A 68,105-nucleotide genomic window follows, 5' to 3' on the forward strand; every position below is an offset into this window, starting at 1 on the left:
TGCTCGGAGTAGAGGTGACCTCTATAGCAGTGCTGTCTACTAGAAATATGTTAGCCACATATATAATGTAAATTTTTTTCTAGTAGCCACATTTGCAAAAGTAGAAAGAAACAGGTGAAATTAATTTTAGTGTTTGTATTTTTGTTTGGATACATCCAAAATATAATTTCACATGTAATTAACATATAAAATTGTCAGTAAGATATTTTACATTTTTTTCCTGTATTAAGCTTTTGAAACCTGGTGAGTACTTTCCACTTACAGCACATCTCAATGCAGTTGCTAAATTTTCATTGAGAGTATTTAATGTATATTTAGAATTCATACAATTTACAGCTGAAAAAGTAGATTCACATACCCTAGTTGGGGGTATTTTGTGTTTGTTTGTTTGTTTGTTTGTTTTGAAACAGAGTCTTGCTCTGTTGCAGGGCTAGAGTGCAGTGGCATCAGCCTAGCTCACAGCAACCTCAAACTTGTGGGCTCAAGCCATCCTCCTGCCTCAGCCTCCCACTACAGGTGCATGCCACCATGCCTGGCTAATTTATTCTATTTTTAGTTGCCTGGCTAATTTTTTTTCTATTTTTTAGCAAAAACTGGGTCTCACTCTTGCTCAGGCTGGTCTTGCATTCCTGACCTCAAGCGATCCTCCTGCCTCAGCCTCCCAGAGTGCTAGGATTACAGGCGTGAGCTCCCATGCCCAGCCCCCAAGTTGTTTCAAACATATTTAAAAGTTACCAATAAGTAAACTGAATATCAGTTTTTAAATTTAAATTAAGGCAAGGGCCGGGCACAGTGGCTCACACCTGTAATCCTAGCACTCTGGGAGGCCGAGGTGGGAGGATCGCTCAAGGTCAGGAGTTCAAGACCAGTCTGAGCAAGAGTGAGACCCCGTCTCTACTAAAAAAATGTAAAGAAATTAGCCAAACAACTAAAAATAGAAAAAAATTAGCCGGGCATGGTGGCACATGCCTGTAGTCCCAGCTACTCGGGAGGCTGAGGCAGAAGGATTGCTTAAGCCCAGGAGTTTGAGGTTGCTGTGAGCTAGGCCGACACCATGGCACTCTAGCCCAGGCAACATAGCAAGACTCTGTCTCCAAAAATAAATAAATAAATAAAAATAAATAAATTAAGGCAAGGATGTAGAGAAATTTAAGTCCTTGTACACTGTTTGTGGGAATGTAAAATAGTACATCCACTATGGAAAACAGTTATGACAGATGCTCAAAAAATAAAAAATAGAATTACTATGATCCAGCAATACCACTTCTGGGTATATATGCCAGAACTGAAAGCAGGGACTCAAACAGATTTCTGGGGTTTTTTGTGTGTTTTTTAGTTTTTTTGAGACAGAATCTCACTTTGTCACCTAGGCTGGAGTGCAATGACAGCATCGTAGCTCACACTGCAACCTCCAACTCTTGGGCTCAAGCATTCCTCCTGCTTCAGTCTCCCAAGTAGCTGTGACTACAGGTGGGCACCACCCCACCCAGCTAATTTTTTCTATTTTTGGTAGAAATGGGGTCTCGCTCTTGCTCAGACTGGCCTTGAACTCCTGACCTCAAGTGATCCTCCTGCCTTGGCCTCCCAGAGTGATAGGATGGATTACAGGCGTGAGCCACTGTGCCCGGCCTCAAGCAGATATTTGTACGCCCATGTTCATAGATACCAGCATTATTGACAATAGTCAAAGGGCAGAGGTAACCCAACTGTCCGTTAATAGATGAATGGATAAACAAAATGTAGTATATACATACAATGGAATATTATTCAGCCTTTTTTTTTCATTTTTTTCTTTTTTATTCCTTATCCTAACCACTAGACTACCAGGAATTTTTTTTTTTAATTTTAATAGTTTTATTTTTTTAGAGATAGGGTCTCACTATGTTGCCCAGGATGATCTTGAACTCCAGGGTTCAAACAATCCTCCTGCCTCAACCTTCCGAGCCTCTGGGACTACAAAAGGATAAATACTGTATGATTCTACTCCTAGGAGGTACCTAGAGTAGTTGAAATTATAAAGATAGAAAGTAGAATGGTGGCTGCCAGGGGATGATGAGGAGGAGGAAATGGAGAGTTGTTTAATGGGTGAGAGGTTTCAACTTTGCATTAATAAGATGAAAGAGTTCCATGGCACTAACCGCATTTCAAGCACTCAACACCCTGAGTGGCTAAGTGCCCCCTGTATCACACAGGGCAGCTTTGGACCGAGAGAGAATGACGGAAATCCTACTATCTTAAATCCGCCACTCTGAAACGGCTGCCCTGTGGCTCTGTCTCCGCTCTAAGCCATTGCCTTTCTTGACTTATCCTAGAGGGTTAGAACCACTTTATCTGACACGTCTTGCTTCTTATTCTAATTATTTCATAATAGCTGCAGTTTGCTTTAGGGAGTTTCACTTATGTGTATAGAAAAAAGTGCATCATGGGGGAGGGCCTCACGCCTGTAATTCTAGCACTTTGGAAGGCTGAGGTGGGAGGATTGATTGCTTGAGGTCAGGAGTTCGAGACAAGCCTGAGCAAGAGTGAGACTCCATCTCTATTAAAAATAGAAAAAATTAGCAGGTCAACTAAAAATAGGAAAAATTACCTGGGCGTGGTGGTGCTCGCCTATAATCGCAGCTACGCCAGAGGCTGAAGGAGGAGGATCTCTTGAGCCCAGGCGTTTGAGGTTGCTATGTGCTAGGCTGATGCCACAGCACTCTAGCCTGGGCAATAGAATGAGACTATCTCAAAAAAAGAAAAAGGTGCAGCCTTCCAATATGTTATCAATCCAGTTTTACTCTGTGTATATTATATTGCTAAGAATGGGGGGAGAGGGGACTTACTCTAACTCCATTTGTTACTCCATGAAATTTTACCCTAAAATGAATGACTTCACACTAAAAGCCACTGATTCAGTGTCTACAAAAGTTTGCTCTGACTTTCCCAGGAGGGCTTGAGTGTGGCTGGTTGTTATTTACAGTTTTTAGTACAGCACAGAGTTCCTAACAGGTGCTCAATATATATTTATTTCAGACAAGGATTGATCAGAGATGTTATTTTTATGTCAGTCTTTGCATTTCATTACTCTGTGATTTAATCAAACTTTTCTTTTCTCCAATGGTCTTTTTTTTTGTTTCCAGTTACATGTGGCTACTGTGTATTTTTTCTTTTTCTGAAAATGCATAATGTGTGACTTATCCCTCGGCTTGACAGTCAGCTCTCTAAAAGCAAGGACAGAACAATTTAATTCTCTTTATCTTGCATATCATCAAGCATAGGAATCAATAAGTTCTCAGTAAGTATTTGCCAATTGCCAGAAATGCTTTTTCTGTAGGTTTTCATGCATATTTTCATTTTAGTATATGTGCTACTGGAAAACATGTTCATGTGTATTTTTAATGAAATTATCCTGTTTTATTTAACAAGGAGAACAGTCTCTGTTGCTCACCAGTAATCAAGGGCAAAGACCAAGTCCAGCTTACTGCTGCATCCTGAGCAGCTGGCATGGTCCGCTGCCTGGAGGAAGGACTTGAGGCACTGTTGAATTAGTAGATAAATACATGAAAGTTAACTATTTTTTCAAGTAAACTGCTTTAAAATGAATAGATAATTTCATGTATTAGTCCTTAGGAAGAACTTTCACATCATATAAATATTTTAAATATTAAAAAATAGAGCTTTCTGACTATTATGGCTAATACCTATAGTCCCAGCTACTCAGGAGGCTGAAGTGGGAAGACTGCATGAGCCCAGGAGTTGGTAACCACCCTGGGCTATATAGTGAGACCCCCATCTCTAAAAAAAAAAAAAAAAAAAAAAAAATTGAGCAACAGTGAAGTTTTTGACATCCTCTCAGATTTTGCAAAACATAAAGGCACATTCAAGGGGCACAGTTTCCCAAAGTGCATTTTGGCACCAGAAAGAGCCCTGGTGACAGGATTTCAACCATGGAAACGGGGCCTCTGTCAGGTGTGATGAGGATGAATGAAAACCAACCTTGTGACTAAGTCAGCCAACATCCTGGTAGGAAATAATAAGTTTACCGTTCACATTTTCAGGAAATGCCAAATTGCCTTTCATTGCTTTTACAGATTTTGGTAGACTTACAGATTCAATATTCATGACTTCAATGTAGATTGAGTCAGGTGGCCCTCTATCTTAGAGGATAAAAGGCAAACCTGACTGGCAGAAGTCAGACTGGCCAAGAAAAAGAGAAAGAGTCAGAGTTAAAACCCGTAATTTCACTGTTGAGAAAACTCAGCCCAGGAAAGCTAAGCAACTTTTCCAGAGTTACCCAAATAGTAAATAGTTGCACAGAAACCCATTGTGCTTGGGTCCCATTCTAATGATCTGCCTCTCAAGCCAGACTGACTCTTTGCCATATGTATGTATGTGCCCAGTACAGTAGTGTACCATAAGTACAAAGTAGTCTAAGACTATAAAAATGAAATTGTTAGCTGAATCAGTACAAATCAATCTTAAAAATAATTGTTCTGTGACCTTCAAAATTTTTTGCCAAAACATTAAAAATTCTCTTTCAGTTGTAAATGTATAGGGATATGAAAACAATAGCAAAACTAATATTTATTTAGGACTGTGTAACTTAATAACTAGAAATATTGAGAATTAAAGTTTTACTTGTAAAAACTTACAAAAGCAGTTTGAACAATACTTGCCTCTTCATCTTCTAACTTACAACACAGAGTGAGCATCTTCATCCTCTTTTACAAATTTGGATCTACTTTCAACATTTTATCCTTTGCATTTTTAATGTCATGAAATAGCTCCAAGAATTCTTTAATGTGAATTTTTTTGCCATTTCCCCTGAGACACCTTCATCCTTTCTGTCACAATTCCTTTTCTCATGTATGTTGATAAGTTTCCCTACCGAAAGTTCCTGTGGCTGTAGCTCTAGAGCCTCTTGAATAGTGGCAGTGTCAAAATGTTCCCAGTCAGGTAGTTCTCCTATTATTCCATTTTCATTCAATTTGAATTTCACTCTCAGAATTATAACTTATTTGCTGCACTTCCATCTTTGTTGGTCAATTCCCTCTTTCAGTGATCCATTTTTGTAAAGTGTCACATGGGTATTACTAGGAAATGAGAAGCATCACAAACACATGCTTTTCTGTGCACATACAAACTAAATAACAGGTGCTCTGTGACCAATTGCCTACAGACTTTCAAAGAAATTACGTGACTGGTCACTGATCACGTGCATTTGTCATTTACGTAGGCTTTTGTGCACTGAAGAGTTCATATTTTATGCAATTGCTCACAGTTAATATACTGTAGTAACTGAAATTTGAACCATGTTGTTGGGGGAATGGTGTTACTTACCAAAATCATGGTAAGTTCTAGGCTACATAGTTTGTCTGAAAAAAAAAATCATGGTAAGTGAAATCTGTGTATATCAGGGCCCTATAAAGCAAAGCCTGGCAGTGCCCAGGTGCAATATAGTGGTGTTCAGGAGGAACACAGAGTCGGTTGGACAGATGTTGGACAAGTCCCTCACCAGTATAACTGAGATAAAATTACCAGTCTCTTAGAGTAACTGTGAGAAGTAGTGATTATATAAAAATCTTGTTCCACATAGCATTGGGCAGGCAGCTGCCAGGCAGGCAAGTAGGAACAGTAGTGCTTATGTCAGCAGAAATAACATCTAAACTTTCCTCAGACAATTTCAAAATTGTTTTTTGATTCCTACTGATGTCATTAAACAGAAGGAGATAAAATACTTTATGGAAACATTATCTACTCACGTTCTAGCAGTAAGAAACCTCTTAACACTACCTGAATTGTCTAGTTTTGAGAGGATGGGGAAGTTAGAATGTCTAAAGCAAGGTACTGTGTAAACACCTGAGAGGACTGTTGCCTTGCTTCCAGGGAAGGAAGAGGTGAGGTAATGGCATAACATGAGGAAAGGTTCTACACAATGTTCTGTGTGGGTTTTTTTTTAAATCTTTTTCTTTCCCTCTCAACACTCCTATTCAAAGTCCTGTGTTTTTCTGAGTCAAATCTACATGAGAGCTTCATTATTTGGTTTGAAATAATATCTAGAACATTCTTCAGTCTATTGCCAAGAATAACCATATTCCAGTAACAAGTAACAGATTATATTTTTGACATCTATAATTTTAGTTTTCCATACCACTGTTCTTTTCTAACAGTGTTCTTTTTATATGGAAGTACAGATATATTGATGAGTCATATGGATAAGGAAAACAAAGTCGATGACTCATAGTCTTCATTATCATTTTTTCCCAGAGTCTATAAAATGGTCATTTAGGAGAGTATAAGAATTGCTTTTCTGGGCTGGGCGCAGTGGCTCACTCCTGTAATTCTAGCACTCTGAGAGGCCAAGGCAGGAGGATCACTTGAGCTCAGGAGTTGGAGACCAGCCTGAGCAAGAGCTAGACCCCATCTCTACTAAAAATAGGAAAATTAGCTGGGCACAGTGGTGCATACCTGTAGTGCCAGTTACTCAGGAGGCAGAGGCAGGAGGATTGCTTGAGCCCAGGAGTTGGGGGTTGCAGTGAATTATGATGATGCTACTACACTCTAGGCGAGGCAACAGAGACTCTGTCTCCAAAAAAAAAAAAAAAAAAAAATTGCTTCTCTGATGAGTGGATTGCTCATCAAATTCTGCTGGTAGGCCGGGCACGGTGGCTCACGCCTGTAATCCCAGCACTCTGGGAGTCCGAGGTGGGCAGATTGTTTGAGCTCAGGAGTTCGGGACCAGCCTGAGCAAGAGCGAGACCCTGTCTCTACTAAAAATAGAAAAGAAATTATATGGACAGCTAAAAACATGTATGTATATATATATATATATATATATATACATATGTATATATATATATATATATAAAATTAGCCGGGCATGGTGGTACATGCCTGTAGTCCCAGCTACTTGGGAGGCTGAGGCAGGAGGATCGCTTGAGCCCAGGAGTTTGAGGTTGCAGTGAGCTAGGCTGATGCCACGGCACTCTAGCCCGGGCAACAGAGTGAGACTCTGTCTCAAAAAAAAAAAGAATTCTGCTGGTAGCCAATGGAACTGACATTGGTAAGGGTTCCTCAAGACGTATAAGAGCAAAGACAGCCAGCCTATTTCAGGAGTGCACCCAGATGACCTGCAAATGATTTTGTTGCAATGAGGCCCCTGAGTTTGGAGAAAAAAATAAAGGAAAGAGGAAGAGCTAAAATAACAGAAATAGTCTGTTGTTCAATATTCCAAACAGGGGAAGAATGGAGGAAACTACTGTTAACGTTTTTAGGTACATCCTTCTAGAACTTTTCAGTGTATTAATATATTAAGTTATATATTGCATACTTAATCACAATACCATCATACATCATTCTGGGAAAATGTGCTGTGGACCAGTTTTTTAAAAGGTCTAGATTCTCTCTCCCTCACCCCACCCCAAGAGGAAACCACCCTGTCAGGTCAAGAGTTTTGCCTCCCATGGGTATCAAACAGGGTGGCAGGAAGGACGCGGTCACGTGGCCAAGCACCCAGTAACTGAAGCAGGGAGTATGTGAGTGCAACTACTTACCGTGGTTAGCGGCTTCCTGTTCAAAGTGAGAAACAGAACCACGGGGTGCATGATTTGTTACCGGGCCCGTGGGGCTGGTGAAGGGTCCCCGTGGGGCAGGGCAGCGCGGGACTGCCAGGACGCGGGCGCCCCCCGCGGCTGCCCCTGCCCGAGCCGCAGCGTGCGCGTCCGTGGGGGCGGCCCCCGGCCGAGCTGCGCACGTCGCGGCCGCGGAGTGGGAGCCGGGCCGCGCGCAGACCCGACCCGCAGCCGCTCCCCACCGGCGCCCCGCAGGGCCCGAGGGAAGCGTCGAGGCAGGTTCAGGGGTTCCCGGCAGGTGTGCTTTTTGAGGAAAGTTTCGGTTTCTTCTTTGTCCGGGAGAGCAGTCAGCCCTATCCCTTTCTCTTTTCTCCTCTGTCGGTCTTTCTCATTGCCACCCCGTTTTCCACCAGCAAACCACTTTTAACCACAATCGATCTTTAATTTATGAACCACCTGTTTCTTTTTCCCGTTCTTGGTCGGAAAATTTCAAAGTCAACGTTAAGAACCATTATTACAAAGACACTGTAAAGATCTCAAATTTGTTCCATTGTTCTGGGATAGAACTTGGGCTGTATTTTTCATAAATAAAGTGGTCAAAACATAAATGTTGGCATGACACATTGCTGCTTAATAAATCCCGAATGATAAAAAAAATACAGAACTTACAATAAAAACATGGTAATAGAAAACGCTTAGCACATAATCAGCTGTCAGAGGGAGGCCTGGGCCTCAGTCCTGTCACCCTCTTTCCCAGGTGGAGTGAGGCTCAGGAACCACCGGGCAGCCCAGGCTCTCTGGCAACCCCTCCCCGCCCACCCAGGGTGCTCCAGGAGGAACGTGGGTTTAATCATGCACCCCAGTGCCAGGCTCCCTCCCACCTTGCCAACCATGATGGTTTTGAAATAGAAGCTGCAGTGGGAGGGAATTATTTTAAATATATTCTTTTGGTGAGGTCAGACACAGACCAAGAGAGAGAAACCAGAAAGAGTTTTACAAGTTTTACAGTTTTACAATTGTGTTGTACCCACAGTTTTGGGGAAAACAAACCACTTCAGGCATGGCCACTCAGGGAGAGCAGGAGGGGGTCACAAGGCAAAGGGAGGAGGGTGGACCTTGGGCAAGTGCCTTTATTGTGGCACTTCTTTTGCAGGAAGAAAAGGGTTAGACAGGGCAAACAGGTGTAGGGTTGGCGAATTTGAGTGGTTTCAGGGGGCCCTAGGGCATGGAAGCTATCCCTGCAGTGATTAGGCTGGGGCATAATGGCCCCACTGAGGGAGTCTGACAAGGAGGTGGCTGGGAGTATGGGGTAATCAGCTGCTCAAGACGAATTAACTGGCCTCTAGCCAAAGCTAGAGTTTCTAGCCTAGAAACTGGGTCAAGACAGCACACACCCCACACACAAACTACATTACCAGAAGCAATATTTTTTTTTTTGGAGACAGAGTCTTACTCTGTTGCCCGGGCTAGAGTGCCATGGCATCAGCCTAGCTCACACTAACCTCAAACTCTTGGGCTCAAGCAATCCTTCTGCCTCAGCCTCCCAAGTATCTGGGACTACAGGCACGTGCCACCATACCCAGCTAATTTTTTCTATATATTTTTAGTTGTCCAGATAATTTCTTTCTATTTTTAGTAGAGAAAGGGTCTTGCTCTTGCTCAGGCTGGACTATGAACTCCTGATCTCTAGCAATCCTCCTGCTTCGGGCTCCCAGAGTGCTAGGATTACAGGTGTGAGTCACCATGCCCAGTCCAGAAGCAATATTCTTTAAAGAAATTTGTGTAAATGGATCACAAGTTTCACTCACCCTAAAACTTCAATACTCCCCACTGACTGTATATTATTTTCAAAATTTTGCTGAAATTTCAAAATATATTTTATTTACAGTAATGCTTATTTATTTATTTATTGAGACAGAGTCTCCCTCTGTTGCCGGGGCTAGAGTGCAGTGGTGTCATCATAGTTCACTACCACCTCCAACTCCTGGGCTCAAGCAATCCTCCTGCCTCAACTTTCCTAATAGCTGGGACTACAGGCACACGCCACCACACCCAGCTAATTTTTCTATTTTTTGTAGAGACAGGGTCTCACTCTTGCTCAGGCTGGTCTCAAACTCCTGACCTCAAGTGATCTTCCCACCTTGGCCTCCAGATTGCTGGGATCAGGTGTGAGCCATGGCGCCTGGCAGTGATGCTTTTTAGAGAGTTGAAAAGCACCTCAGAGCACTGGTTTATCTATAATTTTTTGTCCAAAAACAACAAAAGGAGAGAGAGCAAAATGTCAGTATCTGCTAAAATTGTTATATTACTATCTGTAATTTTCTGTATGCTTAAAGTGTTTCATAATTTTTAAAAAATGTAAGTTACTGAGAGAGAAAGAGAGGCAGAGAGAAAAAGAAGCTACAAGCTACCCTGGCCTCACACATGTTGATTCACATGAAGTTTTCTGACTCTTCTGGGGCTCCACAGAGGTGAAGGCATCTAACAGAACATACTTTTCAGTGGGAAAACTCATGGTAAGGCGAAAAGCTGACAACTCCAAATGGAGACAGAGCTAGAACTTAGCTTACATCCAAGCCAGGGCTTTAGTTGTTGGTCTGGCCTGCTTGGGGAAATCCAGCCGTGGTCTGTTGTTGGGCAAAGAAACTAATTCAAGCCAGTAGCCAACAAACTCAGGCATGCCATAACCCCTCTTTCACTATTTAACACATCATAAAGTACTGTTTGAAAGAATAGTAAAGTTCTCTGAAAGAACTACAAGTAATCCAGGGTCCAGCCTTCCTGGTGGTGGGTTACATCTTGAGTGAGCATCAGTGCTGCTTCAAAGGTGCAATTTTCTATATTAATCAATAAAATTAACCAGACAAAGCTGTGACTGCTGAATTTGCCTGCTTCCCATCTGGGCCATCTTACTCCTCATCCCTGCTACTAGAGAACCTGGCCTCAAGGAAAAAAGTGACATTTGGACAGGGCCTATACTGTGGCTGGACAGTTCAACTGGCTCTCTCACTTCCTTCATTCTCCTCTCAGATGGGAAAGGGAGGCAGAGGAGAAGCTCATGAGCCAGTCTGAAAGAACTGTTTCTCACTAGGATCTAGAACACAATATTTAAGAGCACCGACCCTGGAACCAGATGGCCTCTCCCCAATGCCCAGACCTAACTAGAAGCTGAGTGACCTTAGGCAAGTTAATGTTAACAACTCTGTACCTCACTTCTTTCCATTAAATGATGATGGGGTAAATGCCATCTACAGCTGGGTTGTGATGAGGTTTAAATGCGATTAAGGAGTTAGAATAGTGCAGAGCACAGTGAAGGTGCAATGTGTTGGCTATTGTTACTGCTATTTAACAATTTTGTTTGTTTGTTTGTTTTTGTTTTGAGACAGAGTCTCGCTCTTTTGCCCTGGCTAGAGTGCTGTGGCATCAGCCTAGCTCACAGCAACCTCAAACTTCTGGGCTTAAGCAATCCTACTGCCTCAGCCTCCCGGGTCGCTGGGACTACAGGCATGTGCCACCACGCCTGGCTAATTTTTTCTATTTTTAGTTGTTTGGCTAATTTCTTTCTATTTTTAGTAGAGATGGGGCTCTCGCTCTTGCTTAGGCTGGTCTCCAACTCCTGACCTTGAGGGATTTTCCCGCCTCAGCCTCCCAGAGTGCTAGGATTACAGGCGTGAGCCACAGCGCTCGGCCTAACAATTTTGTTAAATAGCAAGATTTTGAGCAAGAGACTTCTCTGAGCCTTGGTGATCCTTGCCATGAGGAGGGGGGTGGTCAAATCTTATTGGTTAAAGTGATTTTTTCAAGCGCTACCAACTGGAAGACTTTAATAGACTCCAGGTGTTTCAAACCTCTGTACCATTTGTATGATGCGTGGTTTCTGGAGAGTTTTTTCTTTTTAATTATTATGGGTACATAATAGTTGTATATCTTTATAGGGTACGTGTGATGTTTTGATAGAGGCATATGATGTGAATTAATCAAATCAAGGTAATTGGGGTAACCATCACCTCAGGCATTTAAACTTTCTTTGTGTTAGGAACATTACAATTCCACTTTTAGTTATTTTAAAGAGAGGAGCTTATTTTTTTAACTGAAAATATTTATTGAAAAGTGTAAAATTTGTGATAATAATCAATGTATATAAACAACAGAAAATAAACAAGCAGGTCAATCTGTAAGAGGCAACATCTTGGAATGATCTTCATTTGCGGAGAATTTAATTGCTCTTAAACCACAGATCTTAAAGGTACACGTCTGTGAAGGTACTCTTAAGAATCAAGAAGCCTGACTCTTTAGATTTCAGAACTTAGGTAGGACATTTGTGGACACGCAGGTGAAAGAAAGAACCCCAGCTAAGGAGGTAGTCCAAGTGGACCAGGTGTGGGTGAGCATTTGCCAGTTGTTTAGATGAAGCCAGACATTTGTGGAAAAGGCCTAGGTCCTGTGGCACCAGTCTGAGTGACACCATCCCTCACTGTAGAAGGCCTGCCTACATATGACTGTGCTGGTCCTCAATGCTGAAAAAGATATAGTGGACACCTGGAATGACTCCTTAGGACAGCAGGAAGCTTATAACCAGGCCAAGGCCCTAGTCTTGCCCCAGGAGATGCCCAGTCACCGGCAGGCATATCTGGCTGGGCAACCCCATCCCCCTGCCTCCCCACCCCTTGCACTGTGTGCTGGGTGCTGACAGGGCCAGGGGCAGACGGGCAGCAGGTTCTGAGAACCAGACTCCGAGCATCCCAGTGGGCAGCAGGTGGGGAACCCACTGCTGAGTTGCCCCTCACGGGGACTTTGCGACTGAGCCCTGCCCTCTGTCCTGGATGGGCTGAATCCACCTTGGAGAGTCCTAGGCGCAGTCCTGAGCAGGGCTGGGGGGAGGGGAGGCCTGGACAGGAGTCTTCCCTCCTCCCATGCCTGGCCTGCTTTACTGAGCCTGGTCGCTCCTTTCTTGCCAGAATCATGGGCTTTTTCTTTGTTCAGCTGAGGAAACTGAGGCCCAGGGAAAGGAAGGGACTTCTCTTGATCACCCCATGGTCTGATCCAGTCTTGCTCTCAGGACTCCGGGTTCCCCAAATAGTGTTGTTTACCTCAAACATTATTGCATCATTGATGGATAAGTGGAGAACTGTCAGGCTTGAGAGCATCAAAGAGCCCACTTGGCTCAGAGGCCCTCTTAATGAAAAGATTGCATAAACATATCTGCTTGGAGCTGGTTTCACAGTCCCTAAGTTCTGAAACATTGCTACATTTTTTTGGTATAATTTTCTTAATAGTTGACTCAGATTGACTACACAAATTTTTTTCTCCAGAAACATCTTTATATATTATGAGGTATGATGGAGTCATTGTAGGGCTTCCTAAGAATATCTGATTCTTGTAAAAACTGTTTTCTGTAATTTTTGCCTCAAGTTATTTTTCTCCTTGGCCATTTTCACCTCTTCTGACAGCTCCTTTTACTCTTCCCAGTCTTTCTTTCCTGGAACCAGCTTTTGCTGACAAACTGCTCCTTCCTTCATCACGGTCGACCACTCATAATTTGACATTGAGTACTCCTTTTATTTCTCTGGTGACTTTTAATGTTCAGCTGTTGAGAGTCCACCAAAATAAAATGGTATTAATTATTAGCCCTACAACGCATCAAGAAAAATCTGTTCCGCTGCCTCAATAGGCATAGCCATTAGCCACCAAAATTTGTGCGCTCAGGTGCCCTGTGACTGAAAATCCTGCACTTGCCCTGTGTCTCCTGAGTCACCCTCTGAGGTTTTGGGGCGTTCTCACCCTACGGGATCATCCCGCGAGCTGCTTCCACCTGAGAAATCCCTCCTAAGCCCAACCCCTCCGAGACGCCTTAGGCTGCCTCTGGATTTCTTGGGCTCCTTTCTTCCTGCACGGGCAGGACATTTTTTCATCTCACGCTGGTCTTCAAACCAGGCGTCTTTTGGGCTCACGCTTCCGCGTTCGGCCGTGCTAACCCAGCGTCCCCCCCCGAGACTCGGAGCCGCTGGCGGGACCCTGCCCTCCCCGCCCCGTCCCGCGCCCGGCTGGCCAATCAACGGCTCCGCTCTGGGCGCGTCACAGTGGCGCCGTCGTGGCTCCGCCCCCGGATGCCAGCCGCTGGGGGCCCGCCCTGCCGCGGTCCTTACGTCCTTCCGGCTCCGTCGTGGAAGCAGGACGGTGCCGCGTCTTCTGAAGAAGGTGGGGTTCGGGGGGTACCCCACGCGGTCACGCTGTCAGGTAGCAGCGGGGTGGGTACGCAGGCTCCTGGGGCTGCCGTATCTGGGTGCCTGGGGCGTAGGGCCGAGCCAGGGCTGAGCACCCCGGGAGGGGGAGGGCTTCCGGAAGCGCAGTGTGCGCTCGACGGGCGGGAGCTGAGGTCTCGGCCCGCCGCGCGCGTCTCGCGGCCCCTGAGAAGCCCCGCCCAGAGCGCGCTGCTGGGGGTTTCCATGGTGATGGTAAACAAGCCTCAACTGCCTCAGCCACAACTGCCAAGTCTCCTGCGTTCCGCCCTCCTCTAGGCGCTGCGAGGGCCGACGGAGGAGCCGTAGGTGAGAGCTGGAGCGCGGAGACTCCGAGCCCGAGGTGAGGGGCGGTCGGAGCGGGAGGGCGGTGAGTCCTAGGTTGAGGGCCGCACCCCCGGGGCCGAGCGGGGACTAGACCCACTGGGGCTGGGGAGCCCGGGGCTGAGGTTTGGGATCTGGAAGGCAGGATCCGAGGTCGAGGTCCGCGCACCCGGGACCGAGCGGGGACTAAACCTACCGGGGATGGAGACCGGGAGACTGAACTGCGAGAGCCGAGGTCAAGGGCCTTGCACCCGGGACCAACTGGGGATTGGGCCTAGCGGGGTGGGGACCGTGGCCTGGGATTAGAGATCCGGGAGGCGGGATCCAAGGTCAGGCGCCACACACACCCGGGACAGAGCGGGCGCTGAGGCCCACTGGCATCGGGGAGGCAGTGTGTGAGCTCAGGAGCCGCCTAGGGCCTGGTCCCACGGGGTGGGGACTCCGGGCTGAGATTTGGGGTTGGGATGGCGGCGAGGAAGGGACGAAGAGCGGCGAGCGGCAGCCGGGCAGCCGGTACTCCGGGTGGGGCACTGGCGGCCGTCGGAGGGCTCGTTTGAAACGAAAGCTGCGCGCTCACGTGGCCGAGGGCGCCGGGAGTTGCACAAGACTCTTGTGGGAAGCTGACTCCGCCCTCCTCCCACGCCCCGCCGCTAGAGCCCCGCTCGCGGGTTTGGGGCCTTTCTTCCTCCTCGGCGGCGGCGCGTGTGCTCGGAGCCGCCGTCTCTGCGTAGTCTCCTGTTGTAAAGGTATCGTGTTGGCGTTTGGGGTAAAAATCTTTGCCTCGTTGGCTTAGTCGGCCGTTTCTTTTTCCATGAGCTTTACTTCTTTGTGTCTTTAAATGTATTCTGCTGATTCCTCTCTGCTCCCGGGGAACTTGTGGACGCGGCCCTGGCCCGCATGGCGCGCTCTCCCGGCCTCCGCGTGCCTCCTGGTCGCGGACCCCGCCCGCCCGACCGCCCCTGGGCGCGTGGTGTGTGTCCCGGAGGGAGGGCGGAGAGCCCAACCTGGCCTGCCTCGCGGGGCGCCCTTCCGCGGCTTTTCCTTCCGGCGGCAGCCGGAGGACGACCGAATGAGCCGCCTCCTAGTTTTCGAAACTCCCCGTGGGGCGCCGGGGCCTCCTCCCTGCGACTACAGGCCCGCTGCGTAGCGGGGCCCGCGCGCCCAGGGGCCCGCGCGGCGGCGGCGGCGGCGGCGGCGCCTTCCCGGAACCGCCCGGGCGGGGGTGTGGGCGGAGCGCTGGGGCCCGGCTGGCCTCCGGCGGCGGGAGCCTGCGGAGCGGGAAGCGTTTCGAACGCTGCAAATAATCTTTTGGATTCAAAAAGTCATCCGAGCAGTACTGATCTAAATATAATTCTTCCTATTGCTTCAGTTATGTTTTTAAAAGTTAACTACGTATTTGTTTCTGGACTTCTAGTAAGAATGAAAATTTCTCGGGTTCTCCGAGTAGACAAAAAATATATTAAGATCTGTCATTGAAAAGTGATGTTTTCAGTGCTAATTTGTATACAAGGTTTTTTTGTTTTGAAATAAGTGAGCAAACTTTCTACTTTTAATGAATATTGAGAGATTGCTTTATTACTGATCTTTTGCCTTTAAGGTCTTACGTTCTTGTGAGCATTTCTGTAAAGTGGCTAGATTTATTATTTACATATTATGATCCTTTTTCTAATCTAATAACATTCTCTTTTAGTACTTACCTTTTTGGTTTTTTTAAATGGCAAACGCCTCTAGTTTTCAGTTAAGGGGTATCGTTATAAAGCTTCTCTTTAAACATAAAATCAAGTAAAAACTCTAAGGCAAAACATTGGGTAAATAGGAGGAGTTAGTTCTCCCACGTGGCCAAATCTCGGGAGATCCTGGAGACAGATAAGAGCCCAGTGGTGTGGAGAGGCTGCAGAAATGAGCGGATCCCTTTCCCTGGAAGTGACTTCCCGCCAATCCTCTCTCCCCGCCAATCCTCTCTCCCCTTACCGGAGCTCTGGTTCTCTGGCTCTTAAGTGAACCACATTAATTGACCTTTACTCTGGGTCCAGGCACAGAGAGGTAGGTGTTTTACCCCATTTTCAAATCACTTGCTCATGACTACTCTAAATGGGGTTGCTGTATTGTCTGCACGGTACAGCTCAGAAAATGAAGCTGGGGGAAGACATAGGCACATGGTTAGGACTGAGTCTCCGGTAGACAGGGATGCCCTCCTCTGCCAGTGCCCCTGCCCACAACCGGTTGCCCTGAGCCATTGTTCTTGTGGAGGACAACAGGGTGGGCAGAGGAAGAACTGAGCTCAGCCAAGAGCACTCTGGCTTATTTTACAGCAAACCCCAGACCCGTAAGATTTTTATTCATAAATATTTATTCTGTGTTTCTAATGACTCTCTTAAAACAATACCATTATCACACCTAAAAAAATAATTCCTTGATGATCTAAGTGTTCAGGTGTCCCAGATTGTGTACAAAATATTTTTATGCAGCTGGTTAGTTTAAATCAGGATCCAAACAAGATTATACTTTATATTTGATACATATCTCAAGTTATTTTTTAATTCAGAATAGCACTGTCCAATAGAAATGTAATGCAAGCCACATCTGCAATTTTACATTCTCTAATAGCAAAAAGAAATAGATGTGGTTCACTTTAATAATTTAACCTAATATAATCCACAATATTATTTTGCATATAAGTTGTTTTGTTGTTGTTGTTGTTGTTGTTTTTTTTTTTTTTGAGACAGTCTCGCTGTTTTGCCTAGGCTAGAGTGGGTGCCATGGCATCAGCCTAGCTCACAGCAACCTCAAACTCCTGGGCTTAAGCGATCCCACTGCCTCAGCCTCCCAAGTAGCTGGGACTACAGGCATGCGCCACCATGCCCTGCTAATTTTTTCTATGTATATATTTTAGTTGGCTAGATGATTTCTTTCTATTTTTAGTAGAGACGGGGTCTTGCTCAGGCTGGTCTCGAACTCCTGACCTTGAGCGATCCACCCGCCTTGGCCTCCCAGAGTGCTAGGATTACAGGCGTGAGCCACCGCACCGGCCTGCATATAAGTTTTTAAATTAACATTTTCATATGAAGCCATCAAAATCCAGTGTGAATTTTACACTTAGAGCATGTCTCAATTTGTAACAGCCACATTTCAATTGTGACAAGTGGCTGTTGTATTAGACAGGGATGATCTAATGGATCCCCTTTCTTAAAGGATCCTTCCTTACAGTATATTTGTAATGTCGTGTGCAGTTCTCTCCCTACACTCTTGAGTTTTTCTGGTTACATTCTCTTGGTGGTATTTGAGTCTCTGTTCTTTATATTTCCTATAAAATGGTAGTTACCTCTAGAGGTAGTTCTGATTCCAGTGAGAGTTTTTGGAAAGAATACTTAATTCTTAAGGTGCTGTGTGCACATATTGGTTGGTGTTTTCTGTTTTGTGATGTTAGCAGATATTGATGATCATTACCTAGATCCATCGTTTTTTTAGTGGGTTCCAAATTAGTGATATTCTAATTATATATTCCTTCTTATTTATTAGCAGGAATATTTCTGTATTTTCTTAATCCTTTGATTACTCTAAGATGTACTTTATATGTTAAAGGTAGGTCAAGTTTTTGATTTCTTTTTATCTTTACCAATATCCAGCATAATGAATTGGATCCCTATCATGTGCCAAAGGTAGCCAATGATATTTTTTCTAGTATCATTATGAAGTCATAGATTTTAATATGTAGGATGTATTTTAATCCACAGCATCTTTTACTGTCTTTGCTCAGATTATCCAATTTTTGGCCAGTGAGAGCCGTTCAGACTGGTTCCAATTCTTTCTTGACACTTCAGCTTACCATTTCTCATAAAATATTAAAAATTTATCTTTCTTCATACTTTGTCCCCATTGACATATCAATATGAGAAATTACAGTAATTGACTTTGAAATGATCAATTACACTTGCATTCCTGTAATAAACCTGACTTGGTCATGTTATTGCTTTGTGTATTGCTGGATTTGGTTGGCTAATATTTTGGTTATGATTTTTGAATCTGATTTTTATGATTGAAATTAGCCAGTGATACTTGATAAACTAATTCTAAAACTTTTTTGGAAATAGAAAATCAATTCCAGGTTGATTATAGATTTACATGTAAAAATACAAATCAAAACAGAGCTTTATACATTAAGAAAATAACCATAGGGGCTTGGGCTAGGAAAAAGATCTCTTAAACATGACACAAAAAGCAGTAATCATTTAGGGAAGGAGTGACAGACTGGAATTAAAAACTCAGCTCTTATTAGGTTTCTCCTGACAGTATGCCCCTTTTACAGAACTCTTCACCTAGTATAAATACAGATACACCTCTACTTGTGATGGGGTTATGTTCCCATCATAAGTTGAAAATGCATTTAATACACTTAGCCTTAAACATGCTTAGAACACTTACATTAGCCTACAATGTCAGGCAAGATCATCTAACACAATGCCCATTTTACAATAAAGCATTGGATAGCTCACGTAATTTACAGAATAGTGTACTAAAGTGAAAAACACAATGGTTTTATAGGTACTTAGAGTATGGTTCCTACTTTGACACCCTTGGTAAAGTTGAAAAATTGTTAAGTTGGGGACCATCTGTATTACACATCACACTGTGTCTCCTTATAAGACTAATTGTATCTATACATGAGAGCTATCAGTGACATATCCATTCCTCTTAATCTTCTAATTGAGGGCCCTTTTCTGCTCTATGATATTTAGTTAGAATAATGCTGTCCAATAGAATTACGATATGAATGACAAATATAATGTTTTCAATTTTTAAATTGGTGCTACGTGCCATATAATTAATCATCTTAAAGTATATACAATTCAGAAGTTTTTAGTATGTTCACAGAGTTGTGAACATCACCACTGTCTACTTCCATAACAATTTTATGTTGAAACACCCTTCCATTCCTGGGATACATCCCACTTGTTCATGGTGTATAATCCATTTTATATGTTGCCAGATTTGGTTTAGTATTTTGGGGGAAATTTTGCCTGTATATATTTGTAAGTCTGTAGTTTTCTTGTGATGTCTTTGTCTGATTTTGGTATCTGGCTGTATTAGTTTGATAGGGCTACCAGAGAAAGTACCATAGACTGGTGGCTTAAACAACAAATTTATTTTCTCAAAGTTCTGGGGGCTAGAAGTCTTAATATCAAGATGTTGACAGAGTTGGTTCCTTCTGAGACAGGAGAAATAACATATGAATAATAGGAATTCCAGAAGGAGAAAAAGACACAGATGGAGGCAAGAGAAGAGATAAAGAATGGAAGGGAATTTTCCTGGCTTAAACTCAATTCTGTAGTTCCCATCAGGACATTTTAAAAAGACACAACCCAGGCATATGTTGGTATTAATAAAACTCTTAAGTTTAGAATGTAGAGAAAACTGCGTTGGAAAAAGTATGTCTTCCCCCCATTATTTCTTTTCTTTCTTTCTTTTTTTTTTTTTTTTGAGACATTTCTTCCATTTGTTAACTGATACAGTCAAAACTCAGTAATTTTTAGTACCAGAAAGGTTTTTATTCTGTAATGGAGTATCTAAAAGTCCTCTTGTTATTTTTTTTTTCTTTGTGAAAATAATTACAGATTTTGTCCAGCAGTTCTGGTGTCTTAAAACCTGCTTGAGTGAGGTGTGGTGTGTTCTCTGGGTGCTGAGCCCGTCTCCTGTATGTTGCCATGTTCCTTTCCTTCTCCCAGTTGTTCTCTACTCCCCCAAGGCAGAATGCTGTGGTCTCCTGAGCTACAAACAAGGAGCAGTTTCAGCTCCTGTGGCAGGCTACTTGGAACCTGACAAGGTGTCAGTTTTCCACGGAGGCCCATTCCTCCTAGGCTCCCAAGGAGGACACCTTCCTGAAAGGGCTGTGGGCACCATGAGCCTTTCTGCCCAGCTCATGGATCTGACTGCATCACTCGGGGTGCTGCTTGCTCAGGGTTACAGGAGGTGGTCTGGGAATCTTACCTTCCTATAATTGTATTTTTCTTTAGCAGAATCTGTACACACCCATTTCTTAGTTAAGCGTGGATCTTATTTCCTACTATGGGGAGAGAGCCTCCAATTAATCTAAAATGATGAAATTTTCCCTCATTGAGAACAGATTTTATCTTTAGGAACAGAAGTCTAATAGTGCTTCCTTTTATGAACATTTTAAAGAATCCTCACCTGATACATACATTTTTGTGCTTTCCTTTGTTTACCTGAGATATCTTGATACTTGAGTCATTTGCAAAATACAGTCAATATCAAAGCAATAGTTGTTCCATGTTGGGTAAAAATTTGTTCCTTATGTTTATTTCAACCATTGTAGATAAACTTAACTATTAACTACATCAAGTAAGCTAAAGGGCCTGATAGCTAGAAAGTAATGGAAAACGGCTTTCCTGTCGCAGGCAGGTCATGACAGACCTGCTTTGTTGGATAGAAATTAGTAATGGCATAAACATTTAAAATGTTAATGATCCATCTACAGCTTCTTGGACCTTAATGGCTCTTAGGATAGCTCTGTGTATGCAGTTTGGCATGTTATGCAAATTGGGTCAGAACTCTCACACTTCATATCCATGAGCCCCTGAAAAGTTAAATAAATACAACTGTGTTATGTTGGTCCTTTTTTTTTTTTTTTCTTCAATGAAGTTGGTCCAGACTTGCATCATATATTTAAGTGAATCCATGACTTTGAGAAGTGTTTAAAAGCCACTGACTTGGGACGTTACAAAATTCCTGGGTTGGAAGAGACTTTTGAGGCCATTAAATCCAATTTCCAGTGACACACAGGTCTAGGCTCAGTTCACATGCCATACCAAGACAGGGAGTTCCCCCCCCCCCAAGACCCATCCATGCTCCTCATGTGAACGGGCATGAGCCCCAGAAACTGTATCCTAAGTTCTATTTGGTGAATTTAATTTAATAAAAACGACTATAAGATTTAAAAGGCAAGCCTGAGCAAGAGCGAGACCCCGTTTCTACTAAAAATAGAAAAAAATCAGCTGGACAACTAAAAACATGTAGAAAAAATTAGCTGGGCATGGTGGCGCATGCCTGTAGTCCCAGCTACTTGGGAGGCTGAGGCAGGAGGATTGCTTGAGCCCAGGAGTTTGAGGTTGCTGTGAGCTAGGCTGATGCCACGGCACTCTACTCAGGGCAATGGAGTGAGACTCCGTCTCAAAAAAAAAAAAAAAATGTAAAAGGATTCCCCACAAATAAAAATATTACTACAAAGCAAACAAACACCAAAACATAATCCTGGCCAAGAGCTGCATTAAAAGAAAGAAAGAATTTGAACAAGTGTCCAGAGGGAATACAGAGGTAATGTACAAAGGAAACAAAGAATAATAGGCTTCTAACTTCTACTTGTTTTAAACCTTAGCTATTTATGGGCATGGGGGGGAAGAGTTCCTATTCTTTGTATATGGAATTCTGTCACTCTCAGTTCCCACCTACCCCCTGTTTATGCTTCCTGGCTGTTTACATGTCTCTTCTTCAGAACCCCGTCTGACTTAATCCGCATTTTCTATTTTGTGTTAATGCTAAAATTTGTCATAATTTTGCCTGTGCATTTCTTTATTGATTTCCTAGTCCACTGTTCTGTGGACTCACTAAGGCAGGAACTATGCTTGTTCTTCCCACTATCTTAAAGCCCAGCTCCTAGCACAGTGTCTGCATCTTATATAAGTGCACAGTGTATTTCTTGGTGAATGGATCTCTCCACGTTTGGTAAATTTTTATCTACTGCACATCACTTGAATCCTTTCACATTCTGCAATTCCCACTTCAGTCTTCCTGGATTTGTCTCATTGCTTCCCATTTTGTCTCCATGTGTCTGTTCCCACTATTCATTTTCCAGATAGCATCTAGTAATGTTCCGTTAAAAAGCAAAACTCAAATCACACCACATTACATTTTGAAACAATTAAGTGACTTCCCATTGGCCTTAGAATAGCGTCCAAAACACCAAACCAGGCCTTCAAGGGTAGGAAGAACCTTCCTCTGCCACCCCCTCCCAAAATCGGCACAACTTGATCCTCTGGCTCCAGGCTTCTGTACATATTGTTCCCTCACCACCCATGTCATGACTGATCGATAATTAACACTTGCCTTGCCTGAGTCATGAACCAGTTAATGGAAGAAGGCATAAATAAAACTACTCAAGTGCAACAAATGCATTCAAATAAAATCAGTGATATATGCATGCCAATCATAAAATACCAAGAATATATATCTGAGGAAGATCTTAAGAGACAGTTAATGCTTATGAAGCAGTTCAGACCATTTTCATATTAGGTACTCTTTCTGAAAACAAGCCAATTTTCTGGCTAATTTCCCTTTATTCTCTTAAATGTGTTTTTGGTCTCTGTTTCTCACTTTCCTTGGAATGAATGGATTTTTGAATCCTCTGAATTGTCCTCAGTCTCTGATAGTAAGAATAAGCAAGGAGGTGGTGCGGTGTTGGTGGCATTTTTACTGTGGACTATTTCAAATAACAAAAGTAGACTATATTAAAATGAACTCCCATGTACCTGTCACCTAGTTTCAACAGTTACTAGTCGTGGACAGTTTTTCCCTACATCCCCACCTACTGCTTCTCTTGTGGATAATTTCCAAACAAATCATAGTCGTCAACACTTTATTTTAAAACATAATTCTACCGCATCTAGTCAATGTTCAAATATCCCCTATTGTCTTATTTATAAATTTTTGTCAACTTGTTTGAATCATGAGCCAATTATGTCCCATGTATCGTGGATCCTTGATAAAGCTCTTAAGTTTATTTTAATCGGTAAGTGGCACTTCAGTCCTTTTATTTGGAACTGTTCAGAGGAAGGACTGGCTCATTTGTCCTTGTAGAGCTTCCCACAGTCTACATCATCATATTCTCACTTAGTACATTCTTTCCTATAAAGGGTCTTGTAAAGAAATAAGATTACAGTAGCATAACAGCAAAATTTGTAATTCCTAATATTAAATATCCAGTTACTGCTCACATCATTACAATTGCTTTATAATTGTTCCCCATATCATTTAAGATTCAAAGGTTCCTAAAATATAATTGCTTGCTAAGTATAAATTTTAGGAATTGTGTTTTAAATTCTTTTGGTTATGCAAACTGTTTACATGAGTCCACGGTCAAATATACAAAAGAAAGAAGGTATTGTATATCCACTAGTTTCCCTTTAGTCTGGTGGTTTCTTTTCCGCACTGCAATGCCCGTCCCGGTCTCCCCACCCGCTCCCTCCCTAGCTGGTGCTCTGGACTTTCCCCAGCTCGCCCTTCGGCTCCTTTCTGGAGAACTCACTGAGAACTGTCTTCCTTCTCGTTGCTTTTCTTCTCTCCTTCCTCCACTTCCTGCCTGGCCGACCGCGCGGGCCGGGGGCCGCACCTGCAGGCACGCGTTTCCCATTGGTGACATCTTGGCGGGCCCGGCGGGGCACTTCCTCCTCTGCACCCCGTGACCCACGTCCGGCTCTCGGCCTCGGATCACGCGGCCTCCGCTTCCCGGACTCCGGACCCCGCGCTTCCTAGGTCCCGACTGCCCATCCCCAGCGTGGTGAGCCGCCGAGTGCAGGCCCCGGCAGCCTGCCCCTTCGACCCCAGGAGCGGGGCCCGGGCGCGGCGCTCCGCTCCCTCCCCTCCCCTCCTCCCCGCCCGCGTCCTGCCGCTCCCCTTTCCCCCTTCCCGCCACCCCGTACCCTGCCCACGCGTCTGGGAGCTCCGGGGGCTGACAACTCCAACCCCTGCGGTCCCGGGAAGTCACCCCTGCCCCACCCGTTGCCCGTGGGTCCCTAGAGGCCCGCGGGGCAACTCCTTTCCTCCAGCCCCGCCCCGGAGGCACTCCCTCGCGGTCCCAGGACTCCCCCGCACCCGGGCCGGGGACCCGCCCGCCCTACCCCCGCTGCTGGCTCCGCCCCCCGCCCGGAAGCTCCCGCCCGAGCCCGCGCGGGCCCGGGGGCCGACCTTCCTGCTGGGCCGGGCGGTCCCGAGGCTGTCGGGTCGCCAGGTGGAGGCCGCGGGGACGCAGTTACCTTGTCACACGACCCTAGCAGTGCTTCCCGCCAAAATACGCACGGCGGCGCCCCTGAGGTTTCCAACCTAGCAGAAAGCGTTTGCCCCTGGCCATTTGAATTTCCATTTCAGGTTAAGAACAAACAGAAGATGCACCTGGATTTTCCTTGGAGCCCTCTGCATTGTTAAGCTTCGGGTGGAACTTGTGGGCCTTGGGCTGTAAAGCCTTGCTTGCTTCATAGAAATCAGTCCTGCTTCCTCCGTGGTAAGTCTTAGAACAAAACAGTCCGCGGCGTAGTCCTGAGGCCGCGGTTTCCGTGGACTTTGGTTTAGGAGCAAACTATCTGAGTAATTAAGGCACTCGGAACAACCCTGCTGTGTGTGCTCCCAGCTGTCTGGAGGTTAAAATTTTTGCTCGGAGCGAAGGGAGGGGGTGGGCTCCTAGTGAAAGCTCTCCTCTGGCCTTCCCGGAGCACAAAGATATGTAAAGTAGGTGAAGCCTAGGTCTTACTCGGGCTTCTGTGCTGAACAAAAGAAAATGTGCTGGGTGGTGCTTAAGCCGCCCTATTTACTCTGCAAATAAACGTAACTAGTCCTAGTACTCTTAGGCGCACCCTGTTTATCTTGATTGGATTTGCCTGAAGGCAAGTGCAAATCCCGTCTAACCTGTACGGGGCGGGGCGGTGAAGCGCACTTTGCAGAGGGGGACTCTTGGCCCCACTCTGATTTGTTTTAGGGTGTGTGTTTTAACGAAATCCGTGGGTGGTCCACGTGCATTAGCACGTCTGGAAGCCACAGATCTAGTACTTGGAAGGCATCTCGACCCGGTCGCCAGGGGGAGTTGAGCAAAGTCCTCCCAGCAGTTTCATGATGCTGCGGGCTTTCTGTCAGCCTTCACTACGCAGTGCCACGGTCCACAGGCTCACGGGGTCTTGGTCTGAATGGGGTAAAGTGGGTCTTGCTGCCAGCTTATGCGTGTCCCCAGAGGGGTCCCAGGTGTTGAACTTTAGATCACCCTGGAAGGAGCTGGAGTAAACAAGGCAGAATTGGACCAAGCTAAGATGACTGGGTTCCACTGTCTCTTGGGGGAAAAGGGGAAGGGACTATGGGTGGTTACAGCGTCTTGAAGCCCCGATTCCAGAGTATTTGAAACTATACCATTTCTTGAATAGGTTTCCTAATAACTGTAATGCTTTCGTGTGTACAGCTCCTCCCAATAGTATCATGTAATAAAGGCAGGAAATTGTAAGGCAGATATAATTCTATTTTAACACAACAGGTTCAACAAAATTGACTGACTTTCGCAATTTCATATTTCCAAAACTAAGAACGCAACTTAGTTCTCACAGGAATTCCATAGTCTTCAGCCCATGTCCTAGTCCTTTGGGGACAGCTTTATCACTTGAATGTTGGTGATGATAGTGCTTATGATTTTCCTGCTGAAAAGCATATTTCAACAAAGTTGCCTAGTAACTTGGAGTCTTTTGGGTGTGTCTCCACGCTGCTTCCAGAGGGGTTCTTATAAATCTGGCTGAATGAGGTCTAGCAAGCATTGTTGCCAGTGCCCATCCCAGAAGAGCCCTGGCCCCTGCAGAGCCGGCGCCCCTCCTCCTCCCTCCATGCTCTGCTCCTGCCCTCGATATTTAAATTTACTCTCCCGTGCTTTGCATTTTCTGTAGACTCACAAGTTGGGTGTTTCCCTTCTGCTGTGCTCTGTATTACCGTATGAAAAGATAAACCTAGGTGCCGTTAGGGCGGGAGGTTTAATTGTGTCAACCTTGGGGATATAAAGGGTTTCCCGGCGGCCACCTTGCCTGGAGGAATTTAAAGCACCCAGCCCGAGACTGCCTGCTGCTCTGCTGAGTGCAGGGGTTCCAAAGCCACACCGCCAATATTGTTTCTGTCTTTTTAGGACAATTTGTTACCTACTGGAAGTGTCAACAACCACTGAAGGCTTCAAGGTTGTTCTTTAAGGTGAGCTATTTTAAGAAAAGTCATATTTCAGTTACAGTGTTTATATTTTTTGTTGTATTCATAGGCTCCTGGAGTAAAAAAAAAATTGTTTTTCACTAAATTTGTGTGGGACTCTTCGGTTGAGTTTTAGCTAATGAAAAGTCTCAGGACTTCTGAGAAACAGAAGAGAAAGCTAATTATGGAGTACAAATAGACAATAAATGTTTTAAACATAAATATGGGTTTTAGAGAAGAATGCTCTCTTCACCTTGCCCTCAGGGAAAATCATTTTATTTCTGAAGCATTTCCTGAAACATTTGTAATGTGTGATTAATTTTTTTTACTCACCACTACACAAACAAGGATATAACGTGTAAGGTGTTATTAGCAGGCATTTAAAGTAATTCTTATGTGAAATGTTAATGTTCTTTTATGCTTCTTGCATGTCTTTCAGCCTAGCTAGGCTGCCACATTCTCAAGGAAGGTGTTGACCCCACATGGTCAGCAGTTCTAGCTAATCTTGGGCCTGCTGGGTCGGGCCTGTGCGGAGGGTGCTGTCATAGTGGCCAACAGAACAGGCACACACAGTCTATCCCCAGTAGCCTTCCAGTGCGAGTCTGAAGGCACCTTTTATACAAGTCACAACAAGAGTGCTATGAGGGTATAGAGCTACGAGACTTATTTGTGCAGAATGGGAAGACTTTTAAAAAGGTGGTTTATTTGAGCTGAGACCTTAAGGATTAGCAGGATTTAGCTAGACAGAAGGTTGGGTAGAGTATATTTAGAGAGAGAATTAGTGAGAGCTTCAACCATGTGCGTCACATCCCTGAGGGAACAGAGAGCATGGCACATTCCAGGAGGAAAAAAAGGAAGTGATGTGAGCTAGACAGGAGAGTGTTGCAGGCTGAGGACCCCATTATCCCTGTGGTCCTTTTTCTGAGGCCAGTGGGAAACCACTGAGGATTTGGAAACAGGACAGTAACGTAAGTTTTAAAAGAACATTGGAGCTGTGGGTTGGATTGGAAGAAGTGCTAGCCATTAATGCTTGGGGAACTTCTAAAATGAGATAAGGGTAGCCTTGAGTAGGCCATTTGTAGGTACTTGGAATTAGGGAGGAATATGAGAGAAAGGCAGAAATAAAATGGTGGTTTGATAATTCACATTACAAAGAAAAGAATTGTTGTGCTCAGTACTCTGTCATTCACTGAGTGTCACTCAGTGTAGAGCTGTTCGACACTAATTGTTGAAAAGGCTGGAGTATAATAGGATTTAGGGGTGAGGGTCCCATGGAGAATGGGCTCTCCCAAGAAAGTTGATGGGTTGATTAGATTTGAGGGCTTGGAAGAAGTGGTTCAAGGATTAGTTCAGTTTCCTTCTAGAGCCTTTGGGTGCAGGTAAGGCTGCAATTGGAATACAATTGAAGAGAAAATGCCAAGATCATTTGTGGTACAGAGGGGGGAGCTGGGAAGTGGGGTTATGTATGCCAGTCTGGGCTTCCGGGAGATGGGAGGGCACCCAGAAGAGAATGGGGCCCAGTGAATCCCTGCAGTTAATGTTTGAGGAAGGATTTACAGACTGAGAAAGAATGTCTAAGGAATTAATAGGAATCCCTAACAAGAGTTGCATCATAGGAGTGAAGGGGAGAGAGTGGTTTCCAGGAAGAAATGGTTAAATCATGCTGTGGGAACAAGTAAGATGAAAGTAAGAAAACACTTGGTCTTCTTCCCGTGCAGATCCTTGGCACAAGTGGGATCATGCCCTTATGATGATGGTGGTTGGAGGTGACATCAGTAGAGCCCCTTTGACAAGATTTTACTAGAGGAAAAAGCAGGTAGCTGGAGGCAGAGTTGGCATGGGGGGAAGGGTATATATTACGTGATTGGGTAGACCTGAGCATATTTGATTGCCAAGGAGACAGTGCACAGTGGAGAGAGAGGAAAGAAGGAAGAATTTACATAGGGTGGGTGAGGTTGGGACCCAGAGCAGAGCTGTTGGTAATGATCTCAACTGTAAGGAAAGGCCACTCCTTGTTTATAAATTCTTAGACTCTCAGGAACCTTCAGGAGGTCCCCATTCCTATTGGAAGTAGAAGGTGATCAACTGAGAGTCAGAGATGACGACAATATGTAAGGCCACCCTACACAGCTGGGGGCTTTGGGTGAGCAGAGATCCACGGTATGACTGGGTGGTATTGAGGGTCTGCTCTAAGGTTGGTGACCCTGATTTTCTACATCAGTTCCCAACTGAGGGCAGCTCTAGACCGAGGGGAACATCTGGAGACATTTTTGGTTGTCACAACTTAGGTGGGAAATGCTACTGGCATCTAGTGGATGGAAACATCCTACAATGCATGGGCCTGCCCTGCACAACAAATAACTGTCTGATCCAAAATGCCAGCAATGCTGAGGCTGAGAAACCCTAGTCTAGAGTTACCATTTTGCCTGGCTGTGTACAGCTGTGTGGAACAGCCATGGAACAAACAGATACTTAGAATCTTCCAGGGCTCTGGTTTTCCTGGGCACATGCAATGAAGACATGTGTATGAGTTCTGTATGCTATGAGGAAGGAATGAAGTGATACGTGGGGTCTAAGCTGGATCAGCAAGAATTGGGAGCCGTTCAAAAGGAAGCTGAGGGCTTTATGAGGGGGGATGGCAGTTGTGGGGGAGGCAGGAGGATGTGATTACAGAGCAGGACTTCCACAGTGTTGCTCTTAGACTTTGGGAGTCACTGGTGATAGCATTGCCTAGGGAGGCTCCTGGGGGCTGTTGAGATCATGGGAGATAGTAGGGGTCCAGGGGAAATGGTGGGGGGCTATGGATTAACCTCACAGGCATTGAAGGATGACTAGACCTAAGGCTGGGAACAGAACTTGAGTGAAGCCCCCAGATTCTTGCAGGAGTGAGGAGCATCAGGAGGGAGGTGTGGGTCAAAGACAAGACAGTCAATACCTAAAGGAGCCCCTTCCACCTACCCTGGGAGTCTAAACCCATCACCCAAGACACACAATGGAAACTTGCCCTCGTGCCCCAAGAAGGAGTTTGTGAACTGCTAGCACAAAATCCTCCGTGGGCAGGGGAGGGAGAAGCTGCTACTTTTTTTTTTTTTTTTTGGCCAGTGTTGCTACACTGAGGTGACTGAGGCCTTCAGGAGTGGAGAGCAAAAAGTGTGCTTGGGGCCAGGCATGGTGGTTACGGCTGTAATCCTAGCACTCTGGGAGGCTGAGACGGGAGGATCACTTGAGCTCAGGAGTTTGAGACCAGCCTGAGCAAGAGCAAAATCCTGTCTCTACTGAAAAAAACAGAAAAAAGTAGCCAGGCGTGGTAGTGCGTACCTGTAGTCCCAGCTGCTCAGGAGGCTGAGGCAGGAGGATCGCTTGAGCCCAGGACTTTGGGGTTGCTGTGAACTGGACTGACACCACAGCACTCTAGCCCCGGCAACAGAGTGAGACTCTGTCTTAGGGAAAAAAGAAAGTGTGCTTGTGTTTGTTTCCTTCATTGTTATCTTCTCAAAAAGCACATTTATTTTAAAATTTGTAATTTGGTAGCTAGATCCATATGTGTTCTCAAACCAAAGCTCAGTGAAAGTTTATTCAACGTATGTGCACAATCAGTATTAATACATTTGTGGGGGGGGGGCATGAGCAGTACAGGTTAGTCCCCCTTGACTCTTCTCCCTAGAGCCTGCCCCACGCCACTCTAATCAGCAAGGGTGGTTTTACCTTGGCTGTATGCCTTTTAAAGTAATTGCATTCCTAATCATGACTCAGGAGTAAATTCCCATCTTCTTGATGCTTTCAGGTTATATGTAGATCTGTTTCATTTGTCCTGTTTACACTTTGATTACTGGGGCCCATCACAATATTTTTCACTTCTTCAGTATTAAAAATAAGCATACTAGGGACATTCTTTGTAATCAGGCTTCTTCAGTATTAAAAATAAGCATACTAGGGACATTCTTTGTAATCAGGCTCTGTTGCTACTGAAACGCCACTGCCTACAGTGGCTACGTGAAATTTTAAAATCAGTAGCAACGTGATGGGCTTAAACGGTAACTCTGTCCTTAGTTTGATTTTCCCTGATGCTACTATGGTTGAACATCTATTGATGACAGATTCGCTTTTCCATTTCTTACCTATCCATGCTTTTTATCTGTTTTTTATTGTGGGTTTGGGGGGATTTTTTTTTTTTTTTTTTTTTTTTTTTTTTAAGGAGCTCTTCAATCTTTTTCTACATGACAAACCACATTTCTTGAAAAGACCACCGGTATTAATGGCCACATCTGTTACACTTCATGGGACACTATTGAAACATTAAATTTCCACGTACTCCATGTGTTCCTTTTGAACCTTACCACTTAGGTATTTTATGTTGCCCCTTTTATTTATATGTGAACCTGTGAATCATATAATTTGGTTTCTGCATTTATTTGCAGTGTACATAGCTAATATTCCGCTGGTGGACTTTCCTGCTTCAGTTTGGCCTCACCCTTAACTAGTATTTCGTTTGAATGACAATTAAGGGACAAAATGATACCTCCTTGAAATCTGGAAGCCATTGCTGTCTTGTATCCTGGCAGCATTGTTGTTAATAAGAACACTGATTCTGGTTCACCCCAGTGTCAAAGAAAATGCTACTCTGTATTGTGATTTTAAAACCATCTGCTGTCTTCGTCCCTTATTTTTACGTATGTGGTATCCAGCCACAAACAAGCAGATTGGCTAAATGTAAGGCCTGTAGCTGAGGAAGAGACTTCCCAGAAGAGTCTTACCACGTTTCATCATTGCAAGTATCTGGAATAAATATAAATCTAAAAAGGAAGTTTGCTGGCTCTAACCAGACTAAAACTTAGATTCCTCTATGTTCAAGGGACCAACTTTATATGAATCTTTCTTTTACTTGATTGATAACCATAATATATCCCATCTGTTTTCTTCCAGTTCTGAGAAATTCTTCCTCTCGCTGAATATTGCTTCCAAATTCATTCTCTTTTCTTCCCTTCTAAAACCTGTAATAACTGGCTACTAGAATTTATAGATTTTAGGTTGCTGACTAAAGCCTCCAGAACACATCTTGCTCTTTTTAAGTTTCAAATTTTATTCTTTGTTCTATTTGCTTATCTTTTTTTAGGCCCCTGATTTGTTCTTATTCAATCTGAGTGGCAGCGTTATTTTTTTTCTTTGAAAGACTTGGGATCGAGTCTTCATTCATTGTTGCCTTCCTCATCTATAAAATGGGGGAAATAATATTTAGTGTGTATTCTTGTTAAGCATATTAAATGAAAATTTATGTAAAGTAGTTTTTGCTTTCTTTTCAGCCTCAAAAAAAGTTGTGCCTAACCTTGTCTGACATCTGCCCTGCCAAGTGTCCATGATGCTAGGCCCCGAGGGAGGTGAAGGTTTTGTGGTCAAGCTCCGTGGCCTGCCCTGGTCCTGCTCTATTGAGGACGTGCAGAACTTCCTCTCCGACTGCACGATTCGTGATGGGACCGCAGGCGTTCACTTCATCTACACTAGAGAGGGCAGGCAGAGTGGTGAGGCTTTTGTTGAACTTGAATCAGAAGATGATGTAAAAATGGCCCTGAAAAAAGACAGGGAAAGCATGGGACACCGGTACATCGAGGTGTTCAAGTCCCACAGAACCGAGATGGATTGGGTGTTGAAGCACAGCGGTCCCAACAGTGCCGACAGCGCCAACGATGGCTTCGTCCGTCTTCGAGGACTCCCATTTGGATGCACAAAGGAAGAAATTGTCCAGTTCTTCTCAGGGTTGGAAATCGTGCCAAATGGGATCACACTGCCTGTGGACCCTGAGGGCAAGATTACCGGGGAAGCTTTTGTGCAGTTCGCCTCACAGGAGTTAGCCGAGAAGGCTCTGGGGAAGCACAAGGAGAGGATAGGGCACAGGTATATCGAAGTGTTCAAGAGCAGTCAGGAGGAAGTCAGGTCTTACTCAGACCCCCCTCTGAAGTTTATGTCGGTACAGAGGCCGGGGCCCTATGACCGCCCTGGCACAGCTAGGAGATACATTGGCATCGTGAAGCAAGCGGGCCTGGAGAGGATGCGGCCCGGCACCTACAGCGCAGGCTACGGTGGCTATGAAGAGTACAGCGGCCTCAGTGATGGCTACGGCTTCACCACTGACCTGTTTGGAAGAGACCTCAGCTACTGTCTCTCAGGCATGTACGACCACAGATATGGAGACAGCGAGTTCACAGTGCAGAGCACCACCGGGCACTGCGTCCACATGAGAGGGCTTCCTTACAAAGCAACCGAGAATGACATTTACAACTTCTTCTCTCCGCTCAACCCCGTGAGAGTGCATATTGAGATTGGCCCAGATGGAAGAGTGACCGGTGAAGCAGACGTGGAGTTTGCCACTCACGAAGAGGCTGTGGCGGCTATGTCCAAAGACAGGGCCAACATGCAGCACAGATACATAGAACTGTTCTTGAATTCGACAACGGGGGCCAGCAATGGGGCGTACAGCAGCCAGGTGATGCAAGGCATGGGGGTGTCGGCAGCCCAGGCCACTTACAGCGGTCTGGAGAGTCAGTCAGTGAGCGGCTGCTACGGAGCTAGCTATAGCGGTCAGAACAGCATGGGCGGATACGATTAGTTTTGTAGGGATGCTGAAGGTTTTTCAATCAAATTTTCACAGGCAGCCAATAAGCAATGAATGAAGAGCAGTTACAACTCTAGAGGAAGCTCTGGGACCCATTTTGCACCATGAGTTTGTGAAATCTGGATTTAAAAAAATTACCTCTTCAGTGTTTTCTCATGCAAACTTTTCTTCTAGCATGTGATATTGGGTAAACTAAAACTATTTTCAGCTTTTCTCAATTAACATTTTGGTAGTATACTTCAGAGTGATGTTATCTGAGTTTCAGTAGTTTAAGTATGTTAAATATGGACCTTTTGCCACCACATCGCAGTGAATACACTGGGGAGACGTGCTTTTTTGAAAAACTCAAAGGTGCTAGCTCCCTGATTCAAAAAAATATTTCTCATGTTTGTTCATTCTAGTTTATATTTTCATTTTAAATCTTTTAGTTTAAGTTTTTTAAGAGTTAGTTTTGAGAATTGAGACACAATACTAATACTGTAGGAATTGGTGAGGCCTTGACTTAAAACTTTCTTTGTACTGTGATTTCCTTTTGGGTGTATTTTGCTAAGTGAAACTTGTTAAATTTTTTGTTAACTAAATTTTTTTCTTAAAATAAAGATTTTTTCACAATGACTGGCACAAGATTATCTACTCAGCAAAAGGTAGCAAAATGGGTTGTTGAATTCATTTTATTCCTAATGTATTTTAGTGTGAATTTTAAAATTTCGTACATCAAATCTATGATCTCCCTTATATTCTTACAATGAGGCTAAATAAAAGTTTAATAAAAACGTTAATTATGTGAATGGTGGAAATGGTGACTAGAAACAAACATCCTCAGAAGCGTGAAGTAGACACATGCAGCCCCAGGCACCCATGGTTTGTGTGCACGGTGGTGTTAAGCTGATCGTAGTATCCTGCCAGCCCCTTGATGCTGGAATCACACCCATCGTTCCCGTAGCTAGAGAACTTTGGTTCTGAGTGGGGCTGTTACACACATTGCTAGTTTTTAGAAAATGTGCTGATTTGGACTTTGTGTGTATGTGTGTGTGCTTGTGATTATTTTTATGGGGTACATTCCTGAATTAGCAATGATAGGTTCTCACAGGGTATGCATATTCTCAAGCTTGAGACCTGTTTACAAATTGGTAGTAAAAAATTTCTCTCCACCTAGCAGTGGAAAACAGGGTCCATACTCCAGGCAGCTCTGCACACAGCATATGGTAGTACCATCATTTTAACACTTAGGACATGCACTAAGGTGGTTTATTTTTAAAAATCATCCCACATCCCATGCAAGGCCGGGCAGGGTGGCTCACGCCTGTAATCCTAGCACTCTGGGAAGCCAAGGCGGGTGGATCATTTGAGCTCAGGAGTTCAAGACCAGCCCGAGCCAGAGCAAGACCCCATCTCTACTAAAAATAGAAAGAAATTATCTGGACAACTAAAAATATATATAGAAAAAGACGAGCCTGGCATGGTACATGCTCGTAGTGCCAGCTACTTGGGAGGCTGAGGCAGGAGGATTGCTTGAGCCCAGGAGTTTGAGGTTGCTGTGAGCTAGGCTGACGCCACAGCACTCTAGCCCAGGCAAGAAAGTGAGACTGTCTCAAAAAAAAAAAAAAAAATCCCATGCAAAAATACTTTGATAATGCTTCCAACTTCATTTTCCCACTTTAATAACAATAATGGAACCTAGATGTTCTAATTTTACCAGTTTAAGGATCATCTGGTGTTTTCTGCTTTTAAAAAGAAAATGCTCTTGGTTATATCCCTGAAGGTTTCATTAAAAAATTAGGTCTGTGTGGGAAGACTAGCCTCACTGGTCTTCACAGGCCAAGCTTACCTGCCAGCCTTTACCCCAGTGTTCTGCATCAGATGGCCTGTCACGGCAGCGTCACCAAGGAATGCCAAGGTGCTGGGGCACGGGCAGAATGAGAAAGATGCACTGGGAATGCAACAGGAACTGCCACTATTCTAGGCCTTGTTCCGGGGTCTCTGCACATCCCCTGGGCCTGCCATGCTCAAGCCACAGCAACCATTAGGGAAGCAGAGGCCCACAGGTTTTGAGGGAGACTGGAGAAACCCACCCAGGTGGAGTTCCAGTTAGGAGCTTTGGAAATTGCACTTACTGGTGTGGGCTGGGGTGCCATGAGGCTGAGACCTCAGATTTCATAGGGCAGTGCAATCTCAAGGCATACCTTTACTCCTCTGGAAGTCTGCTAAATTTAGGATACGTGTATGGGAGGAGTGGGCTCCAGGAACCTGGGATGGGAAAGTTGGGGGGAGTGTGCTAAGTGACCCAAAATCTCTGGACCTGCAACCATGGGACACTTGTTAAAAGGAAGACCATGCCAAAGCCTTGGCCTGAGGTAGGTGATAGTCCTAAGATGTATGCCCCCCTTGTGGTCTGCTCCGAGTCTCATTGTTTCCAGAATGGGTTGGCAAACTACACAAACCAGGTCCAGCTTGCCACCTGTTTGGCCCACAAGCTAAGAATAGTTTTTGGTTTAGTTTTCTTTGAGACATGGTCTCTCTCTCTTGCCTGGGCTGGATTGTGCTGTTCACTGCAACTTCAAACTTGTGGGCTGAAGTGATCCTCCTGCCTCAGCCTCCTGAGTTGCTGGGACCACAGGCACATGCCAGCATGCCCAGCTAGTTTTGGGGGTTTTTTTTTTTGTTGTTGTTTTTAAGGAATGATGTCTTGCTATGGTGCTCAGGTTGGGCTCAAGCCATCCTTCCACCTCAATTTCCAGGATTATAGGCATGAGCCACCGCACCTGGCCAAGAATTGAGTTTTACAAATGGAATTTGCAATCCATTTGATAACCAGGAACTCCAAGTAAGCAACATACAATGTCCCTCAAAAAAAGTTCCATTATCAGTAAACCTGTAGTGCAAAAAGTTGTACTTACTTTGAGTTTAATGTGAAAACATCAGTTTTGCCCTTTGGCCTACAGAAGCTAAGGTGTTTATTATATGGTCCCTTAGACGTTTGCTGACCCATGTTGCAGAAAACCAGTATCAGGACTGAGCATGGCACAGAGGGAAGAGTTCCTACTATAAACGGAAATGGACTTAACAAAAACGCTGCAAGTCCTGGTTCAAATGGACAGGACCTGCAGCTCATCAGGGGGACTTGGGGGTGGTACATTAGGGTTGAGTAGGAAACTGCATCGAAAGGAGACATCTCTTGTGAGCCAAGATTTGAGAATTCTGAGCAAATTGCTCAGTTTATCCTAATCTGTTCAAAGCATGCTTCAAGGATCATTCCCCCACAGGAGGGCATGCAGGATACCCAGAGAAAACAGGTAAATCTGTCCCTGGAAGGACCTCAGAACACTCACCAGCATTTTGAGAAACTTAGTGGAAGCTCTCCTCTCAGCCAGCCTTGGCAATAGGAAAAAGACGGATGACAGGATTCCAGAAGACGAGACACAGGTAGTGGCAATCATCAGATGTGAGGTTAGCAGTAGTGGGCAGCCTTGACCAGCCCTGGTCTGTGACAAAGGCCAATAGCAAGACTGTTGCTTGGTTTAAATAGCCAAAGAGGAGTAAGCTGGGAGCAGAAAGCTGATGTTGGCCATTTCTGTTGAACATCAGGATCTTGTTCTATTTATTACCAGAACAGAATCAAGTCTCAGACCCAGAAGCCATCAATTGAAGTGGAGGGAGAGCCTGGCATTACAATTGTATAAAATAAATATAAATATTCCACGAACCTCACCCCAGCCCAGGAGAGCGAATGACCCTAGTCCCTTGAGGGCTGTTGGACATAGGGTGTGAGTTCAGGTGAGTACCAGGGGACCCAGAATGCCACTGAGGCCCCTTTGTTAGAGCGGAAGCATAGGAAGGCCAAGTTCATCTTATCATGGGTCAAGTGAGTGTGCAGAGCCTCGGGCTATCTCCCTGAGTGAGTGGGGAGGGGTACCCTGTGCAGATAAGCCCACACTGGGTCCCTGGCTTGTGGAGTCAGTTACAGTGGTACAGAAGGCCAAGAGGAACCGCTCAAATGGTGCTCCCCATCCAAGGCAGCAAGATGAATAGGTGCTGTAATGGGCTGGGGCCACACGTGGACAAAAAAGGCAAGCATCATATGCCCTTTTAATTTGCCTGTCTGGTTCCAACAAGAAACCAGATGGATCTTAGCAAGTGATAGCAGATGACCAGGAACTTAACCAAGTCATCGCTCCAATCACAGCTGCAGTTCTTCCAGTATGGATCAACAAGCCTCTGATACTTTGGCAGCTACTGACATAGTGAATCATTCTTTTCCATCAGCATTAAGTAGCTTAAACAATATTTTGCATTCTTATAACATGGACAGCAAAATATATTCCCTGTCTTTCCCCAGGATTCCGTTAACTTCTGTACGTTACAGTACAGTCTGAAGAGACATTGATCACCTGGCAATGACTGACTAAAATGGTGACATGCTAATTGGACTTGGTGGGGAGGAAGCAGCAAGGACTCTGGATGCCCTAGGAAGACGTGTGCTAGAGGGAAGACTGTTAGAGTCTATAGTCATGGGCAAGGGTCAGCAAATTAGGGTCTGTGGGCCTAATCTAGCCTGCTGCCTGCTTTTGTAAATAAAATTTTTTTGGTACAGAGCCATGCCCATTTGTTTGCATGTTGTCTATGGTTGCCCTTACGCTACAACGGGCAGAGATGAGTAGTTGCCTCAGAGACCACATGGCCCACAAAACCTAAGATATTTAAATATTTACTGTCTGACTCTTTACAGGATATGTCTGCCAATCTGTGGCCTTGGGCGTAACCGGGGCATTTCCTCCGAGGTAAAGGTCAAGATATTGCATCTTGCAACTTTTTATTTATTTATTTAAAAGCTAGTCAAATTTAGCAATTGGGAAGAAGTTGTATACCAACTTCAATAACACTAATGTTGAAAAATTTTTTGTTTCTCTTTTAAGGACTGGTCAAGTGCAGTAGTGAGAAGAGGGGAAAGAGTAGAACAAGGAGTTCCATCTGTAACTGACTGAACAATCACAAGATACCTTCCAACCAGCCACTAATGTTAATAAGTATAACTCACTACCATCAGACCCACCACACCTTACAACTTGTGTCACTAAAAAAGAGGCATAATTTTGGGTAGGTAGGACTTTTTGGATTTTGGAGAAAGCTTCTGTTACACTTGAAAATACTGCTCCTGCCCAACTATCAGGTGACCAGAAGGCTACAAGGGTTCTGCCAGCTGCTCTGCCATCTGCTACAAATGACAGAGGAGCAGGTCCCAGCATAGAGGTATCTGTGTGCATAAATGATTCCAGGTGGTGTCTCTGACAGGTCTCAATAGACATTCATAGCCCAAACCCTGAGTGTTCTAAATCAAGGCCATGTCTTCAGCAGGACGGAGCTAGTTATTCAAAAATCAGCTCCTGGGTACTCAGCAGAGACCAGCCCGGAGCAGGGAGATAAGCCCCCTGCACACCACCATCATGACTTGCGTGCTGGCAGAGGCAGCAAGCCTCATGGCTTCTCAGTTTTGCTTTTAGCTTTTGTGTAAAAATTCTTACACATATTTCATTTGGTTAGTTCCTAGATATTTGGCTTTTTTTGTTTTATTTTGGAGACAGAGTCTCACTCTGTTTCCCGGGCTACAGTGCCGCAGTGTCAGCCTAGCTCACAGCAACCTCAGACTCCTGGGCTCAAGCTATGCTCCTCCCTCAGCCTCCTGAGTAGCTGGGACTACAGGCATGCGCCACCAGGCCCGGCCAATTTTTTTCTATATATTTTTAGTTGTCCAGCTAATTTCTTTCTATTTTTTTTTTTTTTTAGTAGAGATGGAGTTTTTCTCTTGCTCAGGCTGGTCTCGAACTCCTGAGCTCAAATGACCCTCTCACCTCAGCCTCCCAGAGTGCTAGGATTGCAGGAGTGAGCCACCGTGTCCAGCCGTTCCTAGGTATTTGATCATATTATAAGTGGTGTCTCTTACTTTTACTTTTTAAGAGTTCGTTGCTGGGAATAGAAATACTAAAAAGTGGATGTTTTAATATTAACCTTTATGGCCTTGCTAAAATTCACTTATCTGTTCCAATAATTTAAATGTAGATTCTTTGTGTTTTCTACATACAAAATCATGTCATTTGCAAATAGTGACAGTTTTATTAATTTCTTTCTAATCCTTAGGTATGTACAGTCGGCCATCCATACCAACTGTGGATCCAAATATTTAGGAAAAACAATACAAAATAACATTATACAGCAATCAAAATATAAATTTAAAAAACAATTCAGTATAACAACTATTTACACAGTATTTACGTTGTATTAGGTGTCAAAGTCAAAATAAAATATAGAGATGAATTTCTAATTTAACGTTTGATTTTGGGAAGCAAGAATTGCAATTCCAGGCATACACACACGGACACGGTAGCCTTTGGTATGTCTGAATAACATAGAGAAGGTTGAGAGTTTCATAAAAAAGAGAAATAGGGCCAGGCGTGGTGGCTCACACCTGTAATCCTAGCACTCTGGGAGGCCGAGGCGGGCAGATCGTTTGAGCTCAGGAGTTCGAGACCAGCCTGAGCAAGAGTAAGACCCCATCTCTACTAAAAATAGAAAGAAATTATATGGAGAGCTAAAAATAAATACAGAAAAATTAGCCGGGCATGGTGGCGCATGCCTGTAGTCCCAGCTACTTGGGAGGCTGAGGCAGGAGGATCGCTTGAGCCCAGGAGTTTGAGGTTGCTGTGAGCTAGGCTGACGCCACGGCACTCTAGCCTGGGCAACAGAGTGAGACTCCGTCTCAAAAAAAAAAAAAGAGAGAAATAATGTTACATGTCGTTTTGAAAGACAGTTCATCGGCACTAGTAAAGTCTGGGGAGCTGGCAAGCTCTGATTCATGAGTGGCTAGAACTAGTCTTAGGGTTGTAGCAGATAGTTTCACCAGCTATTAGATAAAACTGGTTTCAGGTTACAATAGGCAAGTTTCAGGCACTGGACTTGGAGAGAATTACATTCTTGGAGGAATGTAATGTGCTTTTCCTCCCTGGCCTCTCAAGGACCAACTTTCACATAGGTATTATAAGTAATCTAGACATGATTTAAAGCATACAGGAGAATTGTATGGGTTATATGCAAAGACTACACCTTTTTACACAGGATCTTGAGCATCCTTGGATTTGGTAACAGCAGGAGCCCTGGAACCAATCCTCCAAGGGTACTGTCTTATTGCCTGCTCTTAAGTTTATTTCTTTTTTTTTTAATGTGGAATGCTTCATTAATTTGCGTATCATCTTTGTGCAGGGGCCATGCTAATCTCTGTACTGTTCCAATTTTTAGTATATGTACTACAGAAGTGAGCACATAAATTTATTTCTTATTGTTAGAAAATGTGATGCTGAACAAATTTGGGGGTAAGAGGGCATCCTTGTCTTATTCCCAATTTCAGAGAGAAAGCTGTCAATATTTCTGTTAATATGCTTATTGTTTTTTTGATGCACACCCTTTATGAAATAGGAAATTTACCATTTACTTCAGGTTTAGTATATTTATTTATTTATTTATTTATTTTTATTTTTTGAGACAGAGTCTCACTCTGTCACCCCAGCTAGAGTGGAGTGGTATCATAGCTCACAGCAACCTCAAATTCCTGGGCTCAAGCGATGCTCCTGCCTCAGCCTCCCCAGTAGCTGGGACTACAGGCGCTCACCACCACACTGGGCTAATTTTTCTGTTTAGTAGAGACGGGGTCTCACTCTTGCTCAGGCTGGTCTCCAACTCCTGAGCTCAAGCAATCCTCCTGCCTCGGGCTCCCAGATTGCTAGGGTTATAGGCATGAGCTACCTCATCCGGGCTATTTATTTTTTAAATCATTAATAGATGTGGGGTTTTATTTAATGCATTTTCTTTCTTATATTATCTTGATATTTCTTCATATCTATCTTTCAATTCACGAATTCTCTTCAGCTAAGTCTAATTTGTTGTTAGACATCAGTTATGTTCTTAACTTTAGTTAGGAACTTCTAGTCCTAAAGTTCCATTCAGTTATGTTATATAGTGTACCAGTTACCTAGGGCTGCTGTAACAAAGTACCAAAAACAGAGTGGCTTAAAACAACAGAAATTTATTTTCTCATAGTTATGGAAGCAAGAAGTCCAAACCAAGGTATCAGTAGGGTCATGCTCTCTCTCTGAGTCTCTGGAGAATTCTTCCTTGCCTCTTCCTAGCTTCTGACAGCTGCCAGCCGGCCTGATGTCCTGGGCTTACAGCAGCAGCACTCCAATCGCACCTCCATTGTCATGGGGCCTTCTCCTGTGTCCAGATCTCCTTCTTCTTATCAGAACACCAGTCACTGGATTAGAAACCACACCAATCCCGTATGACCTTGTCTTTTTTTTTAATAGTACTTTGGTTTGTCTTTCTTTCTTTCTTTCCTTTCCTTTCCTTTCCTTTCTTTTCTTCTTTTCTTTTCTTTCTTTTGAAGCGGGGTCTCCCTCTATAGCCTGGGTCACAATGCAGTGGCATCACATAGCTCACTGCAACTTCAAACTCCTGGGCTCGAGTGATTCTCCTGTCTTGGCCTCTCAAAGAGCTAGGATTGCAGACATGAGCCACTGTGCCTGACCTGTTTTTGTTTTTCAAGACAGGATCTCACTCTGTCGTCTAGGCTGGAGGGCAGAGGCACCATCATAGCTCATTGCAGACTCGAACTCCTGGGCTCAAGCAATCTTCTTGCCTCAGACTCCCAAGTAGCCAGGACTACAGGTGTGCAGCACCATGCCTGGCTAACTTTTTTTTTCTTTTTGAAACAGAGTCTCGCCCTGTTGCCTGGGATACAGTGCCATGCCGTTAGCCTAGCTCACAGCAACCTCAAACTCCTGGGCTCAAGCAATCCTTCTGCCTTAGCCTCCCAAGTAGCTGGGACTACAGGCATGCGCCACCATGCCCGGCTAATTTTTTCTATATACTTTTAGTTGTCCAGCTAGTTTCTATTTTTAGTAGAGATGGGGTCTTGCTCTTGCTCAGGCTAGTCTCGAACTCCTGAGCTCAAACAATCCTCCCATCTTGGCCTCCCAGAGTGCTAGGATTACAGGCGTGAGCCACCGTGGCTGGCCCCGGCTGGCTAACTTTTAAAAAATCTTTTGTAGAGATGGGGGTCTCACTATGTTGCCCAGGCTGGTTTCGATCTCTGGGCCTTAAAAATTCCTCCTCCATTTCTTGTAAGACAGGTCTTGTTAAAAAAAAAAAAGAAGAAGAAGAAGAAGAAAAGGAAATAGAAATCCTCCTTCTGGCCAGGCGCAGTGGCTCACGCCTGTAATCCTAGCACTCTGGAAGGCCAAGGCGGGAGGATTGCTTGAGCTCAGGAGTTCAAGACCAGCCTGAGCAAGATCGAGACCCCGTCTCTGCTAAAAATAGAAAGAAATCAGCTAGACAACTAAAAATATATAGAAAAAATTAGCTGGGCATGGTGGTGCATGCCTGTAGTCCCAGCTACTCAGGAGGCTGAGGTAGGAGGATCACTTGAGCCCAGGAGTTGGAGGTTGCTGTGAGCTAGGCTGACGCCACAGCACTCATTCTAGCCTAGGCAACAAAGTGAGACACTGCCTCAAAAAAAAAAAAGAAAGAAATCCTCCTCCCAAAGTGCTGGGATTATACCAAACCTTGCCCGTTGGTGCATTTTGAGCAGAATTGATTCAACCTTGCTTTAAGAACACTCCTCGGATGGCTGGGCTGGGACTGAGTAATGCTTCCACAGAGCTGGGCACAGGGCCTAACCAGTGGTGCCCGGGACGGCCTGGCTGCCCTCTCGTGTTAACTGCTAGCCCCACTTCCCACCCTGGGTTGTATAGCATTTTACAAAAAATATCGTGGGTAAAATACTGCTACTTTCTGGGAAACAGAGATTTTACAGTGTTTTCAAGCCAGGGGTCTTAGAATAAACCTTATTACTGTTTTCCTTAAGTTAGTAGGCCCTTATTTTAAAAGTAGTTTCCTGGATTTACTACTCAGCAACAGAAAGAAGCAAACTATTGATTCACACAGCAGCCTGGATGGACCTCCAGAGAATTATCCCGAGTCAAGAAAGCCAATCTTAAAAGGACATCTACTGTGTGATTCCATTTGTATAAATTCTTGAAATAACAAAACTACAGAGAGAGAGAACAGGTTAGCAGTTGCCAGGGAGTAGGCCTGTGGGTGTGGGTGGGGAGGAACGTGGGTGTGGCTGTAAGAGGGAAGCATGAGGGATCCTTGTGATGAGCTTTGCTTTTTTTTTTATTATTATTATTTCAGCATATTGTGGAGGTACAAATGTTTAGGTTACGTATATTGCCCTTGCACCCCAACCCCCCTGAGCTTTTCTTTATCTTCACTGTGGCAATGGTCAAGATACACAGGTGATGAAGCACCAATGAGAGTCCGGATGCAGTGGCTCACATCTGTAATCCCAGCACTTTGAAAGGCCAAAGGGGAGGATCTCTTGAGGCCAAGAGTTCAAGACCAGCCTGGGTAACCTTGTGAGACAAGTCTCTAAAAAAAAATAAAATAAGTAAAATTTGGGTTGACACAGTGTGCTCTCTTATGCAAGAAGTTACCACAGGAGGAAAGTGGGGGATCCTTCTATATTTTATTATTTTGAGACAAGATCTCACTCTGTTTCCCAGGCCAGTCTTCAGCTTCTGAGCTTGAGTGATCCTCTTGCTTCAGCCTCCCAAGTAGTTTGGGACTACAGGCACTTGCCACCACACCCATCTTCTCTGTATTATTTTTACAATTGCCATGAATCTATAATTATCTTAAATGTGAAGTTTTTTTAATTGAAAAAAGAGGCACAGGCACAGAAATTTAAAAATAGATCAATTTAATAGATTACAAAGCCCAGAAATGGATTTAAGTATAAATGAGCACTTACTATACAATAAAATAGTAATAATAGGCCAGATGGGGTGGCTCATGCCTATAATCCTAGCACATTGAGAGGCCAAGACAGGAGGATTGCTTGAGGCCAGGAGTTCAAGACCTGCCTGCGCAACATAACGAAACCCCATGTCTACAAAAAAATAGAAAAATTAGCCAGACATGGTGGTACAAACCTGTAGTTCCAGCTACTCGGGAGGCTGAGGCAGGAGGATCGCTTGAGCCCAGGAGTTTGAGGTGACAACGAGCTAGGATTGCACCTACCACTGCACTCTAGCCTGGGCAACAAGAAAGAATTGTGACCTTGTCTCAAAAATAAATAAATAAATAAAAATTTAAAAATAATAATAGTATAAGCTGGGCATGGTGGTTCATGCCTGTAATCTCAGCTACTAAGAAGGCTGAGGTAAGAGGATCACTTGAGCCAAGGACTTCAAGACCAGCCTGGACAATATAGCAATACCCTATCTTAAAAAAATTAAAATGATTAAAAAATTGATAATATAAAAGTATGATTTCAAGTCAGAAATGTCCTTTCCCCAGTCCTCACCTTTGGATTCTGAAATAACTTGAGTTCTGATCCCAAACTCACAAGGCCACCTCCCAGGTATAAGAGACAAAATATGATCTGCAAGACTCTATCAAACTTTTCACCTTGATTATTTCTGGATGTTCCGGTTACAAATTGGTTTATCTTCTGAGTAATGTTCAAGTTCTCTGTAATAAGCATGAAAGATAGTTGCATCAGGAAAAAAAACGATTGTTGCCAGGAGAGGTGGCTCACACTTGTAATCCTAGCACTTGGGAGGCTGAGGCAGGAGGATTGTTTGAGCTCAGGAGTTCGAGACCAGCCTGAGCAAGAGCCAGACCCCCGTCTCTACTAAAAAAATAGAAAGAAATTAGCTGGACAACTAAAAGTATATAGAAAAAATTAGCCGGGCATGGTGGCGCATGCCTGTAGTCCCAGCTACTTGGGAGGCTGAGCCAGAAGGATTGCTTGAGCCCAGGAGTTTGAGGTTGCTGTGAGTTAGGCTGACGCCACGGCACTCTTGCCTGGGCAACAGAGCGAGACTCTGTCTCAAAAAAAAATAAAAAAGGTTTTTAAATAAAAATGTGGGGAAGGATGTTCAGTCACCAAGTAGACACAATCACTGAGCTCTTTCTCAGATAGCGGTAAATGCCAGATAAAGCCAGTCCTTCACAAATGTAGCTCAGGAGCAGGACTTGCTGGATGCGAGGCTGCCGGTCTATTAGCCTGTGGGAACCTCTGGGTACTTTAGTCCATCTCCTGTGCTGAGGTGGGAGAGTCCCCCACCTCCTAGGTTGTTGGAAAAGTTAATTGGCTTAACATGTGAAGTGTTTGAAACAGTGTGTGTCACATAGTAAGTGCTCACCTAAGTGGAAATTGCTTTCTCTGCTTTCCCCCTCAGCAGCCCCTCTCCCGGGAGAGGGTGATAAGCAAAGGAATTGTGACTGACATCACCCTCCCCATAGGCCCGGGGAAGGGGGTCTCTGAGGCACAGCCAGTAATCCCACACAGGGAAGCCTGGAGGGAGACTCCCATCCATGGCTACCTACCCCACTCCTCAGGCTGAGGAAGAAAAGAGAACTCTTTTCCCCTGGGAACCAGCAGCCCAGCTCTAGGGCCTAGCCTCCTCCACCGGGGGCTAACACCCACTCCACCCTGCATCGCCCCCCAGGCACGGCCCATCAGTCCCTGCGCTCTCCCACCCGTGACAGTCCAGGCTCCACACCACAGGGACAAGCCTGGAATTGGACAGACTGACCTAGGCGCCGCAGGCGCCGCGGGGCCTCCCACCCTGCAGTGGTCGCTCACAGGGCTGGGGGAACTGTGGCACCTGTTCAGGGGGGATGTGAACACGGGCGTTTGGCAGCCTGAGAGCAGGGCAGGACTGCGCGTGGCAGGTCCCCACTGCGAGGTGGGCCTGGGACGTGCCGGGGAAGATGCGTGCCCACGCTGTGTCCAGAAACCCCCACTCCCCAGCCGGGCGCCCGGGTGAACTCGTGGCCATGCCGCGGCCAGGACAGGTCCGCCAGGCAAGGTGGGTTCGGCGGGACGGCAGAGCTGCGAGCGGGGAGCAGACCGCACACGCTGCGCCGCGGGGCCTGCCTCTGCACACTTGGATTTTTGTTTGAGACAGAGTCTCGCTGTGTCGCCCGGGCTGCAGTTCAGCGGCGTCCTCTCAGCGCACCGCAGCCTCACGCTCCTGGGCTCCAGCCGTCCTCCAGCCTTGGCCTCCCGAGCAGCGGGCGCTGCAGGCGCCACCGCGCCCGGCTACTCACTCGGCCAGCTCAGCGAGCTCCTTTTCCGCTTTCCCAGAGGACGCTCGCGCCGGCGTGGCCCGCAGCCCGCTCCCGGCCGGACAGAGGCCGCGCGGCGCCCGCTCGCCCGCGTTCCAGCCTCGCCCTCCCGCCCGCGGGCCCCTCCTCCCGGGCGGAGCGCGGCGGCTCCCCGCAAAAGCGGCGCGTTCCGCCCCGGGCGCCTGGGCGGGGTCGCGGCCGGCCCGGCCTCGGAGCCCTCCCTGCCCCCACACGGGCCGCGCCGAAGGCCCTGCAGGTACGTGACCCTCCTCGTTACACCTCGGGGCCTCTGCATTTGCCTCCGACCCAGCCCGCAAGTCAGGTGACCCCAAGTCTAGGACACACTGTACTTCTCGGATGAGGCCCCACCCTGAGACGTGGAGGGAGGCTGTGCGGCCACACCATTAGAGGCAGCCACGCCAAGACGCGGCCCCTGCGGTGGGCCCAGCTCCCTCCAGCCTGCGCGGCCGAGGGGCGGGACTGCAGGACAGGCTCCGGGCGGGAGGCACGGCCACCCCCCTGCCACTCCTGCAGCGGGACTGGGGCACACGAAGAACTTGGATTGGCACAGGCGGTTTTTCGTTCTCAGAGGCACCGCACAGGGCTTCTTGGGATGTGGTGGGATTTCACAGGATATTGGCTGGGGGAGGGGAGCCCATGGGATGATCTGGGGGTTATTTGGGTTTCACTGGGGTGGGTCAAGGAAGGAATTGCCACATTTCCTACCACAGAGAGCGCCCACTAAGTGAGGAGAGGTCTCCGTGGGGGCCGGCTGCCGTGGGTGTCTGGCCCTAGGCAAAGGGCAGAATCTGTAAGGTCTTTTGATACAATATTGTGGTGGTGGGGATTCTCAAAGTGGGCCCTTGCTAGGAGTGGGCCTCAGGGAGCAGCAGCAATGCACAGAGGGTCACAAGACCACCGGAGGGAGCAGTGGGACCAGTTTAATCTGTAAATAAGCTTTGGACACCCTTCGGATCAGTAGGGAGCCTGGTAGCCTAACAGCCTGGCCTCGGAGGGCCAGTCCGTACTGGAGGGCCTGGGGGAGATGTGGGGCACCGTTCCGGGCTGGTCCTGTGCTCAGCAGGTGCTGGCAGAGCCTGTGGAAAGCGGGGCGCAGGTCGTCACAGACACAGTCCCTACAGACGCCCCCTCACCCCACAAGAAGCCCAGCTCACCTGGAGTGATGAGTGGGGAGGCTTTCTCAGGCAAGGGGCTAGAGAAAGGCGATTAGTATCAGATTAGCATGGAGCATCTTCTCCCCTCCCCAGGGGGCACACCTCTTTGCTGTTCTTCCAGGGACACTTCATACCAAGGGTCAGAGCCTTCCCTGATTTGGGGCCCTTCAGGGTTGATTATCTGGGAATGACAAACCCTACTGCAAGCCCAGTGAGCAGGCAGGAGGCTGTCCTCACTCTCCAGGGCACAGGACTTCACCCCCCCACCACAAAGGTCTGCTCAGCAGGAGGGGAACACAGTAGGGCCCCAGTCTTACCCCTGCTTCCCATTGCCCTTGCATTTGCACTTGCCACCTGTGAGAGAAAGAGACAGATCAGTGCTGGGGCCAGAGCTAGGGTCAGGGCACTCCCTGTTCCCACCCTTCCCATCCCTTGCCATCCCTTGCCACTCACTCAGGGCCATCGCGATCCCAGCGATGAACAGGAGCCCTCCGAAGATCATCCCGCCCAACTGCAGGCTTTCCCAGTCTGGGGGGATGGGCACAGAGCGTGAGGTTGCACCAGCCTGGGGCTGCCTGCCTCCCTCATTCACTCAAGACATTTATGCCCTGCATGGTACTTCCATTCCAGGCAGCAAGAAAGAAAACAAGCTGGCAACTAGATGCATCATATGATATCTGATGGGGACAAACACTATGAAGAAAAAAACAGTGCAAAAGCCCAGAGACAGAATCAGCTTTGAAGGATGATCAAGGAAAGCTGTTCCGGAAGGGAAGGTGGCCTTTGAGCTGAGGCCCAGGGGAAGTGAAGGATCTAGACAGCAAGAGGAGAACTGCTGGGGTGGGTCCTCAGGAAGGTGAGGGTGGGTGTCCGTGGAAGGCAGGAGGGTAGGGGTGAGGTTCTGGGGGCCCAACAGCCCAGGCCTCCAGCCCCTCACCCGTGGGTATTCCAAACACCCTGCTGGAGTGAAGCTGTCTCACAGAGACCAAGTTAATCCCTGCCCTCCCTTTGTCTACACTGGGCTCCATACCACCTCTCACCAGACTGGCAAAGAGGTGCAGGACAGGAAAGGGTAGGATGTAGGCTCTTACCATAGTAGAAGGGATCGTCTTTATCAGCTGGAGAGAGGGGAAAAACAATTAAGAACCAGAACCAGGAGACAGGATGTGGCGGGTCAGAGGGGAAACTGGGGCCGAGTGGGCAGGCAGTTGGCACCCCACTCACCAAACAGGTCCTTGGCTTCCAAGGCAGGCAGACCTGGGTGGGAGAAGCAGAGAAGTGGGTAGGAATTCGTGACGCTGGTGTCCAAGTGAGTGAGTCACCAGGGAGGTTGGGAAGGTGACCCTGAGGCGCTTGTTCCACAGCCCCAAACAGCCCGGGAATCTTGGCTCCCACCCCAGACCTTTGGACCCCAACTCACAGCCCTGCCTGTTTCTCAGGCTTCCTGCAGCTCTTCCTTGTGCTCTCACTGGGTTGATTTCTTGGTATCTCTTTACCATTTCTGAGAAGCTTCCTGCTGAGCCCCACTGGTTACTTCTCTGCCTTCCCAAGACACAGGGAGTGCTTTGCTTTCTTTTCATGCCACAGGTGGTTAATGTTCCCCAGTTCAATTTATTCAGGAACCATTGGGACAATTTTTGCAGTATTCACATTCTACCTGTGCTATCATTTCCTTAATTTTTCTTATTTAATTGGCAGTTTAATGAAAACATGTTTATTGGACACCAGGCCCCCTTTGGGAGATGCTGTCTGGCCTTTGTTGCCTTGGTGGGTGGGGTAAATGGGGGAGGGTCCCGAGAGGCAGGGAAGACTCACCTGCCAGCAGGACAAGGGCCCAGGTCAGTCCCTCCATGTCAGTCTCTCCAGCTCACAGGGCAGGGCTGGGGCAGGGCTGCAGGGGAGAGGAGCTGCGGCTTGGCTCTGGCTCGCAGCTCGCTGGATAAAAGCCCCGTGGTTGAGAGCAGGGGCACAAACCCCAAGGATGCACTTGCTCATGTGCCCATCCTGGAAAAGTGACTACTTTCTGTTTTCTCTAAAGATGATAATCGTAACTGCCTGGAGTTATGTGGCTTGAGTTAATGCCAATTAAGTACTCAGAACAGTGCCTGCAGGTAGTAAGTGCCCTAGAAGCCTTTGTTAAAATCTTTAGGATAAACCCTGCCTCCCCAGAGGAAGATACTATTGTCTCTATTTCTTTCTTTTCCTTTGAAAAAGGGTCTCACTTTGTCACCTGGGCTAGAATGCAGTGGTGTTATCATAGGTCACTACAATATCAAACTGGGCTCAAGCGATCCTCCTGGCTCAGCCTCCCAAGTAGCTGGGACTACAGGCGCATGCCCCATACCCCCCCTAATTTTGCTATATTTTGTAGAGAGTCTTGCTCAGGCTAGTCTGGAACTCCTAAGCTCAAGTGATCCTCCCACCTCGGCCTCCCGGAGTGCTAGGATTACAGGGTAAGCCACCCGGTGGGCCTACTATTGTCTCCATTTCATAGGGAGGTGTAATCAGATGCCCAAAGTCAGGCAGTTGCTGTTCTAAGGCAGGGCATGGAGCTGGCCTTCCTAACCCCACACAAACAGAGCTGCTCCCAGGCCCTGGGCTATGTTCCGGGAGGTCTGGGCTTGGGGTGGCCAGATCCGGCACTTTCAGGCTGAATTCCCAGATAGCTGCCTTTGCCACAAACTTAAGGGTGCAGAGGAGGAAGCCCAGGAGGCAGCGCTGAGCCCTGGGGTGAGGGAGCCACGCCACACCCTTGACGACCTCCCCCACCCAGCCCAGCCCTGGCCTGGGGACCCTGCTCCCGGTAGCTCCAGATTCCATTGTCAGAGTACAGACCACCATTAGCTGGTAACTCGAGGCAGTGGGACATTGCTCCTTTCTCCTACCCACAACCCCATTTACTTGTCCCTAGGGTGGCTGAGTCCTTGACATTAGCCCCTTCCAGCTTTCTGCATATCCGCTGTTACTATCTGCTATGCCCAGCTCTGGCCTCCTAATGAGCTCACAGGTCTAGGGCCAGCTGGCCAGTCTCAACCCCCTCAGCCACTCACCAGCTGTGTGACTCAGCGGGTTACTCAACCTCTCTGCTTCAGTGTCCTGTAAAAAATGAGGATAATCCTAATACCAACCTCACAAGGTTACAGCAATGGGATTAAATGAACTACTATTTGTCCTTAAGCACTAAAAGCCTGTTACAATAAACACATTGCAGGAGGGAGGAACTGTTAATGTGGGCCTCGGGCTAGGAGCAGTCTCCAAAGCCGGCCTCCCTCTGGCCACCTTCTGTCTCTTTACCTTCCACACCCCTGGAGTTCCTGTATTATGAGGGTCTCCATTCCAGTCCACATGTTCTTTAGCCAAAGCCTGGCTCCTGTTTCCTCCAGCCCATGACCCATTGTCCACATGACAGCGGTCATAAAGCTGGAGGCCTCCCTTTCCCAGAAGCCAATGCAGCCATATCTCTGTCCGCAACTCCAGACAGGCTCCTTGTTACTCAGAATCCTTGGGAATGCTGCCCCCGCACTGGCCCCTTAGGCTATCCCCCTCCACCTCACAGCCCCAGAGTGGGCGCCTGCTCACCTGAGTGAAGAGCTCACCTGACTGAGAGCTCCCCCGAGCCAGGGGTGCAGGGGGCAGGTCTGAGGAGGCTGCTGGGGCTGCGGATGGCCCAGGCAAGTGGGTTCCGGCTTTTTAAACCCTGTAGTCCCGCCCAGGGCTACACACCAGCAGGCTGGAGGGAACTGGTCAGACTCCTCCAGACTCTGGCCCCTGCTCCTCCCTGCTGAGCTCTTAAGGAACAGCCGCCTGCCACACCCAGGGTGCTGGGGGAGAGGGGTGGGCTGGGCCTGCGACCAGACCCTCGAGGGAGGACGAGGTGGGTTCCAGGGAGGAGGTGATGGGCTTTCAGCTTCTTTCCTTCTTTTTCTTTCAATAGATTTAGGGGGTACAAGTGGTTTTTTGTTGCATGGATGAATTGTATAATGGTGAAGTTGGGCTTTTAGTGAACCTGTCACCGAATAGTGTATGTTGTATCCGATAGTTAATTTTTTTTTTTTTTTATTTTGGGGACAGAGTCTCACTCCACTGCCCTAAGTAGAGTGCCGTGGCGTCAGCCTAGCTCACAGCAACCTCAAATTCCTGGGCTCAAGTGATCCTCCTGCCTCAGCCTCCCGAGTAGCTGGGACTACAGGCGTGAGCCACCATGCCCGGCTAATTTTTCTGTTTTAAGTAGAGATGGGATCTTGCCCTTGCTCAGGCTGGTCTTGAACTCCTGAGCTCAAGTGATCCTCCCACCTCAGCCTCCCAGAGTGCTGGGATTACAGGGCGAGCACTGCACCGCCCCGATAGGTCATTGTTGATCCCTCACCCACTGCACACCCTCCCCCTCTGAGTCTCCACAGTCCATGGAGCCACTGTGTGACCATGTCCACCTTTCATTTAGCTGCCACTTACAAGCGAGTACGTGTGGTGTTTGTTTTTCCATTGCTAGGATACTTCACTTAGGATAATGGGTTCCACTTCTATCCAAGTTGCTGCAAAAGACATTATTTCATTCTTATTTATGACTGAGTAGTACTCTATGGTATAGATACACCACATTTTCTTTATCCACTCATCAGCGATGGGCACTTTGGTAGATTCCATTCTCTGCAATTGTGAATTGTGCTGCAGTAAACATACATGTGCATGTCTTTTTGATATAATGACCTCTTTCCCTTTGGGCAGATAGCCAGTAGGGGAGTCGAACGGTAAGTCCAGTTTTAGTTCTTTGAGGAATCTCCATACTGTTTTCCATAGAGGTTATACTAATTTACATTCCCACCAAACACGTATAAACAAGCTGTTCCCTTTTTACGGCATCCACATTGTGCCAGCATCTATTGTTTCTTAATTTATTTTTTTAATTTTAAAATAAAGCTAATAGGCAAACTTTTTTTTTTTTTTTTTTTTTTTTTTGAGACAGAGTCTCACTCTGTTGCCTGGGCTAGAGTGCTGTGGCGTCAGCCTAGCTCACAGCAACCTCAAACTCCTGGGCTCAAGCGATCCTTCTGCCTCAGCCTCCTGAGTAGCTGGGACTACAGACATGCGCCACCATGCCCGGCTAATTTTTTCTATATTTTTTAGTTGTCTGGTTAATTTATTTCTATTTTTTAGTGGAGATGGGGTCTCGCTCTTGCTCAGGCTGGTCTCGAACTCCTGAGCTCAAGTGATCCTCCTGCCTCGGCCTCCCAGAGTGCTAGGATTACAGGCATGAGCCACTGCACCCGGCCTGTTTCTGGAATTTTTAATAATGGCCATTCTGATATGGGCTCATTGTGGTTTTAAATTACATCAGCTTCTTTAGCTCACCTACATCCTAAAAGACGGGCCTGGAGGGTGCTGTGGTGGGGAGTTTGTGGGCTCCTATGCCAGCAGTGGGGGCTCCAGGATTTCTATGGGGGTGGCCTGGGGCTCTGTGGGCTCAGTGGTCCCGTTGCTTTTACTTGGACTGGGTGTTCATTGCGGGGGAAGGCTGGGGACCAATGCACCCCCCTTGGGATGGCTCAGCTCTGACTAGGCCCTGACACTCACTTAGCCCAGGGAACCAATGGCCCGGCTTCCTGCCTTTCCCACAGCAGGGGGGGCTAGGAGGAGGACAGCCACTGCTGTCAGTGCTGCCAGACTCTCCCACTATAGGCCTCTGGATGACCCCAGGCCTCTCCATCTGCTGTCCTGCTCACCAATTCTTTTCCATGTGAGGGCACTTGTCCTTGTCCAGAAGGCAAATGGGGTTGGCTGATGAGGGATTAGGGTCTCTGATCTGGGCAGGTTGGGGAGGGCAATGAAGGATTTAGGCGGGTGGGTCTTCTGTGGGATAGAATAAAGGGACTGTAAGGGTTGGGCACGGTGGCTCACACCTGTAATCCCAGCACTCTGGGAGGTGGAGGTGGGAGGATCTCTTGAGGTCAGGAGTTCGAGACCAGCCTGGGTAAGAGCAAGACCTGTCTCTGCTAAAAAGAGAAAAATCAGCCGGGCGTGGTGGTGTGTGACTGTGGTCCCAGCTACTCAGAAGGCTCAGGCAGGAGGATCGCTTGAGCTCAGGAGGCGGAGGTTGCAGTGAACTGTGATCACTCCACTGCACTCTAGGCTGGGCAACAAAGTGAGACCTTGTCTCCAAAAAAAAAAAAAGAAAGAGACTGTAAAGGTGAAGGGCTCTGCTGCAGCTGGCTGTGTGGAGGGGCCTAGGAAGGGTCAGCACACTGTCTGCAGGAGCGAAGAAAGGGAGGAGGATCCCTCAGACCGACCTCCTGTGCGGTTCCCCACGATTTGTCAGAACTTCTGCATGGAATCAAGCAAGCTAGATTCTATGTATCCAGTAGGTTCAGGGGGCAATGGGGGTCGGGTGGCTGGGGCCTGGCACAATGGGGGGAGTTAGGAACAGAGTTGGGTTTGGAAAGAGGTCCTTGGCAACTGAGGGACTAAGGGAACTTTAGGCTGAGTAGAAAGTCTCTCTCTCCCTGGGAGGCCCCAGCAGGACAGGGCCTGGCAGGGCCGGCTTGTGGGGAACAGAGAGGGACGCTGTCCTTGATCTCTACCTGAGCTCACATCCCCAGGGGGAGCAGGCCGGGGGGAGGCCAGAAAGTGGGACCACCTTTACCTAAACACAAGATCTCTATGAAGATTGAGACAACTCTGCGTGTACTGACTTGAAACTATCTCCCAGATATTATTAAGTGGAAAAAAGTATAGAGCAGTCAGAATAGGATTCTGTCACTTGTGCACAAATATGAGCTATCTGTCAATGCTCCTATGTGCAGGGACTCTCTCTAGCCACTGGGCGAGGACACCTGGCTGAGGGAAGACCTGAGGGACACCCTCCACTCAGCTGGCCTTTGTCTACCACACCTGTTCTGCAAAACAGAGTTCTGCAAAGAATGCAGGGCAGCCTCTCCAGGCCTGTGGCGACCTTGCCCTCTGGACCTCACAGCCTGTGTCTGTGTGCACATGACAGAGCTTAGCACAGAGGGCTTAGCACGGAGGAGGCGTCCAGGAAACCTCTGGTAGCCAGTGTCGATGCGGCTATTTCTTGAGCTCATTGCACATATGGTCTCATTCAGCCCTCACAAGCGTTCTTTGAGGTACACAATCTCATTGTCCTGTCAACCTAAGATAATCTAAAAGGTCAGAATCTAGTTTAAAGGGAGTTTATTTAAGTGTAAAGGTTGAGGACAGCCTGCTTGGGAAGTACAGATTTTAAAGAACAAAAATAAGTGTTTTGCAATGTAGAAGTTTGGGAAGTTTAATAGAATTTTAATATTTTTAAATGTAAGACTTAATTTATAGTTATAAAGATTTGATTAGTCCAAGGTGGTCATTTTGGTTGGGGGGAAGGTATATTTAACATTTCATACTGAAGATGCAACTATCATGGGGTCCTTGCTTGGGGCACGTCTGGCCTGAGGTAGGTACAGGACAGGGCAGTTAATCTGTAACAGAGACCAGCAATTGGAAGAGGGAGGTCTAGTCTCTGGTCTTTTTTTAGGCATTTATAAAACAAGAGCAATGAGGAAGAGAGTTAAGTTATAATTTAAAAGGTGGAATTGTAAAACACATTATGTGACTCAGATCTTAGTCACAGCTCTCTTAAGGCTTAAAGTGTTTTGGGGTTCTACCAGCTTTTAAATTTTATCTTCTCTGGCAAGCATGGTGGCTCACGCCTATAATCCTACCACTCTGGGAGGCTGAGGCAGGAGGATCGCTTGAGCCCAGGAGTTTGAGGTTGCTGTGAGCTGGGCTGATGCCACGGCACCCTAGTCCAAGCAACAGAGTGAGACTCTGTCTCAAAAAAAAAAAAAAAAAAATTAGTGGAGCCTATTTCTATTCTACTCTGTCTCAAATAAATAAATAAATAAATAAAATGTTATTTTCACAGTTCCCATTTGAAGAGTGAGGAAACTGAGGAAGAGAAAGGTTGAGTAGCTTGCCCCACGTCACATGTGGGGTGGACGGTGAGGCCAGGACCCCAGCCTGGCAGCATGGTGGTGACACCTTCACTGCCTATGGCAGGGTTTCACTGTGCTTTCTCGGGTGTGGCCTCTCTGGGCACCACAGTCTCCTGGAGGGCAGATCTCGGCCCTCTAGGCTGGCCTCTCCCCTGGCCTCTGCCACCCATTCTTTCTCTTCAGGTCTCTGAATGTGTGTGTGTCCCCAGCCATTCTCCATAAATGAAGGAAGTAGAATGTTGTCGCTGTAGTTGCAGAGTTTGAATCTGGGGCCCATCTTCCAAGCTGGGTGACATTTGAGGGGGGTTCCATCAACTTGTGTCTCTATTTCTTCATCTATAAAAGAATGGTGAGAGTATTGTTTTTTGTTTGTTTGTTTGTTTCTATTTTTAGTTGCCCAGCTTATTTTTTTTCCTATTTTTTTTTTTTTTTTAGTAGAGATGGGGGTCTTCTTGTTCTTGCTCAGGCTGGTCTTGAACTCCTGACCTCAAGCAATCCTCCCGCCTCTGCCTATCAGGGTGTTAGAATTACAGGGGTGAGCCACTGTGTCTGGCTGAGAGCATTGTTTTGAGGACTCGATGCCCTGAGCTGGGTGCCTTGCCAAGGCGGCCTCTGAGGGAAGTGTCACCTGCAGCAGTGTGTCTCCGGCTCCTTTCCACTGTCTCGGTCTCCCAGGTCTCTTAAATCTTTCCCAGCCTCTGTGTGTATGAGTGTGTGTGTGCGCATGTGTGTGTGTGAGCAAGCACAGAGTCCCCAAAATAGATGAGCTCAGCCTTCTACTGATGCCTGTGACGTTGAGTCCATCGAAAACAGAAGGCTCATGTTATGCTTCCACTGTGTGCCAGGCAAGATACCCTTTGATTGCACCTCTCGTCAGTCTTAAATAATTCCTGTTTGTATTACCTTTCCTTAGGGAAATTAATGCCTTTGAGGATGCATCTATGTTCTTCAAAGAGCAACAGGGAAAAGCCCATTCTGGGAATGTGAGGAGGCCAGGTGGCAGTGTCTGAGAGAGCAGAGAGGGAAGTCCCAGGTGTGAATGCTGATTGTCAGGCTCCACTCTGGGCCACAGACTCCACTCCCTCCCTCTGCTCCCTGGACACAAGTTCCTTCCTGTCCTTTGTAATGCTGAGTTCTGAGGGGGAAGAAAGAGTTGAAGCTGGATCTTGTAGTTTTCCCTCTCTCTCTTTGATACCTTTTGATGCCTCCAGGCTTTGACCTGCACCCACCCAGCTGAGGTTTGATTCGTGCCAATGCCTCTCACCCATCTTTCCCATATTGTAGATAAGAAATCACACCCCAATAGATGGCTCCAGGGGTTCTGATAAGGAGGGCATGTCTCAGAGACAGTTTATGATGAAACAAACAAACAAAAAGAAGTGCATGTCCAGGAAGCAGGGCAAGTGACTTCCTGAAAACAGCCTTCACTGCCAGTCCAACCCTCAAGAATCACACTGTGAGAGAGTGAAAGGGCGACTGTTCATCCCAAACACTCCTAATGGATGAAAGGACAGTTTAGTAAATACTTCTTAATATACAAAGATTTTAAAACTTCTTCACTCAGTTTCATGGCCATTTGTAAGTACTGGGTTACAAATCTAAGCAGATAAGTTCATTAACCTAGGAACTGACTTTGCATCACTTCCAGCGTGGAAGGCGTTGCTGTTGGCCACTGAGTGTGTGGCCAGCCATTAGAGCCCTCTGGGAGGAACAGACATAGTGCTCAGACATGGCACACACCATGGATAAGGTGGCAATGTACCACTGTGCTTGCAGAAGTTACACACAGGGAGCTGGGCTCCTAATCCCTGCTTCTGCCCCAGCCTCAACCTGTCCCCAATCTTGGACAGTGTAAACAGGGTTATGAGAGGTGGGCCCTTGAAGAGGGCAGAAAGTGTGGGGCAGGGGCAAAAATGCTAGGGCCTTCTGGAGAAGTGGATCTGAGGTTCATCCTGGACACCTTCCAAAGCAAAGGTGGCACTTGAGACTTCCTACAAACATCTGTTTTCTTGCTGCTTATTCTCCTCTGTAGCCTGATGGGGTAGAAGAACTCAGCTGAGGAGCCTGGAAACTTGCCCTGAGGCCCCCCACCCCCACCCCAGCACAGTGTGACCTTGAGCAAGACCCTTCTCTTCCCTGGAACAGTTTCCCTCTAAGGGGACTTTCTAAAGGTGATCCCCTTTCTCCCAGGCTACAGATCTTACCGCATGTGTTTCAGGACCATTCCCAACTACAACACCTGTGAACTGAGCATTCACCACACACACACCCTGTCTGCTAAGTACATGCAGCATAATCGGACATATCATCACAGACGCTGAGGTAGACTCCCTCACGGTTTCCACTTTACGGATAAACAGGCAGAAAGAGTCTGTTGCTCAAGTTCAGAGAGCAGCTAATAGTTTGGATTTGACTCCAAAGCGCTGTTAACAGTGCTTCTGAATCTTGAGGTTAATGAACTTTCTCCACATCCTGGCCTGCGAGGCATTCATTCCGTAAGCGGGTATTGAGGGCGGGGCGTGGGTGCCTCGCTGCGTGGTCATCAGAAGGCTGAGACGGTCTGTTTTGAGGGATCGGGTAGAGGAGGGAAAAGACCTCGCTCCCGAGAGAACCAGAAGGACAGAGGGGACTACTGCCCTCCTACCCGGGCCCCCGCCCTCAGGAGTGCCCTGCTCTTCTTCCCGTCTCTCGGCAGATCGCTCAGGTCCCCCTGCCGCGGGGCGCACAGATCTGGGGCTCACTTCTCCTGCGGGCCCCGGGGAGGGGCAGCCCCGACTCTGCCCGCTTGCCCGCCTGTGTGGGAGCAGGAGGTGAGCAGCGTCGGACCGGGCTGCGGTCTCGGCCGGGGGAAGGGCGGCTGTCCCGGAGCTCGGCCTGAGGCTGAGCCCTGCGTGTTGGGCAGAGCCGGGAAGAGGCTCTGAGCCCTCTGGGCTAGGAGGTACGGAAACGACGCGAGGGTATCCGCGGCAGTCACACCCCTCCGCACTCCAGAGTGAAGGCCCGACTTCCTTGGGCCGAGTTGGGCCTGCAGAAACGATCTCATCTGCCCCTAGGAGGCCCCGGGCCACGAGACAGCCAATCGAAACAAGACCGTGGTGGCTTCCAGCCAATCAGCACCAAGAAACGCCGCTGAGGCGGGCCCGCGGATGAAGCCGCCTGTGAGGCGAGGGCCCAGGCAGTGTGGGCGGGGCATTCCTCCGCGGAAGCGGTCCTGCCCCTCTTCCCGCGGATTGGCTGCACCGGATCGCCGGAAGTGTCTTTCTCGCCGTCGCCGGACCACGCTGGCGTGGACGCTCCGGTTCCTCCGGGTCCTCCTGTGGCCCGCGGGTGTCTGGTTGCGGCCGTGAGGGCCTGTCTGTCCGTTCGTCCTTCCATTCCATCCGTTCGAGAGCCCTCCGTGCTGCCGCGCTGCTGGCGGTGTTCAGTAGCCGGGACATTAGCGGCTGTGAGGGGTAGCCGGCGTGAGGGGACCACGCCGAGGTGAGCTCCGAGCGGCAGGGCGGAGGGCGCCCCTGGGCGGGCCGCGAGGAGTGAGGCCGGCGAACGGGCTGCGGGCCTCGGGCCCAGGGAGAGTTCCTGGCTGTGGGGAGACACTGTTAGATTTACATTGCAGGATGCCCTCTTAGGGGCTGTTCAGAAGGGTGAGAATGAGACCCGTGCAAGAGAAGAGAACCCGAAAAGGTTCACAGAACCGGGATGCCAGACGGTGTCGCTTGTCATCGACCTGTCCTCATTTGGGAGAGCTCGAATGCTTTCCTCCTACCCCACAGGTCCCCTCTGAGCACTGTGGTCCAGCTACTACTCAAGCCTCAACGACCAGCCTTCTCAGCTCTTGGGCACCCCTCTTTCCTTTCCTGCAGGCACCTACAGCCAACCGCTGCTGAAACAAACCTTTCTGCGCTGCCCGCCCGTCCATTTCAGAATCTCCCGTCTCAGGTGGTCCCTTGCCCCCCTGGTCACAGGCAACCACTAAGCACCGTCAAATGGGTATACCTGTTGATATGTGTGTTGCCCCCTCAGGCTATGACCCCTTCAGGGGCATGGACAGTAGACTTCTGAGCTCTGATGTCACAACTCTGAACACACTGACAGTGGACCAAAAACGGAGTTAAGCAACACACCTCCCTTTCCCCCGCAGTCAGAGTCGGTCCTTTCTCTCCATCCCAGTCCTTGTCCTCTCTCCGTGGACCGCTGTGAGCCATTCCCACTCTGCCCAATTCAATAGCTGCCTCACCTAGGAAGCCACCTTTCCTTTTCACGTGCCTCCCCTCCTGGCATGGCAGGGGCCCACCTCTCCCAAACCCCACCTTACAGGTGTTGGGCATCTATCTTGACCACTCACCTTTTTCTCCCAGGGCTGTGATTCAGGTCACTCATGGCTTCCTGCTCTCAGAGACCTTGGCTATGTGAATAAACCATTGAATAAAATGGCTGATAAATTACCGAGTAATGTATGGGTCGATGGGTACACTTATGGATGGATAATTAGGACTTAAAAAAATCCTCTTAGCACATCTGAGAGTTGAGGGCTCCCTCCTTGAAATTCACCTCTCTCCTCACCTCTAGACCACCGTGCCCGCTGCCTGCCTCCTGTCTCCACATGGATGTTTCATAGGCTGCTGAAACTCAACATTGCCTAGAATAAATGCTTGGTTTCCTCTTTACTCCACCTACTCTCTCTTGTCCATCCAAGTGGTAAAGGTCTGAGCATCACCTTAGACTTTACATGCCCCTAATTCCCTGTATCCAATAAAGGATTCCTGTTCGTTCTGCCTCCTATGACATCTCTGTGACTCATCCCTTTCTCTCCTCTGACACTCACACAAAGTGCAGTACAAGCTTTGGCATTCAAGGCCCTGCTTGAACCACCTTCTCTGGTGCTCTCAGCACTCTCTCACCTGAACCCTAGAATCCTTTAGGTTCTTCAAGACTGTCCAAAAGTCTTTGGATGGGCTGTTCCCTCTGGGACACTCCCCCTATCTCATATCCATGTAGGCAAGTGGTCTTTGAATGCTTGCTCTCATTTCTGAAAAACTACATACCCACTCCACAGTTTTATATTGCTATTCAAAGTTTTTATCGTAAGCTTAAGTAGTTGCAAAGGATATAATTTCTGGTATGTTTTGTTATTGATATTTTAAAGTAAAATGCTACATGACAATATATCCAGTGGATCTTAACACCATACTATTTTCATTCCAACCATAATCCATTTAAAGATTTACATAAGAAAACTCTTATTTAATATTAGTTTATTCCATACTCTTTTTTTTGCCTCAGTCTATTTCTTTCCTCTTTCAGCTGCAGAGCTTAGCCTAAGTCACATATTTTTCTTTTTTTTTCTTCTCCCCCCCACCCCTATTCTTGAAAGTCTCTTGTTGACCACCTGTCACAGTCTGTTGAAACACTCCCCCTCTTCTGCGTCTCCTTAGCACAGCACACAACACCTGCATTTACTGAGTACTTGTTCCCTAGCGGGCTGTTTTCTAGCACTTTCCACATACAGGTTCCAAAAATTTGAAATCCAAAATGCTCCAAAATCCAAAACTTTGAGCGTCAACATGATGCCACAAGTAGAAAATTCCACACCTGACCTCATGTGATGGGTTGGAGTTAAAACTTTGTTTCATGTGCAAAATGATTTTAAATATATAAAATTACCTTTAGGCTATGTGTATAAGGTGTATATGAAACATAAAATGAATTTCATGTTTAGACTTGGGTCCCATCCCCAAGATATTATGTACATGCAAATATTCCAAAATCAGAAATCCAAAACACTTCTGGTCCCAAGAATTTCGGGTAAGGGATACTCAATTTGTATTAATTCATGCAATTTCCACAACTACCTTGTGAGGGAAGACTCATTACCCCAATTTTAGGATGAGGAAATGAGGTGCAAAGATTAAGTGATGTGGCTGAGCCACACAGCTGGACGTGGCTGCCTGGCCCCAGAGCTGGCTTTTAACCACCACTCTCCATGTAGAACTACATGTGATTTATTTTTACTGTGATTTAAAAATAGCTTTATTGAGATATGCTTCACTTACCATACAATTCACCCATTTTCTTCTTTCTTATTTCAGCATATTATAGGGGCACATATGTTTAGGTTATGTATATTGCCTTTGCCCCACCCAAGTCAGAGCTTCAACCATGTCCATTCCCCCAGACGGTGCACACCGCACCCATTAGGTGTGAATATACCCAGCCTCTCCTCCCGCCTCCCATCTGCCTGACACCCATGAGTGTTATTACTATATGTCCACATAAGTGTTGATCAGTTAATACCAGTTTGATGGTGAGTACATGTGGTGCTTGTTTTTCCATTCTTGGGATACTTCACTTAGTAGAATGGGTTCCAGCTCTATCCAGGATAATATAAGAGGTGCTAGATCACCATGGTTTTTTTTGGCTGAATAGAACTCCATGGTATACATATACCACATTTTATTAATCCACTCGTGTATTGATGGGCACTTGGGTTGTTTCCACATTTTTGCAATTGTGAATTGTGCTGCTATAAACATTCAGGTGCAGATGTCTTTTTCACAATTCATCTTTTTTAAGTGTACAATTTGTCAAGGTGGCTCATACCTATAATCCTAGCACATTGGGAGCCTGAGGTGGGAGGATCACTTGAGGTCAGGAGTTCACGACCAGCCTGGACAGCATAGGGAGACCCTGTCTCTACAAAAATAAAAAAATCAGCCAGGCATGGTGGTGCACGCCTGTAGTCCCAGATACTCAGGAGGCTGAGGTGGGAGTTGAGTTTGAGTTTACAGTGCACTATGGTTGTGCCACTGCACTCCAGCATATACCAGGAGAACAAGGGTAAGCTGTGATTGCTGTGAACAAACTGGAATGTATATTCACCCATTTATAGCTATTTTTACATTATCATTCTTTTTTTTTTTTTTTTTGAGACAGAGTCTCACTCTGTTGACGGGGCTAGAGTGCCATGGTGTCAGCCTAGCTCACAGCAACCTCAAACTCCTGGGCTCAAGCAATCCTCCTGCCTCAGTCTCCCATGTAGCTGGGACTACAGTAGTGCACAACCATGCCCAGCTAATTTTTCTATTTTTAGTAGAGATTGAGAGTGAGCTCTTGCTCAGGCTGAACTTAAACTCCTGACCTCAAGCAATCCTCCTGGCTTGGCCTCCCAGAGTGCTAGGATTACAGACACGAGCCACCCACTGGGCCCAGCCTAATTTAAATATCTTTTAAAAATTTTTTTTATTTTACTTTTTTTGGGGGAGATAGGTTCTACCTCTGTCGCCCAGGCTAGAGTGCAGCAACAAGATCATAGCTGACTGCAGCCTAGAACTCCTGGGCTCAAGTGACCCACCTCAACCTCCTGAGTAGCTGGGACTACAGGTAGTACAGGCATGCGCCACCATGCTTGGTTAATTTTTTTTTTTTTTTTAATTTTTTGTAGAGATGGGACGTCACTGTGTTTCCAAGGCTGGTTTAGTTTTGTTTCTTTTTTTTTTCCAGTCATTAAAGATGCAAAGTCTGGTTAATTTAAATATCTTAATTGGCTTTCTTTTCTTTTCTTTTTTTTTTTCCTGAGACAGAGTATTGCTCTGTTGCCCAGGCTAGAGTGCTGTGGCATCAGCCTAGCTCACAGCAACCTCAAACTCCTGGGTTCAAGCAATCCTTCTGCCTCAGCCTCCTGAGTAGCTGGGACTACAAGCATGTGCCACCATGCCTGGCTAATTTTTTTCTATATATATTTTTAGCTATCCATATAATTTCTTTCTATTTTTAGTAGAGACGAGGTCTCGCTCTTGCTCAGGCTGGTCTTGAACTCCTGACCTTGAGCGATCCTCCCGCCTCGGCCTCCCAGAGTGCTAGGATTACAGGCGTGAGCACTGTACCCGGCCTGGCTTTATTTTCAATTCTAGAATCGGGCAAATTTCATTCCACAGAAGAAATGTTCCAATGAGCTGAGCAGAGGAGGTTGGTTTTATAGGCCAAAAAGGATTAAAGAAAGCAGCAACAACTGTCAACAGAAAAGCCAAACTGTAAAATAATTTTAAAGAGATTTATTCTAGGCCAGGCGCGGTGGCTCATGCCTGTAATCCTAGCACTCTGGGAGGCCGAGGCGGGTGGATCGCTCGAGGTCAGGAGTTCGAGACCAGCCTGAGCAAGAGTGAGACCCCGTCTCTACTAAAAATAGAAAGAAATTATCTGGCCAACTAAAATATATATAGAAAAAATTAGCTGGGCATGGTGGCACATGCCTGTAGTCCCAGCTACTCGGGAGGCTGAGGCAGTAGGATTGCTTAAGCCCAGGAGTTTGAGGTTGCTGTGAGCTAGGCTGACGCCACGGCACTCACTCTAGCCCAGGCAACAAAGTGACACTCTGTCTCAAAAAAAAAAAAAAAAAAGAGATTTATTCTGAGCCAAATTTGAGGACCATGGCCCAGAGCCACGCCCAAGAAGCCTTGAGCAAGTGGACTCGCTGTGGCTGGATTCTAGTTAGGTTTTATACATTTCAGGGAGACAGGGGTTACAGGTAAAGTCATAAATCAATACTCGGGAGGCATACATTGGTTTGGCCTAAAAAGGTGGGCCATTTCCAAGAGGGAGGCCGCTTACAGCTTATAGGTGGATTTAAAGATTCTTTGACTTGTAATTGGCTAAAGACATGAAGCTTTGACTAAAGGCTTGGAATGTTTTTAAGATAAGGAGGTGTGTTTATCAGAGACAAGCCAATGGACATATATTTGTTGTGTAAATTGAGGATCTGCTGGTTTGTCTTGCATAGCTTTAGGCCTGTTAATGGGTTACAAAGGATGTCTCCCAGAGGGGAGGGGGCATGATGAGGCATGTCTGACCTCCCTCCTCCTGGCAGGCAATTTAGTTTTAGGATACCCCTTGGCCAAGAGGGGTCCATTAAGTCAGCCGGTAGGGGGGAAGCCTTAAGATTTTATTTTGGTTCACACAACAAAAAGTGAATTGATCATTATTTATTTATTTGTTTATTTATTTTTTGAGACAGAGTCTCACTCTGTTGCCCGGGCTAGAGTGCCATGGAGTCAGCCTAGCTCACAGCAACCTCCAACTCCTGGGCTCAAGTGATCCTTCTGCCTCAGCCTCCCAAATAGCTGGGACTACAGGTATGCACCACCATGCCCAGCTAATTTTTTTTTTTTGTATATGTCTTAGTTGTTTGGCTAATTTCTTTCTATTTTTAGTAGAGACAGTGTCTCCCTCTTGCTCAGGCTGGTCTCCAACTCCTGAGCTCAAACAATCCACCCGCCTCGGCCTTCTTAGAGTGCTAGGATTACAGGCGCGAGCCATGGCGCCTGGCTCTGAATTGATCATTATAAAGTTACTTTCCTTGTAACTTTAGGAACAGGGAAACAGCAATAAAAAAATAACTGGTTAACATCAGGTTACTTTTTGTTGTAAGGAATAAAGGCACAGGACACTTCAACTGCCCCATTTGGGAAATTTGGCTTTCTCTCTCTTTCTCCCCTCCAATGAAAGACAAGATGTAACTCCATTTGGGTTTTTAGTCTGATCTGTTGGAGCCTAGTGCAGGAGCTTAACCCCCCAAAAAGCCTCCTATAATTTATATGTAACACAACTTTCAAAGTATTTTCATTCTAATATAATTACTTGGTTTTTAGTGATTGATTCAACACATACTCTGAGTCCTGCTAAGCTTCCGAAGCTGTTCCAGGCACTGGGGGTTCCAAAGCAGGCAGCACAAACCTCGAGCCCCTAAGGGCTGACATCATGGTGGGGGTAACAAGTAGGAAACAGAAATAGATGGTATAATATTTCAAGTGTGGATTGATGAGTGAAGACACAAAAAGCAGGCTGCAGTTGCAGAGTGACAGGGTAGAGAGAGACAGCTTTCTTAGACTGGGAGGTCTGAGTTGGTCAGTGATAGAAACATATGTTTTAAACATATGGAAGCCACAGTCATAAATTTCTCTTTGCCATTTCCTCTAGTTAAACTGAGCAAATGAAGTCAAATACATACCCAGATTTTAGAGTAGAGCATAATTTATGATAAGGGTTTCTTATCTTGAACCAGTGGCTCTCATTCCAAGAAATGTCTCTCCATTGAACTCCTTTATCTAAATCTTTATAAAAATAAGTTAGTTATAATGAGATTAAGTGTCTGATAAGGAGAACCACTTTCTTACTTGGTAGTAATAAAAAACAGAATGTTTTTATTGGCAATGAATGTTAAACTTCAAAGACTCCTAGAAACTGTGGCTCAAGAGACTAAAGGCACTGCAAAGTTCTTAGTTCTGTGTTTGTTAGCATAGAACCTGAAGGTGAATGTCAGTAGTTTGTGGAAGATTGTTAAATAAATTAAAGATTCATTGAATTTGTGGCCACCCGAAATCTGGATTCAAATGAAGTCAGAGCTCAACAAAGTCTTCGTTGTCTCACTACAGTAGCTAATTAAAAAACCCAGCAACATTTTGCAGCCATTTGTTATTCTGGTTTACCAATAAACAAAGAGAGCTAGTGTTCAGTTCTACTCCAGTCTGACTACAAAAGAGAATAACAAGTACTTCCAATCAATGTTTACCGTACTAAAAAGAGCCATTGAAGAAGTGTGAAATTTGGTAAACAATGGGGAAAAAAATCCAATCGTGTTTAAAAAATTAAGTAGCAGTTTTTTTTGTTTTTGTTTTTGTTTTTTGAGATAGAGTCTCACTCTGTTGCCCAGGCTAGAGTGCTGTGGCATCAGCCTAGCTCACAGCAACCTCAAACTCCTGGGCTCAAGCAATCCTCCTGCCTCAGCCTCCTGAGTAGCTGGGACTACAGGCCTGCGCCACCATGCCCGGCTAATTTTTTTTTTCTATGTATATTTTTAGCTGTCCAAATCATTTCTTTCTATTTTTAGTAGAGAATGCTCTTGGTCAGGCTGGTCTCGAACTCCTGACCTCGAGCAATCCAACCGCCTAGGCCTCCCAGAGTGCTAGGGATTATAGGCGAGAGCCACCACGCCCGGCCTAAGTAGCAGTTTTAACCTTTTTCTATAATGTAAAATTAAAATGTCTTGCAGTTTGATGTTGTACATTTTTATTTATTTATTTATTTATTTATTTATTTATTTATTTATTTATTTTTTGAGGCAGAGTCTCACTCTGTTGCCCGGGCTAGAGTGCTGTGGCGTCACCCTAGCTCACAGCAACCTCAAACTCCTGGGTTCAAGCAAGCCTCCTGCCTCAGCCTCCCGAGTAGCTGGGACTACAGGCATGCGCCACCATGCCCGGCTAATTTTTTCTATATATATTTTTAGTTGTCCAGATAATTTCTTTCTATTTTTAGTAGAGAATGCTGTTGCTCAGGCTGGTCTCAAACTCCTGACCTCGAGCAATCCTCCCGCCTTGGCCTCCCAGAGTGCTAGGATTACAGGCATGAGCCACCGCCCCTGGCCTGATGTTGTAAATTCTTGAGAGCTGTTACATGCCTCTAAGTTCTTAATAAACTAGTAAAATATTAATATATTAACTTCTAATGATCAACATTGGGATTTTCCGCACTGAGGGTCCGAAGCCATTCCTTCTACCAGAGAGGAATTGGAAAGCCAGTTTTGCCTTGAGGCATGGGTAGAGTTTGCTACTTTCTACCTTTTCACTGACAGTGGTGACTAGGACCTTCTAGGCCCCTAGGCTTGGGCAGAGTGGAGTGTATGGGTCTCAGTTCCATTCCTAAGTTGGTGCGTCTGCCTTGGAAAATGATTGGCATTGCCTCTGAAAGCTGAAGTGGTATACATCTGGTGCCAAATAGTGATGCCTGGGGTGTGGCTTGCAGAGGAACAGACACACACCTGCTGGGGCAGGAGGAGGAAAGATCCACAAGTGGGAGCTAAGTTGGCACAATAGAGGGAGTTATCTCTAAGAAAGGAACATGAAATTATGAATATAACAGGTTTGTATGAAAGTTTATATTTATTTGGAATGATAAAGGTAATATTAAAATGATAAAAGAAAGCAACACAACTGCAAATTTAAAAAAACAAAAATATTCTAAACACTAAAATTTAAAATTAATTGCCTGTCATTATTAATTTTACTAGTAATATTAACTGCATAACAGTGATCACTGCTTCACTTAACTATGTAGAGTACTTGAATAATTTCCATCAGAAAATGTTAGATAAACGGGTGTTCTGGCAGGATTGACCCACTCTTGTAAAAATTTTTACTGATAGTGTAGAAAATGTGCATTCCGCCTCACCGTTTATTATTGCCAGTGTCGTGTGAAAGTTTTGGACGTTGTCAAATTTGGAGAAACTTCTATCAAGTGTTTTTCATATACAAGCAGCATTTCACAAGGGCGTTCCACTGTTTCCTGTGCAGTGCCCAGTCTTAGATATTCTTTGAATTGACAATGCTCCTTAACTACATTGTGGCCACCAAGCCCCAAAGGCCTTGGCAGGGCCCCTGGGTGTGTGGTGGGTGGCGTTGAGGGGAGTGTGGAGGGTGCTGTAGGGGGTGGTGGTGGGGAACCTGGGTGTAGCTGGCACAGCTGTGGGGGAGGCCCCTGAGTGTGTGCTGCTCAGACGTGGGGGAAGATGCTAGGGGTTGTGTGGCACTTGGAATGTGGGGGCTTGGACATTGGGGCATGGGGCACTGGAGAAGGTCCCAGGCATGGCGGAGGCCTGGGCCTGGGTGGGGCTGGGCGTGGGAGTAGGCTCAGGCCATGGTGAGGGACCTTGAGTAGGTATGTGGGGGGCAGGCCTTGGCAGGAGGGTCTCGGTGTGGGATGGGCAGATTGTGGGGATGGGCCAGGATTGGGGGGAGGTTGGAACTTGGGGGCATTCTGGCGGTGGATGGAGGGGAGTCTGATTGTGGGCCAGGGTCTGAGACAGGGAGGCTGGCTATGGACAGGGGGTCTGGCCGTGGAGAGGGTAGGTCCTGGAGTGGGTGTGGCTGGGGTGTGGGGTTTAAGCTTCAGAACCTTTAGGATAAATGCAGACGTGTTCCCTCAAGCACTCTTTTTAATAGAAAAAAATAAAAAAAACAAGAAACAATGTAGATCTACATTGACAGAAGAAATTTCTCCAT

At 46.4% G+C, this 68,105-nt stretch overlaps 2 protein-coding genes, 2 long non-coding RNA genes and 1 other non-coding gene across 16 annotated transcripts; 3 read left to right on the forward strand and 2 right to left on the reverse strand.

Moving 5' to 3' along the window:
- The first annotated feature begins 13,642 nt into the window (after window positions 1-13,642).
- HNRNPF (heterogeneous nuclear ribonucleoprotein F) lies at window positions 13,643-33,502 on the forward strand. Of its 10 annotated transcripts, XM_045568169.1 has the most exons (6): window positions 13,643-13,751; window positions 14,072-14,135; window positions 23,523-23,684; window positions 24,272-24,404; window positions 26,052-26,113; window positions 31,408-33,502. In XM_045568169.1, exon 6 carries the CDS (start codon window positions 31,461-31,463, stop codon window positions 32,706-32,708), a length of 1,248 nt encoding a protein of 415 aa, XP_045424125.1. In that variant the 5' UTR covers window positions 13,643-13,751; window positions 14,072-14,135; window positions 23,523-23,684; window positions 24,272-24,404; window positions 26,052-26,113; window positions 31,408-31,460; the 3' UTR covers window positions 32,709-33,502. The 10 variants fall into 10 exon arrangements, with proteins under 10 accessions (XP_045424125.1, XP_045424126.1, XP_045424133.1 ...); XM_045568170.1 differs by lacking the exon at window positions 23,523-23,684; XM_045568171.1 differs by lacking the exon at window positions 13,643-13,751 and having other exon boundaries at window positions 13,985-14,135.
- Window positions 33,503-35,790: 2,288 nt separating this feature from the next.
- Window positions 35,791-38,954, forward strand: LOC123649885. The gene is made up of 4 exons (XR_006739175.1): window positions 35,791-36,488; window positions 37,441-37,492; window positions 37,628-37,808; window positions 38,847-38,954. It is a non-coding gene; the product is annotated as an uncharacterized LOC123649885 (long non-coding RNA).
- A 966-nt stretch (window positions 38,955-39,920) lies between these two features.
- On the reverse strand, window positions 39,921-40,025 carry LOC123650483. Its single transcript, XR_006739355.1, has one exon. It is a non-coding gene; the product is annotated as a U6 spliceosomal RNA (small nuclear RNA).
- Window positions 40,026-46,823: 6,798 nt separating this feature from the next.
- On the reverse strand, window positions 46,824-50,822 carry FXYD4 (FXYD domain containing ion transport regulator 4). 3 transcript variants are annotated; one of them, XM_045568181.1, is made up of 9 exons: window positions 50,654-50,822; window positions 50,125-50,170; window positions 48,890-49,009; window positions 48,299-48,331; window positions 48,166-48,192; window positions 47,528-47,602; window positions 47,392-47,428; window positions 47,075-47,112; window positions 46,824-46,996 (listed from the first exon to the last, which is right to left on the reverse strand). In XM_045568181.1, the coding sequence occupies exons 3-9, from the start codon at window positions 48,924-48,926 to the stop codon at window positions 46,977-46,979; spliced, it is 267 nt and encodes an 88-aa protein (XP_045424137.1). In that variant the 5' UTR covers window positions 48,927-49,009; window positions 50,125-50,170; window positions 50,654-50,822; the 3' UTR covers window positions 46,824-46,976. The 3 variants fall into 3 exon arrangements, with proteins under 3 accessions (XP_045424137.1, XP_045424138.1, XP_045424136.1); XM_045568182.1 differs by having other exon boundaries at window positions 48,890-48,965; window positions 50,671-50,821; XM_045568180.1 differs by having other exon boundaries at window positions 48,890-48,965; window positions 50,654-50,821.
- Window positions 50,823-57,620: 6,798 nt separating this feature from the next.
- Window positions 57,621-59,498, forward strand: LOC123649887. Its single transcript, XR_006739176.1, has 2 exons — window positions 57,621-58,536; window positions 58,670-59,498. It is a non-coding gene; the product is annotated as an uncharacterized LOC123649887 (long non-coding RNA).
- The last annotated feature ends 8,607 nt before the right edge of the window (window positions 59,499-68,105 follow it).

The sequence above is a fragment of the Lemur catta genome, chromosome 14, assembly GCF_020740605.2.
Source record: "Lemur catta isolate mLemCat1 chromosome 14, mLemCat1.pri, whole genome shotgun sequence".
NCBI classification, from domain to species: domain Eukaryota; kingdom Metazoa; phylum Chordata; class Mammalia; order Primates; family Lemuridae; genus Lemur; species Lemur catta.

Bases quoted from the DNA above. Each gene is read 5' to 3' on its own strand.
- HNRNPF (XM_045568169.1), top strand. From the start codon at position 31,461: ATGATGCTAGGCCCCGAGGGAGGTGAAGGTTTTGTGGTCAAGCTCCGT.
- FXYD4 (XM_045568181.1), bottom strand. From the start codon at position 48,926: ATGGAGGGACTGACCTGGGCCCTTGTCCTGCTGGCAG. The intron at 47,603-48,165 runs GTAAGAGCCTAC...CCATCCCCCCAG, and splicing joins AGACGATCCCTTCTACTATG to ACTGGGAAAGCCTGCAGTTG. The intron at 46,997-47,074 runs GTGAGCTGGGCT...CGCTTTCCACAG, and splicing joins CTCCCCACTCATCACTCCAG to GCTCTGCCAGCACCTGCTGA.